Genomic DNA, 64,621 nt, shown 5'->3' on the forward strand with positions numbered 1-64,621 from the left:
GTCATGACCGGTGACTGGTGAAGTGGTGAGGCTCAAAATAAATTCAAAAAGAAAAAAAATCCATGGAGATGGAGGGGTGAAAATGGTGAAGGGAGGTGAGGTTAAATAAGGTTTTAAGGGTAGATCTTGTTCCTTTCTGGAGAGGTAGGGTCCACCTAAATGATGACTACATAAGTAAGTTGGGTTGTGGTATCGGAGTCCGGATCCCCCCAGCTCGCCAGCCCCCAGGGCCCAGACCCAGAGGCACATTGCAACTGTTTTGCTTCCAAGAGAAGGTTGAATCCTTTATTATTAGTGTGAGCCCGAGGGAGTGATCCGGATTGCCTTCTTCAATCTTCACCTCAAACACAACCGAAGCAGACTTATCTCTAGTCTGTAATTTCATTTTTATTTTTATCTTTTTTGTATTTGCGAAAATAGAAACCAATGAAATCTATCTCCATCACCTGAAGCTCATAAGCTCTGGCTCTGGTTCTTTAACCGTTCGGTTTCACCTTTAAGGCCGTTGTTTTTGAATGTTAAAATTGATTTTAGGTTGTTTCTCTTTTGTTTTTCTGGTCCCTCTTTCACCCCTTTTCTCTTTGCGGCTTCGAAGAATATCAACACAAATAAATTAGTAAACGGGCTTCCTTGGATTGGTTGCAGAAAGAGCAAACCTGGCTTTCATCTTCTTCTCTTCCTCTTCTTTGGCTTCCTTTTCATTTTCTGCTGGTGCTGAGGCTGTTGGTTCGTAGGAAACGAGCTGTTTTGACTCTACTTTCAACACCAGAACAACGTCATTTGCTAGTCATTTTGGATTTGCGATTCAATGTCTTCGGGGAGAATTGGGTTCTCGATTGTGCTTGCGGAGAAAAGATTCAAAATTTTCGATTTAGGGATGGGTTTTTAACATTTGATGCCATTGCTTCTTGAGCTTCACGGGCAGAGTGGTTTTGAATGCGAAATAGGTCTTTGATTCTTGTTGCGGAAGTGGGACACCAAGTTCCCATCATATCTCGATGGAAACCATGTCTTCGTCTTCTTCACTGTCTGTTGCTCAGGAGGCTTCCACTTATGATGAGTTGTCCATGCAGCAAAGCTTGCTCTTCTCAGACAGTCTCAAGGTACTCCCTATAATCTTTCCCTTTTCTTTCTAGCTTGCAAAACGAGTTCGGGTCTCTATTATTCGACGGAATCGAGGGAGAATTTACCTTGGTTCGTGGAATGAACATCTAATTGGTGAAACTCTCTTGCTATTACCTGACAACATGTTTGGAAATTAAAGCCTTACGTTAATTCCTTAATTTGTGGAAGATCTTTGTTTTATTTCTCTTCTTCATAAACGTGCTCTGGGTCATACAGATGTGATTTACAACTTAGACATCAATGAATATCTTAATTGAATCCACCTCAAAGCTGTGCAAGCATTGCAGCTACTGTAGCTTCACTGTGGCTGTGAGGATTGCTTTTTCACCCGTTGTTTCAACTCGAAATTTTGCATGGAGTTAGTAGCCATTTAGCTCTCTTGAAATCTACCTCAAACTCACAGTGAAAAGAAAACCTGAAAGCAATTGGATCTCGTTAAACTAGTAGTCTCCAAGGACCTCCGCAAATTACCTTGACCTATCTGCAGAGTCCCCTTAGATCAACAGAGATGAGTGCCTTATTGCTTCTGTTCTGCTTTATTAGAATTGGTCTCTCCAATAAAACACTATTTACTTATTATAAGTTCATTCTCTATACCCTGAATTTCATCTCATTACCATTTTTATCTATAGTCAGCACATAACAATTGTCTCATCTCCAAGACATGTGATTAATTCTTGAAATGGTTTCGAATTTGTTTTGAATTTCCATCTGCTTACTGTATTTGGATTTTTCAGGACTTGAAGAATCTAAGAACACAGTTGTATTCGGCAGCAGAGTACTTTGAACTATCATATACCAATGATGACCAAAAACAAATGTGAGTTATCTCTGGTTCCTTGCAATAAATGGCTTTATATGGTCCAACTGAAATTTATTGTCCTTATTCTTTATTATTATTATTATTTTTTGATATTTAGAGTGGTAGAAACCTTGAAAGATTATGCCATTAAAGCCCTTGTTAACACTGTGGACCATCTGGGCTCCGTGACTTACAAGGTTAATGGTCTCTTGGATGAGAAGGTTGTTGAGGTTTCAGGAACTGAACTTCGGGTTTCTTGCATCGAACAGGTACTTGTGAACCTTCCAAAATTTGATTGCATGTGATAGATTAGTTGAGTGCATGCATAAGGATTGGAAGATTCAGAGAAGCTATCCTGCTTTCCTATGTTATTCACTATGCATTTTGGTTATGGGGAAATTATTCTGACATTATTTATACTGTTATTATTCGATTGCACATAGAAAAGCCTATTGTACTCATAAATGAATGTCTGGTCTGACATTCTTCATTTTGCATGGAAACCAAAAGTGGAATGACTATTGAGAAGAATTCCCTTGTCTTTTTCTTTTTTCCTGGTATTTTAGCGACTGAGATCATGCCAAGATTATACCGATCATCAGGGCCGGGCACAACAATCATTGGTGATAATGACTCCAAAGTACCATAAGCGGTACATCTTGCCAGGTAAGATTTTGTACTGGTTTCTTCTTCTCATGTTTACACTTCAAGCTTTGTTTTACAAGGGGTTACTGAGGGGGAAAATGCTTTCTCTGCTAATTGGATTTTGTGTTTAGTTGGAGAAACAATGTGTGGCTCAGGTCACACTGTAATGAAATATCAAGGGTGCAATCTAGATGATGAAGACAACTGGCATCAATTTAAGAATGGTACTTCTCAATTTTGTCATTTTATCTTTGATGTAGTCAACATTTTCTGCATTCATGTAAGATATATCTGTAATCTGATTGTTTTATAATGTGATTATGCAAAAGCTGTTCGAGCAACCATTAGAGAAACACCGAGATCTTCTGTTAGGTAAGGATTAATGCTATATTTTTTTTTTTGGCTTTGAGGGAACTTCTATTCCTTTCTATTTAATGAATCAACATTTATCAAAAATGTTTTTGTAGTTCATGAAATAAGAGCTCTTTATTCATTTGTATGATATTGATTTTTATATGTAGAAAGGGACGCTCCCCGTCACCTTCTCCACGGCTTTCTCAGCGACCAGGAACCTTTTCCTTTACAGGTAGTTTGCTTGGTAAAGAAATGTTTTCTTAGAGACATCTTTCATTTCTGTCTCCCCTTTCATGAAATATCTTCAGATGGTGTCATACTTTGTATATATGTTATTATCTCATATAAACATTTCTTCCTGGAGAGTTGTACTGATGATTGTCTATTTGTAAATCAGAGAAACGAACACTATCACCATATCGTCCTTCATTTCCACTTCTACGTTCTGGATCAGTCTCAAGTAGGCCAACTACACCTGTCTCAAGTAGGCCAAGCACACCTGTCTCAAGACAGCGGGTAAGCATGGTAGAACAAAATTTGTTAAAGTAGTGTATGCCATCAGTAAATCCCCTCCCCTTCTCCCCAGAAGGATATGGATCTAATATGCCAAATGTCTAATATTTTCACTGCTTTATGGTTTTTTCTTTATTTTCTTTTCCCTCCCTCTCTGGTTGTTGGTACCCCTGTACATCAGAAATTGAACTTCTTTATTACTACTTCTGATGTTGGAATATCTCTAATTTGTTCCTATAGTACCCTTCGGAGCCTCGGAAATCTGCTTCAATGCGTCTTCATGCTGAAAAGGAAAGCCCAAAAGACATTGAACAATATCCTAGCAAAAGTAAACGGCTTCTTAAAGCATTGCTTAGCCGGCGCAAGTCCAAAAAAGATGATACGTTGTATACTTACCTGGATGAATACTAGCAGAGAAAGACATAGAAATCGATTCAGAGGAGCATGGAAGGGAGTAGAGAAATTACCATTAATCTGCTTTGTAGTTTTTCCTTCATTCTATTTTGCACCCCAATTTGTAGTTTGTTCTTGTTTCCAGGCAGCTGATAATGCTATCATTTATTATGGATATATTTTTTTGATACCATTAAAATGTATTTTATCATTGACACTATATGCTAAATTGTTATGTCACTTTTTGTAAATCCTACAGGCAACTTGATTCGTCCTACTCTCTCAGTACCATATGGTAATCAGCTTCAGTTTCATTTGATGCAAGCATAAGTATGATCTTTGGTATTGATTTCTTAATTCTTTTGCGCCCAGAAAATCTAATGAATGAGATAAAGTGAATATGATAAGCCATAAAGACTCTTATAAAAGAGAGAGAGAGGAATTGGAGGGCATTATTAAATGGTTCATTAAAAGAATTACAGAAAGTTAATGGAATGGTTGGTTTGATGGGGCTTTTAGAGGTTTTAGAGATACAGAGATGGTGCTGAAACTTGAAAGCATGCTTATGATAAGAGTGCACGGGGGGGATTTTTTTTTTCCATGTGGCTGGGGGGAAATTCTACTACACAATTCAGGACGAACTAATAATCCTTTTCAATATATAAAACAAACAAGTGAGATAAGAATTAATAAACTTTTTAATGCCAATGAAAACTATTTAGACTACAATTTTATGTCAATTTTCAAGAATTGAAATTGATATTGAAACATACAAGTTGTGGATAAGTTCATGTGGTTTAGACAAATAGGCACTGGAATATTAGTCTCTCACTCTCTATTTAGGTCAGTTTTCCCCTTCCTGAAGGATTCCATCTTTTTTGTTCATGTAAATAGGAACTACAATGCTGCAGCTCTCACACCTTAGCCTACTTTGCTTGTAAAGCTCACTCCACCGTTGTGTTTAACTCTTAGTCACATTGCCATGTACAGTTTTACATTAAATAATGAATAAAACTGCCTTTCTTTTCTGGAGAAATAGAACAAAATATTGATGTATTACACAAAATTGGGTGGATTCTAGCTTTAGCCTTTAGGATGGAAAAACCAATTAACAATGATCATGCATGACTGGCAGAGGTGTCTTGCATTGATTAAAAGTTAAAGCATCATCAACCATGGCCAATAGGCAATAGGGACATTGGACAACACAAACTTTTTTGGTATTAATCACTGTCTGACACCTCATAGGGGTCGTTAATCTTTTAACTAAACAGTACAATATCACACCAACAGCTCTTTTCTTACAGAGATGATAATAGCGGGATTCAAGACCGTACAACCGCTGAGCCAATCACTTGGCTGCCCGCCTGAAGAAGAAACTAGCCCCTGGCCCCCTGTTGATTTGTGAGAATGTGATTCAACAGTTAATTCAGTTTCCAGTCAGGCCCTTCCTTTTTCTTTTCTTCTTTTGAAAAAGGAATTCTTCAGACTGAAATGTGTACTAAATTAGCACTAATGGTTTGGTTCCCGCTTCCCACATAAGACATTGCTTCTTAGACTAGGAAATAAAATGGCAAGAATCCCATCTAACATGCTGATACAGCCATTCCTGTAAATGATGGCAAACCAACAAATACAGTTACAATTCAATCTCTGAGATCAAGAATATGGAGTTTCAATTAAAGTTATAGCTCTAAGAAACTAATCAATTCATATTACAATTCCATCCTTGGTTCAAACCAAGGAATTAATGACGTCCACAAATGCACTAAATGAATGTTGCACGGAGAAATCTGGCCTCTACTGCTTCAAAATGCCTAATCCGGAGGAAGAAGAGGATTTCTAAGTTGAACAATATCTTGAAACCTCAAAAGTTCTGTCAGAATTTAATAACAGATGGCGCAATCCTCAGACAATGGGGACTTTCAGAATGCAATGCATCTGTCAAATGCCTTCACTACCTTCAGACATTGTAATAATACAATGATCGAAGTATAACGAAACAAATTCACTTTCACAGTGAAGAAATTCCCAAGTTTTTCAGAAGGGGTGAAGAAATAAGTAGTGGTTGTTGCCGGAAAGAAAGCTCACATTGTAAGCTTTCCATCAGCTACAGACACCTGCCTTTTCACTGTCTGGCTTCAACTGCAATTAGAGTTCAAAGTCTTAAAAAAAAAAAGGAAAATTCAGAATAGTTCAAAGATCTTGAGTGCTATTGTGATCAAAATTTAATGATCAGCCACTAGATATATAGATCACCACAGCTTTTTAGATGGTCAAGAAAAAATTGAAGGTATTAGTGAGATCACCTTATCAACTGTTAAAAAAAGGTGCGTATACCATAGATGCATTCTCCTGGGACTGACTTTTTTTAAAATGACGATAATAACCTTGTGAAAATATGAGAATAATAACCTCGACTCGAGCAAGATAGAGAATGGATAAGTCAGAATATAAGGATATTCGAAGGGCATATTACCGAGACCAGTAAAGAATGAGAGAATCTACTCTCTCCCACGGAGAATCTTTTCAAAGACTATTTATTTAGCTTTCCTTCTCTTCAACGTCCATCTTCTCAAATAAGAGCACTCAAACGCAATTGGAAACCGTCGTCATTGTCGTCTCTCTCTCCGGTAAGTGTCTTGCTCTCTCTGGTATTAGTTTCTCAGAAATATTATGGTGCTAATAGTTTCTCAAGCATGTCAACTTACTTTAATATATATGGTATGAAAATAAGATTTATATAGCGCTCAAATGATCAAATCTTTAGCGGTAGGCTTGTCTCTCTTTGAGTCTGACTAGAAATTTTGCAAGTTATATCCTGCTGAATCTGACTTGGCTCTACTGGTGATAATTAGATTACTAGAATCGTAGTCATGTACAATTCGAAAGCTTACATGCTTATATTAGGTGTTGGGGGGGGGGGGGGGGGTGCTGATGCCCAGTTAATTGCCTAGTACAGTTGAGCTATTCTAATCCATGTTGAAACTAATCCCAGGAAGCACCTTTGTATGCTTTCTTATCGCAATTTCATGGGCCATATTATTGTTCCAGGCGTCAATTGGATGAAAGAGGTTGGTAATTGAAGCGAGTTAGCAGCTTATCCCTTTGAAAATTCGTGGTCAGGTTAAATCTGTTTGGGAACTCTCGTCACCCAGAAACACAGCGATTTATTTAATAGATTATAGGATTTATAAAGCACTGAAATTCTCCATGAAATCAAGAAAAGAGGAACTTCTAAACGAGAAATAAATCGATCATTTTATTTCTAAGGTGTATGCGGTACAAAATTTTTAATGTTGCTATACAATTTTCAGCTACGAGGGTCTGTTTGCAGGCAAAGAAAATCCAATGGGGTTGGGCAGGAGGCCCGTTCATTCCCTGCTTATACCCTTCAGTGTAAGCATAAGAACGGAAAGGCCTAATAATACATCTTAGTTTTAATGCCAAAATCTCGTGTATTTCGTACTCCAATCATGCTACTGTAATCCTATCTGACCAGCGCCATAACGCAAGAATATGACTCTCGGGTCCCTTGATTGATTGGAAATTGGTTGAGACTGGTCTAGTGTATCTCTTTGCTATACATTGATCTGGCTACTTATTGAATACACCAGTGAGTCCCAGCCTGAAAAATCAAACAAACTAGATAATCAGAACATTTATGGGTCAAACTACCAGAAAAAAGAAAACTTTGTTCAATATCTCTTTATACCTTTTTTATGAAAGGGAAGCCCCAACTTGAACTGGCTTTGAATTACTGAAAGCTTTCCTTCCATATTCAAATACCGTCACAAAGAGACCAAACATATACAGAAGGCTAAATTGAAACCTGGATAGAATCTCATACACGACGTATAAATACTTTCTTCCTTCAGTATTCCTTCTGCTTAAAGATATTTGAGTCTCCATTTGTTGCCACTCTGAAAGAAAGATAACAATAAAATTAGCAAAGGGAGTTTTGGAAAATTCCTTTGATGATCATCAGTTTTCTGCTTTGGTACCAGTTCCTTTCTTGGGAAAGTTTGACCAATCATGCGGATTCAACTTCAATTCTGATGCCTTCATCAACTCTAGAAGAGCTTGATTGACCTGAAAGTTTTTAAAGTAGAGTTATGGGTTAAAATTGCCTTTACAATCATCCATATAATATGCTGAATGACTAAATATTATTATTATTTTTCACAAAGATCTCTAGTCCCTACCGAACCCACCATGTTTCTACCACATGGATGGATGTTGTGGCCAATCTAAGCCATCCACTAAGTAGGGGACTCTTTGGACTGGTCATCTATGCAATTCGGGTCCACATAAGCCTGTGGCCCACTTTTATTAGTGTCTTCCATAAGTAATATTGGTTATCAAAAGTTTCAATATTCTAATACTAAACTTCCTAAAAAAGGACTTGTTCTGACTACGTGGCAAGGGTTTGGTCTCAAATTTGTCATTAATGGGGGATAAAGAGAGGAAACCAACTTCTGCATGGATATTTCTTGGTTGTTCAGATTTCATTGCTAAGCATAGGGAGTAGGTTTGCTATCAAGGTCATTGGGGCTTCCCTAAACAACCAATCAATCTTTGACGTGGCAAAGCAGTTTGGGAGTCCAATTGGACCCCGCATTTTCCTTCCATTAGCCTCTATTCATGGGGTAGGTTTAAGTCCAAAAATCCTTATTTATGGGCAAATTTTAAATTAAAATTAAAACTTCAAATAGATGACATTAGTTAGGAAAAAAACCAAATACAAGGTGGAGATAGGGCTAATATGGACTGTGAGGTTGAATATGTAACCACTTCAGGTCTCTAATCATGTGGACATTTTGGATCAGCCACAATCTGTCCATGTGGCAGAAAGAGAGCTGGTTGTGTAGGGTATGGAAAAATTTTCACTAATGAGGTGAAGTAGGGAACTTCAGGTTTGGGCTAGGTCAGGGTAGACCCAGACCTGAGCCAGACCCTATTGGGTGTGTAAGTACTAGACCCAGAACCAATTCTATTATTAATCGAACTTACCAGGTCTGACTCGATAGGATCCAGTTTTATTTGACAAGTCTTTATTTGGTCATTTGACAATAAATCGACTAATTCTTTTGCTATCTAATGTATAATGTGTTTACATAATCGGATTGGGTTGACCCAGACCATTGACAGCCCCAATAAATATCAACCGTTTAAAGTTTTAATATATTATTATTAAACTTTCTGATAAAGGAATATTTGTTTTGAACAGGTAGCAAGGTGTTTTGGACTCAAAGTTGACCCATTATCAGAGTTGACCAGAAAAAACGTAACTAACCTAGCGTTGTGGAAGATTCATTGGTTGTTCAGACTTTATAGGCTAAACGACTGAAATAGAGAAACCACTCACTTTCTGTCTTTATGCATACATCAGAGAGAATAATGGTTGTGGGCCTTATGGCATTTCAAAAAGGGCAGCCCATCGCATGAGGCTCCTGCCAATGTGGTGTCTGGGGAGGGTCAGATGTACGCAGCCTTACCCCTGCACATACTGTTTCCAAGATTTGAACCCAGGTCACAATGGACCAACCCAACCGTTGCACCAAGGCCCACCCTTGATCCCCCCCGAGAGAGAGAGAGAGAGAGAGAGAGAGAGAGAGGTGTTTGTGGATGTCTATTCGAAACACATAAATACCTCTTCCGGTCTTTCATGGCTCACTAGATGTCCTCCATGGAGATCAATCATTCTTGCCATGGGCTGAAGCTTCTCTGCAAGTTTCCTTGCGTAGTATATTTGAGCAATGATGTCATGCCTATAAAAATGGAAAACATCCACTAGTTAGAAGGAATGTAACTCTCCAGAGTCATGTGGCATGAGAAGAGGGACTACTAAATTTCTGAAGTTAGAGTATAAACCTGCCATGAATGACCGAAATAACGAATCCAGCAGATCGGATCACTGTAAGTTCTTTTGATGTCATTTTATGGGTCCAACAGGCATTAACTTGACCCTCAAATCCATATTTAGATTGCATTCCAGTTGATGAGATACCTTTGACATACTCCTGCAAAATAGGGCGTTTTCTTTTAAGTCAGCAAATATGCTTATAGAAACCATGGAAAAGATAACTTCAGAAGTATCATTATGATGGAAAACTAAGATAGTCTGCTTCTAATTTATGCATGCACTGCTACTTTTCATATATATGCACAAAAGTACCAGTGGAAACATTATACAAGTGGTACATATTTAATACTAAACTGATCTTCACATGTATCGGTACAAATATTCAATGTGTAGCTGTTGAATTAGTAACTAAGGCTCAGTTTAGGAAGGGCACAAATACAAGTATGCTCAGTGCAAAACCTTGTACACGGAATTTCTAAACCTTGTATTTGCACTGTACATATTTGTATTTGAACTCTTCCCAAACCGAGCACAGAGCCTTGTATTTGCACTGTGCATATTTGTATTTGCACTCTTCCCAAACTGAGCCTAAAGTGCAGTTCTGTATATCTTCCTAGCAAATACTTTTGCCAAATTTATAAGCACCTTAAAATCTCATGAATGAAAAAACAAGGATTTCATATTAGATTCTAGTTGGGGTCAAATAACATAGCTTCTAAAACATGGATTAATGAAATCAAAATATACATTAATACTGAGTGGAGCTATCAAACTATCTAGGATTGTGCAACATGGTGATAATGTAACACTAGGATGTCGAGACTTTGTTATGCAATATAAATTGTTTGACTAATTTCCTGCTCAAGTAGTAGCAGCTTGATAAGGTTGTTGGCTCTCATTATCCATTTATACTTGAATTTTGACTTCAATACTTCAAAGCAGAGAGGCAAACATTAGCCCCTCAAATACTTTTAATGTGTTCTGAGTACACACGTTCATGATTTTGTTAGGAACATATGAAAAAAAACCAAATATCCAATGTTTAACCCACTATTATAAATGAATTCCACTATTTACCAATATCAAATGACCTTTAGAGTCATAGGAAATGAAAAGCCCTCAAGCCTCAGGCCCCAAGAAGTTCTCTGCAACAGGACCAAACAGAGACCAATCAAAGAGGTCCAGTGAAACATCCTCCCACCTAAAATCTAGCACAATGTCAATAGACACCAAACATACAAATCTTAATTGGGCACTATATGTCAACACAGATAAAAATCAAATGCACTTATGTGGACTCCTCTTAATATATCATGTGAGTGAACTTGGCACTCACTGTGGCAGCATGAACTTGTACAAAGTTCAGTCCCTATTGTTTTGAAGTTGGATGCCCAGAAAGCAGATATATATATATATATATATATATATATATATATATATATATATATATAACCCAGAAAGCATATTAGTCACTCAAATTGGAAACAGACTTTTTAAACCCTTGCTTTGGAATTGAAAACTTCTCTTGATAGAACCCAAATAATCAAATAAACGCAAAATCTTGATCTTGGTCAGACAAAAAGAGAGTGGGTGAATGAGGGTTCTAATGTTGCCTCGTCTGTAGAGTCTATCAATTAACTTTTCTTCTCCCTCTTATTATTTAGTTCTTTGCCATTATTATGATTTCCAACAAGACAGAAGGAACATAAAATGCAGTGCACAAGAAAAGAAGCCCAAAAAGAAAATGAAAAAGCATGGCTGACATATAGTTTAGTTGCAACACAAATTGTGGGCCAAAAAGGAAACTCTCGGTTTGGTTGGTTATGATGCAAGAAATCAATTTTGAACTATTCCAATCCTTAACTTGATGTAAGATTGTTCTCCTTGTGTGAGGTCCAACGTATTCGTCAAGATATTCCTGCACAAAAATGTAATGCAAAAGCAGCTAATGAGGGCATGTGAATGTGCAAAAGCAAATTATTCGAAGTATCTCCAATAGCTATAACAAAAAACATGAAACATATTTCACAGGTTTGAACATACCAACAAATTATCTAAACACCATCAATATTCAATAGGCAATTGGTCTAAAACTGTACTGGAAAAGATAACAATTATTGGAAATTGGACCTCACCCAATCTCTTAGGAGCCAAAAGTAGAGGAAATAACCACTCTTCTTGAAGCTCTCAAGGGGGTTTATTTTTCTCCATCTACTAATAGCCGTCATGTTTGGACCCTTAACTCTTCTGGGAAGTTATCTACTAGCTTCTTTTTGATGTCATCATTACAGCTGATAATGCTGAAGCGTTGCCAGCATGTAAGATTTGAAACTATTTGATCCTTCTTTTTCCATCTGGGAGGCAAGTCTTGGCAAAAAAAGTGAATCTACATGTTTGCATCATGCATCTTCAAGAAAGTTATGGAATTTATTTTTCCTTTATTGTGAAGCTACCATGGTTATGGCATTTCTTCCTTTATTTAGATGGTGCAGGGTGAGTGACCCTAGGGAATGTTATCTATCTACTTTGGCGATGGAATTGTAGTAGGTTGGGACAAAGGGGGGAAATAGATGTCAGAAAATTATTTTTCATGCAATCTTGCGGAAAGTGTGGGAAGAAAGGAACAGTAGGATTTAGGGGTAAAACTTGGGCGGGCTCAGGTTCTGGTGCTGACGCCTGGGCTGATGCAGTGCAAAATCTTCAAACAGGATACCAGACTTGCACCTCTAATAGGACTTTCAATGATAAAGCAGTCACACATTATGTTTCTCTAATATTCCCCAAATTTCATATGGGACAAGCACTTGGAGGGTGATCACAAAGCTGAAAGATGACTACGCCAAACACATTCATTTCAGACCAGGAAACGTCCAATATCCTTTTTGGAGGGAAACTTGGTACGGTCAGAGCCTTTTGTGTTAATCACACCCGACTATGTTCAGTATCACACTCCACGAGAAGGACAAGGTCAGTGACTGCTTTCAAATGCTAGGAGGTCAAGTAGTGTGGATCCCAAGGCTGAGAAGAAACATCCATGATTTGGAGATGCAAGAGCTGGTGTCATTGGTGGAAGCTACTAATAAAGTCCAGCCCAATAGTGAGCTGGATGATCAGATCTGCTGGAGGGTGGGCTGGAAGCATGGTTTAAAGTATACACCCAATATGCATGAACAGGCATATTGGGTGATTCAATACTTTATAACTTTTTTTAGTTAAAAAAAAAATGTTTCAGGGGGTCGTTTTAGGCTTGCCTACCCCCTGAAAAGGCCCAAATTCCGAAACACTCCTTATTTGGGGTTTCAGAAAGCCACCGATATGATACCATACGTCCGATATGAGGCATATCATATTGAAATTCTGAACCTTGGCCAGAAGAAGAGCTTCACAGTAAAATATTTCTTCATTAAGCTTTGGCAGCTTGAAGAGGAAAGGTGGTGTGGAGATGGATGTGGAAATCTAAGGTGCCTACAAGGGTGATTTTCTTCTTGTGGACTGCAATGCTGGATAGAATCCTTACCCTTGACAAACAAGTTGGCAAACAAGTTCAGCCTGTGTATGAGCCATTTAGAGTATGCTTTCCACTTGTTAATTCACTGCCAGGTCAGGTGGCCCACCTGTTGGTCCCACTGTCTAAAGCTGTTTGGGTGGGTGATCCCAAAAGACTTGCAGGCTCTGTTGGCAGCACGGATAATGATGAGTTTTAGAAGAAAAGGGGCTATCCTGCAGGGAATAGTTCCACTTGCACTCAGCTGGTGCTTGTGGCAAGAGAGAAACAACAGAATCTTTAGAGATTTAATTCTGGCCATTGAGCAGCTGAAAGGAAAGATCAAATATTAAATGACTTTCTGGTCAAGAGTGTAAGGATTTTTTTTTTTCTAATTTTGCTCATTTATGTAATCAGTGGATTAGTAATATCTTTGATTAAGATGATAGATCCGGATAACTTTTTTATACAGTAATGAGGGGCTGGCTGTCTTCAGCAGTTAGCTTCTTTTGTATAGCTCTGGAAAGGCTTCCTCTTCCTCCTTATTTTTAATACAATTACTCAACTTTCAAAACAAAAGTGAAGAAATAGTTGGTTAGCCACGAGTGTGGGGTTCTATACCCACACTCAGGCTCTAGTGTGTGTGGTTTCATACCCACACCTAGTTGTTTCTAATTTCTTTTTAGTAGTTTCTAATTTCTGTTATTAGAAGTTTCAAATTTCTATTAAGTTGGGCCTGCTGGCCTTATTGTTTCTAATTTTTGTTTATTTCCTATTCTTGTAAGGATCTTAAAAGCTATAAATAAAGGAGTGTATGGGGCAGCAGATCATTCACCACTGAACCCCTTCTTTCTTTCTCCTCTCTTCACTCTCTCTCTCTCTCTCTCTCTCTCTCTTTTCTTCTCTTCAAACCTATAATACAGTAAACAGTTCTTCTTCTTCTTCTTCTTCTTTCAAGTTGGTATCAGAGCCTTAGATCTAGGGTTTCTCATGTGGATTTAATTCAGCCGACCACATGAGAATTGTTTAAAGCTGAAAGTTCAGAAAGATCCTTATTTCAGCTGATTCTTGGAGGTTGCAAGAAGGCTTTAGCAGCTGTCCTAAGATTGGAGAGAGCTTCTTGTAATCAGGAAGAATCAGGGAGGAATTGAGTGATCAAGATCGATTCTTGATCAAGATTGGAGGTGCCGATCAGTTTTTTCTTGGTTCTTTGATCAAGATTCAAGGTGCTGACAGTAATCGATTGATCGAGTTTGAAGACTGAAGGTAGCAATCAGTTTTCTGGGCTTTTTTTCTTCATAAAGTACCTTTTCTTGAGATTGATACCCAAAAGGACTTTGTTATTCATTCAGAGAGGTACGGATAGAAAATCTCAGGATTGATATCAATCCCAGGACAGTAGTTGACTGTTATCTAACTTCCCAGGACAGTAGTTGACTGTTATCTAACTGCAAAATCATTGTCCTAGGTCAGCTGTTATCAGCCTTGAAATACAGTTTTTTCTTGTCACAGTAGTTTAAAGCCTATTCTTAACTTAGAATGGAGTACAAGAACCAAGGGGAAGGTGCTTTTGGGACTGGTGGTTCAGGTAACATGACTGAAAACACCTTTCAGATTACAACTGTTAAGTTTGATGGATCAAACTACTTGGAATGGGCCCAATTAGCCATGATGGCTATTGGGGGTAGAGGAAAATTAAACTTCTTGCTAGGGGATGTGAAGGAACCCTCCAAGGAGGACCCTACTTATGCTAGGTGGGTCCAAGAGAACTTTTTGGTAATGACATGGCTGTGCAACTCCAGGCAGCCACACATCAGCTGAAACTACTTGTGGGCCAAAACAGCTAAGGAAATATGGGATGTTATGAGGGAAACCTACTCTTAGCCTCTTAATGTTGCTAGGGCTTATGAGCTAAAATGTGAGGTTAAAAATCTAAGGCAAGGAGAGAAGCAGGTCTCTGTTTACTTTTCAACCTTAAAATCCCTGTCGCACAAAATTGACCATCTTGAAACAATTGAGTGGGAGAGTCAGAAAGGTGCACAAACATATAGAAAGCAGGTTGAAACTAATAGAGTTTTTGAGTTCCTAGCTGGTCTGAACTCTGAATATGACATTATGAGACAACAGTTGTTGACAAGAGATAGTGTGACTTTATCACGAGCCTATTCCCTAGTGCATAGTGAAGAAACTAGGAGAAAGGTTATGTTGCAGCAACAACCCTCCGAATCAACCTTGGTAGTAGTTAGACCTAAATCTGGGGGGGATAAAGAGAAGAAGGAAGCTAAGAAGGATTTAGTATGTGAACATTGCAAGAAACCTAAACATACTAAGGACACCTGTTGGAAGTTGCACCCTCGTCTAGTTCCAGCAAAAGCTCAGAAATAAGAAAGGGAATGCTAATATGGCTATCAACACTGATAGTACAACTTCATTAGGCACAAGAGGCACTCCTCTAGATACTCTAGCTGCAATCCGAGCTGCTCTAACACAACTAGAAAATGAATTTAGTAATTCAGCTCAACCTACATCAGCTCAATAGCCTACTTCAACCCTTGCTCATACAGGTATAAGAGCTACTGCTTGTCATGCTTCTGTCCCAAGTAAATACTAGACCTTCCTGGGTAATAGATTCAGGTGCTTCAGATCATATGACCAGCATATCTACTTTATTTAGCACCTATTGTTTATCCTCTAGGAGAGACAAAGTTTCTATTGCTGATGGCTCTCTTGTACCAATTTCTGGCAAGGGAGACATCAGGTTATCAGATACCATCACCCTATCCTCAGCTTTGCATGTTCCCAAGCTTAGTGCTAACTTACTTTCAGTTAATAGTATTACTAAAAATCAAAACTGTTCGGTAACTTTTTTCCCTAATCGGTGTATTTTTCAAGATCTGAAAACAAAGAAGGTGATTGGGATTGGCCGTGAGATGAATGGAGTCTACCTACTGGAACATTCATAGGGGGAGCAGAGTGAAGCAGGGAAATTGTGTTTCTTAGTCTTATAGTAAGATTATGCTTGGCACAACCACTTAGGTCATTTATCTTTTGGGTCTTTAAAGAGTCTTTTTCCAAACTTGTTTGATTCAGTAGAAGTGTCAGAGTTAAAATGTGAAAGTTGTGAACTTGCAAAACATAGTAGATCATCTTATCCTTTAAGTAATAAAAGAAGCAACCTTCCTTTTAAGATTGTGCATACCGATGTTTGGGGGCCCTACCATACTCCCACCATTGGGGGGGGGGGGTACATATATTTCTTATTATTTGTTGATGACTATACCCATTTTTCATGGGTCTATCTTATGCACTCTCGAGATGAGGTCCCCTTCTGACCCAAGCTTTCCATAAGATGATCCTAACTCAATTTGAAGCCAAGATCAAGATTCTTAGATCTGATAATGCCAAGGAATACTTTGCAAAACCCTTGGCATCATGTCCTCAGACACCTCAGCAAAACGGGGTTGCTGAGAGAAAAAACATACATATTTTAGAGGTAGCTAGAAGCATCATGCTCAACTCCAATGTTCCCATACGCTTCTGGGGAGATGCAATCCGTACAGCCATATACCTCATTAATAGGGTTCCTTCACGGGTCCTAAACATGCAAACCCCATTCAGTCTTCTATATCCAGATAAGGATCTATTCACTATTCCCCTCAAAACTTTTGGGTGTACTTGTTTTGTTCAAATCCTTGGACCTCATCGCTCCAAGTTTGATCCCAAAGCCACTAAGTATATTTTCCTTGGGTATGCACAAAATCAAAAGGGATATTGCTGTTATGAGCCAATTTCAGGGAAGCGCTTTGTGTCCATGGATGTCACATTCTTTGAGGATATGCCCTACTATCATAAGGATTCTCCTCAGGGGGAGAATAGTGAGGAAGGGATTTCAATTTCAGCTCCAAGAGTTCCTTTACCTGTCTCGATTACTAAGGGGGGAAGTTGCGAAGAAGGTTGTCAAAAATGCAAGGAGTTGAAAGTGTATCACAGAAAGTGGTGGAGGTAGGTTGATTCTTGTACTCAACAACAATCCAGGCCAGTTCCAACATCTTCTACAGCTTCAGATCCAAACACTACTACTACTCCCACTATTACAGAGGTTCAGCCTTCACCAATAGATGACCTTGATCTTCCAATTGCTATTCGTAAAGGGAAGTGCCGTTGCACCTCATCCACTACCCATTGCATCTCCAAGTTCCTTTTCTATAATTGTCTCTCAGAATCCTATAGATCTTACTTGGCATCTATTTCTGCTATTCCTATACCCAGAAAAGTGCAAGAAGCTTTATTGATACCTGAATGGAAGGAAGCAATGCAAGTAGAGATGGATGCTTTTGTCAAGAACAACACATGGGAACTAGTTAACCAGCCTGAAGGGAAGAAACTTGTTGGATGCAGATGGGTGTTTACTGTGAAATATAATGCTGATGGTACTGTAGAGAGGTATAAGGCCAGATTGGTTGCAAAGGGATTCACAGAAACTTATGGCATAGACTATACAGAAACCTTTGCACCTGTTGCAAAAATGAACACTATCAGAGTTCTTCTATCCATTGCTGCAAACTTCTCATGGCCAATATTTCAGCTGGATGTTAAGAATGCCTTCCTCAACGGAGACTTGCAAGAGGAAGTATACATGGAGTTACCCCTTGGTTTTTATAGTACAGAAGCAGGAAATAAAGTTTGCCTTTTGAAGAAGGCCTTGTATGGGCTGAAACAATCCCCGAGAGCTTGGTTTGATAGGTTTAAACTAGCTTTGGACAAATTCGGATACATACAGGCTCAGTCAGATCACACTCTCTCCTTTAAGAAGACAGGTCATTCCCCGACTCTACTTGCAGTCTATGTAGATGACATTGTGATAACAGGCAGTGACACTAGTGAAATTGAAACCCTTAAACAACACCTTCACAAGGAATTTGAAGTGAAAGACCTAGGAAAGTTACACTATTTCCTAGGAATTGAGGTAGCTCGATCTAAGCATGGCATTTTCATCTCCCAAAGGAAGTATGTTCTGGACTTATTGGAAGAAACTGGCAAGTTAGGAGTGAAACCTACTGATACTACCATTGAGCCTAACCATAAGATAAGTGCAGAAAGTGGAGAACTCCTTGAGGACAGGGCTATGTACCAAAGGCTAGTTGGGAAACTTCTTTATCTCTGTCTAGCCCGAACAAATATTTCTTATGTCGTCAGTGTTGTTAGTCAATACATGCATTTTCCTAGGACCACCCATCTCCTTACAGTAGAAAGGATCCTTGCCTACTTAAAGAGATGTCCAGGGAGAGGTATACTCTTCAAGAATAATGGTCATATGAAAATAGAAGTGTATATAGATGCGGATTGGGCTGGATGTGTTGATGATAGGAGGTCCACCTTTGGATATTATGCATTTGTGGGGGGGAAATCTTGTTTCTTGGAGAAGCAAGAAACAAAATGTTGTTGCTCGCTCCAGTGTAGAAGCGGAATACATATCCATGATCAATGGTGTTGCAGAAGTGTTATGGCTGATATCCTTGCTTAGTGAGTTGGAGGTCGATTATGAGAAGCCTCTAATGCTGTATTGTGATAATCAAGTTGCAATTAATATTGCCCACAATCTAATACAACATGACAGGACTAAGCATATTGAGGTTGACAGACATTTTATCTAAGAGCGAGTCGCATCTCAAGAATTATGCCTTCCTTACATTGCCTCAGACATGTAGTTAGCTGATCTCTTCACCAAAGCAGTCACAAAAGGCAAATTGGAGACAGACGCAAGTTGGGCATGACAAATATCTACTCCCAACTTGAGGGGGAGTGAAGAAATAGTTGGTTAGCCACGAGTGTGGGGTTCCATACCCACACTCAGGCTCTAGTGTGTGGGGTTCCATACCCACACCTAGTTGTTTCTAATTTCTTTTATTAGTAGTTTCTAATTTCTTTTTAGTAGTTTCTACTTTCTATTATTAGAAGTTTCTAATTTCTATTAAGTTGGGCCTGCTGGCCTTATTGTTTCTAATTTTTGTTTATTTCCTATTCTTGTAAGGATCCTAAAAGCTATAAATAAAGGAGTGTATGGGGTGGCAGATCATTCACCACCGAACCCCTTCTTTCTTTTCTCCTCTCTCTCTCTCTCTCTCTCTCTCTTTTCTTCTCTTCAAACCTGTAATACAGTAACAGTTCTTCTTTTTCTTCTTTCAAGTAAAAGCAGTTACACCTTATGTATTGCTTGATCGAATATTGAATGTGCACAACTTTCAAAAAAAAAGTTCCTCACATTAGATGTTTTGCAGGGGATGTCCATGAATGATCTCTATTTGCGCTGTATGCAATTCTCCACTCATTACCAGCTATTCAGTTCTCTATTACGTTGTACCCCACCTTGAGACAAGTGAATTCAGAAGCTCAAGGGGGAATCCAGGAGTGGCTGGAATAGGAGGCATCTTCTACAGGGCAGAAAAGAGTCTGTTGCATTTTTTAGTGGGATGATCAGTATTACTGATTCCACTAAAGCACGAGTTTCTGCTCTCTTGACTGGCTTATGAATCGCAAGACAACAGGGTTTTACCTCTCTATCTATTGAAGGGGATTTGGTAAATACTATTGGATGGAGCAGAGGGAAAGAACATGATCCCTGGCATCTGGAACATATGTTGAATGAGATCATCATCATCATCCAAGACTTATCCCAACTATATGGGGTCAGCTACATGAATCCTGTTTTGCCATTCCATTCTGTTAATGAATGAGATAGGAGATATTATCGTTATCATTTTGGAAGCTTGTATGAGGTGGTCCCAAGGGGGAGGGGTGAGCTTAAAGGAAGATGGGTTAGCTAAAACATGGGCTGGGAGGGATCTTTCGTATGATGATTTTCTCCTGCCAGAGTAAATTTTTTAGCAGATCCTTCTTTTCCATGTATGCATCTTGTCATGTACACCTCTTATTTTCTAATAGCATACTACTACTATTTTCAAGAAACCAACTATGCTTCAAAAAATTTGAATATCTCATTTATTTTAATATTCAAGGTGAGTTGGGTTAGAGCTTCCACCACATTTACCCCCTCCCACCCCAGGCAACAGTATGAGGAAAAAAGGTAAGAAGAATATTAATTACAGTAGAAAGAATGGTATAAGGTTGTTTCTATTGTGAAAGGAGTTTCTATTTACCTAAGGCTAGCAAAATATCAGCTATTTCAATTCCAACAATGAGTTTCTGCCTACAAGTGCAGGACTATATCAGAGCCGAATTTCTTGCTGTACTCCTTTGACAAATTGGCCATTGAAGGGGATTCTAAGCTGGTGGTAGGATGGCTAAAGGACCCAGAGGCAGTAATATGGGCTTATACGCATAGTTGCCAAGGTGACTCGCCTAGGTGACAAGGCGCCCTTGGAGGCTCACCTCGCCCAGTCATCAAGCAGTTTTGTATAATTTTATATTGTTATTTTTTTGAGATTATAATTATAAAATAGACATTATCAAACAAAAATATTAATTTTTTGTGTTCATAAACTAATTTCTTTTTATTATTTTCTTATTTGTTAGGGTTTAATCAACACAAACATTGCTAACTGCTGTATTGAACCCTCAAAGACTTCAAAATCTGAACCAATAAGTAAGGGAAGAACTTAAAATTTTGTCTAATCAACAATTTCTTCTTCCATATCTTCTTCTTCTTCTTCCACCTTTTCTTTTCTTCTTTTCTTATAACAAAAATTGGGGTTCGGCGCCTATATTTTTTGAATTTTCTTTTCTTTCTTCTTTTTATTCTCATAAATATGTTGGTTTTCTAGACTTAAACATGAACTTTATAATTTTCCTATGAAAATTATGGATAGTTATTAAGGAAAGATGGTTATGGAACCTAGGGAAGTACCCTACGATATGTGGTTTTTACTTAAAAAATCCACCGCCTAGGCACCTGCCTAGGTGACTAGGTGACAAGGTGCCCCCCCAGTCGCCTAGCCTTGCCTTGGCGCCTTGAAAACTATGCTTATAGGGATGAAATCAAGATAATCAAATGGATTACTAGCAATATGGCTCTAAGAATTCAATGGGGTAGAAGAACGGCTAATGGGATGGCAGATACTTTAGCCAAACAAGGAGTTAATAGGGATCAATGTGCTGGACCCCAAATTTCAGAGTATCACTATTAAAAATAGTGTTTCCTTAAAATACCTTAAAAAAAGCTGTATGGGCCACCTGCTTCGAAATTTTGAACATTGCTGGGCACACTTATAATTTGATTTATCATGCTCTGTGAGAGGCTATACCTTGTACCTCTCCTCAGGTCTCTTGTATTGTTTGTTGAGACTAGTTTATTTCAATAAAATCTTATCAAAAAAGAACAAAAACAAAGAAGTGGACAACCCTGAGATCAACACCCCCAGTTTGATCAAATGAGAGAAAGCACTCAAGAGAATATGCACAAGGATTGATCCATTTCAAGGGCTTCCCAAGAAACAATTAGTGAACTTCGAATCCCTGTAACTTGCTATTGTCCCTCATTATAAGAAATTTTTTAAAACTCCAACCTGAAAGTTAGACCATTTGGATGCGGCCTAGATCATTCTCATCTAGGTTGCCAAGTTAATTGACATAACATAAATAATCAGATGAAATTATTTAGACTGTCTAATTGTGAGGAAAACTATGAACCTCTCAGTTCACTGTGAACCATCTAGGTTGAGTGTGACGTCCTACGGGATAAAAGTGAATGAAAGGGACTGTGAATCTTAGATGGGTGGGAGATCAGCTTCTAGTATTTTCTTTGATAATGGTCAGAGAGAGAGAGATTAGGAGTCAATAAGGACACAATTAAACTGACCTTATCATGTCTTCGTTTCTACAACAGTTGGGATCTTCTATATGCTTAATATATATGAATTACTGTTATCAGTTCAACTGGACAGTCTGGATGGATTGGACTGACCTCCTCACTACCAGATTGACCTCTAGTCTGGTTTTTATAGTATTGACTAGAAGTGCCAATTATAATGAGCAAAAAATAGAAAGTAAAAGTATCAGAAGAATATGAATCAAATGTTTCTGAATAGAACAAAAGGGTTAACTGACAACAATTTCAATGAATTCAGAAAGTAGTGAGGGGAAACAACAGCAGCTGTTTCAGTAGTGTCCTGTACCATGTGAAGGTGTATGACATGGATGAGGTACATCGCTCCTACCCCAATGAAGAAAGAACCCACCACAACAAAAGTAGTAGTAGTAGTAATAATATATGGAAACTGTTTATTGATAACATATGACAGTAGAGAAAATAAAGAGTAATAACAATCAAACCTTCGTGTAATGAGTATCCAAGTCAACAGCGGCTCTTTGCTCAGGAGTCTTTGCCTTTAAGAATCGGATTGCAATGGATACAATCTGACGGTCAAGCTGAAGAATAGAAACAATTTATTTACTCATTTACATGTTTTATACCTGAAAATAAATTGATCCATTCATCTTGCAAATAAATAAGTTCAATTTACAGGTAGAAGTTTTGCAACAATGTAATCTAAGATTTCGATTTGTAAGTGATTATAGAAGCTTGTATGGCCTCAAATTCTACCCAAAAGTCAATTTGGAAGAGGTGTATCTTTATGAAAACCATTTTCTACTTAGTTCTAAGTATAATGGATGTTAAGTCACCAATTAACTTTATGTCAAGAAGAGATCCTGTATTTATGTAGGAGGAAACAGTAGAAAATGGAGAGTCTAGCTTTCATTTCTTAATTTTAATGTGAATCAACTTAGCTGTAAAAGCAAATATATAACTTCAAAATTAAGATAACCAAAATTAATCTGTGGCATGGGAAATCTGTCTTTTCCAATTTTAGTTGTCACTATTATTCAGTATTACTTCGTTCTCTTGGTTTTATTATTATGTTTTCTCCTGAGTGAATAAAGGCAACAAATGCAGTATGCACACATACAATTTCCCCTTTTTGCAGTAGCCTATAAGAGCTTTGAGACACCAAGCATTGCTTGAATCATGTAAACATAATCTCCATGTTCTGTGGACAAGAAAATATTAGATTGTTGGCTTGCTTAATAAAGTTAGCATCGGACAGTTTTGAAGGTTGATAAGATTTTCTAGTTCAAAGGATTCTTAAATTAAAATGTAATATAGAACCTAAAGAAAGTTTTTGATTAATCAGCTACTATAAATGCAATACAACCCACTGAGGCCACAATAATTTACTTGCAGAAAATAAGCACAGAAAATTCTGTTGTATTTCCAAATCACAATAGATAAAAACCTAATGGCCTTGCTGGAACAACAAAGTATAGTACAAAAGTTATAGCAGTTTCATTATTACATAAGGCTTCCCACAAATAAAACCCTTTGGTCAGAGATCCTGCAACTATGGGTTTAGTTCCATTAAATGTAATCAGATAGATTTTTTGTTTTTTGGTACAAGATCAGAACAATCAAGAAACTATAGATGTTACCAAATGAAGAATCTTTTGAGTCAAATTGTTTATCCAGAACAAAAGAGAAGGAAAGAAAGAAAACTACAAGGTGGATTTGGATGCTTGAATCCAAATTGATCGGGTAAGCGAGTAACGATCCAAGGAGAAACAGGATGCTACAATGCTGTAACTTCTATTGGGCATATGATCCATATTGTCTCAAATCTGGTTTATGCACGGGAAAGTATATGGTAATTCAAAAAAATTTTTTGTCCCTATTTTCAAGTTAGGTACCTCAAATCTACAGGCATTTCATGAAACTGGAAGTATTTCACAATTAAAGCATATCCAGTTAAAACATCTATAACTTTAGCATAAACATAAATCCTGACCCATCAGTAAGGATTGAGTTCTAGGTATACACACATAACAAGAGAAAAGCCACTTTCTGAGTGCTCCATTAACAAAGTTGATATAAAAAATTATTGAGAGACCTTTGGGAAACATTCAAAACCTCCACCAGTTGCATTAAGTAAGGCCAAAGACAATATCCTATCTGGCACCATTGCAGCCAACTTGCAAGCAATCATAGCTCCTGTATTCATGGAAAATAAGAAGTTTAATAAAACAGAATCTAATTTAAACTCATTTTGGCATCTTTAACTCGGTTGAATTATTACCAAAAAAACTCAGTTGAATGTGTATAACCATCGTAATATAATCACTTTTTGTTGTATTATCTCTCCTTGTACTGCTGATATGGTCCCTTGCTATCAGGTTTATTCAGCAGCATAGGTTTTCCTTCCCTTTATATATTAATGAAGCTCTTTTGATCTTTATTAAAGATCAAAGAAAATATTATCAATACAATTACATTACTTGAACAGAACTATACTCCAATCCAATTCCTTTAACCACGTAAAATAAAGAATTGGGACATTGTAAGACACCAAGCAAAAGTGACTTATTAAAGAAGCTAGACAAAACTGAAACATTCCTTCCCTTTCTATATTAATGAAGCTCTTTTTGATCTTTATGAAAGATCAAAGAAAATATTATCAATATAATCACATTACTTCAACAGAAACTATATACCAATCCAATTCCTTTAACCAATTAAAATAAACAATTGGGGCATTGCAAGACACCAAAAGCAAAAGTGACTTGTTAAAGAAGCTAGGCAAAACTGAAACTCTTAAGAATTAAAACTCTGCAGAAACATGGACCCAATTTTGTTTTTTTTTCCGCTCTAAGAAAATTTATGATTAAGAGTCATGCTAGAACACACTGAACCGATTAAGTTTCATTGTAGTTGATAAGCATACTTACATACCCAAGAAATTAGGCTGAAGCAACTGATCACACTGAATATTTTAGATATGGGTTTTATTAGGAAATCAAAATCTTAAAGCTGGAAAAGAAGTAAATATCTCAAGCATACCCATTGAATGCCCAAAGACATGAGCCTTTTTCCATCCCAAATGGTCCATCAAAGCTATTGCATCTTTTGCCATGATAGTTGTTCTGCCATCCATTGCATACAAGTAAGAATTACTTGGAAAATTTTGTTTTCTATAATCAATGTATCGTCCAAACATAAAAATACTACAATGGTTTCGTTTGCTTTTTTCTTTCCTTTTCTAGTGCTAAAAGAGCTTTCAAAACGATCACTTTCCTTCTGGGTTTTTCATAATGTCAAGTTGGAGTCAATTTAGCAAAATGCTACCGGTACAAAATCTCGAATTGCAGGAACGATAACATGAAGGACATTAAAAGAAGAAAAAAAAAACTATAATCACAAAAGGAACAAGACCTTACGTATATTCTGATTTTTTGGTGGGAACCGAGCTCCGACCCATCCCACGGTTGTCGAAGGAACAGACCTCTATTCCCCTGTTGGCGTCGGCAGCTTCCCATTCCTCTGGGTCGTTGGGATTTTGATTGGGGACCGCCCGATCGGCATCATTGGGTGTCACCGAACCCGTAAGGCCCTTAATTTGGGGACCCCAGGAATCATGAGTGCCTGCCAAACCTGTTCACAGCACGCAGACAGAAAAGAAATAGAATTTAAACAGGAAGAAAAAGGAAAAAGAAGGGGAAAGAGACGGAACAAACCAATAATGAGAAGAACTTTGGTAGTTCCATGACCATAAGTTCTATAAAAAATCTTAGATCCATTGTTTCTTTCTCCTCCTTCTCTCTGGTACTGGTTGACGTCGCAAAACGGCATCCTTCCGGAATTCTTCAGGGGATGAGAAGAGAGAAACAGAGAGGAGGACTCTACGTTGCAAGAAGCTCAATTGAACCAACGAACTCAGAAGGCGAGAACAGAAAACGAAGACCAATTGAGTTGATGTTTGGACTGCTTTTTAATGGGGGAGTGTTTGACCGAGGCCACGAGGCGGATAAAGATTGGTGCGGTTCCACGTCAAATGCAGACACCAAGAGTCGAAAGTCGAAACAGAATCCAGAGAGAAAAAAATCAATTTAAGACTCCGCAATCCCTTTCTCCTAATTATTGTTATTAATTTACGGCAAATCAACATTAATCCTAATCGTAGTTGGATATTTCTAAATTCTAACTGCATCTTCGAGGCGATGCTAGCAGACAGCAATACTGCACCTTTGCACGTACAACGCGATATTATATAGTATGATCACATCCATGGGAACTAAGTATATCTTTTATATGTCTGTAGCGCGTTGTACATATAAGAAAGCTAAAGATGTTTCCACTTTCGCAAACCAAACAAGAGATGGTCGGTGGAGATTATTCCACTCCCACGTTGAAAATGTGTGTTCTTTTCCGGAACAAAAGGAAGTCGACAACCGATGACGACGAGAGAGAATAGCATCTTTTATGGGTTGGCTAAAACCGTATTTGATTGAATACGGTGCCATTGAAGTTTGTTTGGCCCCAACTTTTACATTAGTTTGGACTTTGGAGTCCACACACACAAAGTGTCCACGGTTCGTTAACCGAGCCATAGCCGAAATTTTCAAATCGAATCAGTCTCACCAGTTTTTGATTTCTTCGAACCGGAACTGAATCGGTATTTCCAGTTAATGGGTTGATCGTTTCGGTTTTTTATTTTTATATTTATAATATATATAATATTATATTATGAAAAATAAATGATATATAATATATTATAAATATTATAAATATTATATATAATGCATATATATATATATATATATATATATATATTGATGGAGGGTGATTAGGCCCGACCTCGCAGCACGAGTACACGTGGGCGTGACCTTGCTCAAACAGTGACTCAGCGTGACAGCGCACTGACATAACCTCAACTCAGGGGGAGGGTCTCACTGAGTTGAGCTCGGCAACTGAGTAGATAAACTATTCGCCGGAAGCCGTCTTGCCTGCATCTCCTCCCCGGGGTTAAAGTACTTCGGGGTGTTTCGAGATTGGGGTACCCTGACCTTTCTTGATGCCCGAGCTCCTCTTGATGGACTTTGAGCCACTCCCCGACGGGAGCTCACTGACCCACCTCTAGACATCCCGGGGCGAAAACACCTCGGAGCCAGGTAGCTCAGCATAGCCTACCACGGGCAGCTCGCCGCCTATGGGATAGCCCAGCATGGGGTAACTCGCGAAAGAGTAGTTTGGCATACCGCCGAAAGACCTCCTGCCCGACCACCGTACCCGACAAATCTGAGGACAGCAACCATGTCCCTCGTCAGGCAGTGTCGTGCCTGCCACCTTTAGAAGGTACCTTACACCTGACAGGTACGTACCCTGCGGTGACGGCCCCGTGCGTGCCACCTCAGCCTTGCTAGTAACGGCTGTGGCAGGCTGACAGTGGCGGTTATACCTGCTCTGTCAGAAGCCAGTGGGCCAAACTTAACGGATTTCTGTTATAAGGAGCACAGGTATCATCTGAGCACAAGTATCATCTTCGAACCATCTGCGTAATCTGCACTCTTAGCCTTTGTTTCCCTTTGCTTCTCACACAGAATACTGACTTAATCGTCGGAGGGTTCCCGTCGGGCAAATCCCTCGGGAGTTCTTCTTCTTCCTTCTCATCTCAGGTACCTCTCAGGAGTCGTGTGAGTGCCAGCTAGGAGTGACCGGATTGCGCTACATCATTTGTCGTCGTCTGTGGGAAACACTTCGAAAAGCCTTGGACAGAAAGCCGAAGTGAAGGAAAACCTACCCGGGCTCAAGCTGGCCTGGATGAGCTTCTCCTCGGATGTGAAGTCTTTATAATTCAACCCGAGCTGAGCCAGTGACTGGAGCACCTTCTTGGTCTTCCAGTCTAGGATGACACCGGGGTCTTGAACGGCCATCCTCCAATAAGTGGGGAAGGGCCACCCCGTGCTGCTCCGAACTACGAAGTAGTCCCGCTTCCAAGCTGGGACTTTACTAGGGAGCTTATGCATAACTTTGAAACCCGAGCGGGGGGACAGGTAGTAAGACCGCCTATGCCCGGGGAGAGCGCCCGAAGCACTTTTCTTTATGGCCAAAATTGTGCTAAGAATGTCTAAATCTATAGAGAGAGAACGGTTAAAGCAAAGAGAAATGGACCCCACCACATTCCGTATAGAATTTGGGTGGAGTTGGTCTAGGGTGATGTTAAAGTGTACCAACACCTCAACGATCAAAGGGTGAAGAGGAAGTCAGAGTCCGGCTATTAGTTGTTCCCTAAAGATCACGATCTCGTCAGGACCGTGCTCCCCTGGAAAGCTGCCGGTGGGAAGGCTATAGGAGTATTCCTTAGGGAGGTTGAACCTCTGTATGAGGTCCTGAAGCCTCTTCGAAGTCATTATAGAAGGGCCAAATTGATCTGGCTCCCGACCTCGGTGGGAGGTGGACGCCAGATGACCCGAAGCCACCCGTACTTCAGATGGCTGGGCAGCGGAGGAGCCACCCCGAGCCGAGGTACCCACCTCGGGCTCGTCAATCAGGCTGTCTACACTAGATGACATGGAAAACTGAAAGGAAGAAACAAACGGAAGGGGAAAAGGAAGCTCGGGAGGACTCACTAAAGAAACGCAACCGAACTAGGAAGACAGGACGAATTGGGAGACCCGAGCTAAGAGACCTCTGACGCGAGCTCAAACGCTAATGGCGAAGGATTTGTGGCGAAGAAAATGGCCAAGGGCCCCCTTATTTATAGCCACAATTGTGGGTTCCTCGAGGCGAAAATGGTTTAGCGCGTTTTTGACATCTGCGAAGTCCAAATCGCGTGAGGTCCGTGCGTAACCTGGATGCGACGTGAGTCTTTTTTGATCAAACCGGGCACTGGACCAGTCCAGATGGATGGAGCGCGCAACGAAGCGGCATGAATGCTGACGCCAAATCTACCCGGCGCGTCATGACCTCCCCGCGCTGGGTCATCACCGCTAGCACAGGGAGTGGGGGGCAATTGATGGAGGGTGATTTGGCCCAACCTTGTAGCACGGGTACACGTGGGCGTGACCTTGCTCAAACAGTGACTCAGCGTGACAGTGCACTGACGTAACCTCAACTCGGGGGGAGGGTCTCACCGAGTTGAGCTCAGCAACTGAGTAGATAAACTACTCGCCGGAAGCCGTCTTGCTTGCATCTCCTCCCCGGGGTTAAAGTACTTCGGGGTGTTCCGAGATCGGGGTACCTTGACCTTTCTCGATGCCCGAGCTCCTCCCGATGGACTTCGGGCCACTCCTCGATGGGAGCTCACTGACCCACCTCTAGACATCCTGGGGCGAAAACACCTCGAAGCTAGGTAGCTCAGCATAGCTTGCCACAGGTAGCTTGCCGCCTATGGGATAGCCCAACACGGGGTAACTCGCGAAAGAGTAGTTCGGCATACCGCCGAAAGACCTCCTGCCCGACCACCGTACCTGACAAATTTGAGGACAGCAGCCATGTCCCTCGTCAGGCAGCGTCGTGCCTGCCACCTTTGGAAGGTACCTTACACCTGACAGGTACGTACCCTGCGGTGACGGCCCCGCGCGTGCCACCTCAGCCTTGCCATTAACGGTTGTGGCAGGCTGACAGTGGCGGTTATACCTACCCTGTCAGAAGCCAGTGGGCCAAACACAACGAATTTCTGTTATAAGGAGCATAGGTATCATCTTCGAACCATCTGCATAATCTGCACTCTTAGCCTTTGTTTCCCTTTGCTTCTCACACAGAATACTGACTTAATCGTCGGAGGGTTCCCGTCGGGCAAATCCCCCGGGAGTTCTTCTTCTTCCTTCTCATCTCAAGTACCTCTCAGGAATTGTATGAGTGCCAATAGGAGTGACCGGATCACACTACATCATTTATAATATATAGAAAATATGTGACATATATATATATATATATATATATATATATATATATATATATATATATATATATATATCATTTGATTTGGTTAATCAAAAACTAAATCGGTCTTGATTTTTCAAAAATACCGAATCGATGAATTTGACTAATTGCCTTTTTTGATTTGGTTTTTTATGGACACCCCTACCTTCAACGCATAGATTTGATCGAATCAACAGCTTGACATGCTCCACTAATGATACAATCAACTTTTTATTAAAGTCCAATAGATGAGCTTGAAGCCTTGAACAGGGAAATGGTCAAATGGATATATCGGATCCGATATCAGGCGTTAAATTTAAATTTCATGGGTCTGTACAACTCACTTGGATTGAATTGATAACAAGAGCCGAATCTCCTATAAAAGTTGAAACCTCTTTCCTTGGATTCCCTTATGCTCTGCTTGGTTGCGATGCAAAATGGAGGGGAGGATACTTATGTGTCTAGCAATAAGGTGGGATACAAGATGACATCTTATATGAAAAAATAACCGTACGTATAAAATAAAAAAAATTGAGGTGAGAGTGATGCAAAAATTGCACTATTGGTAAGTGCATTAAAAGTTAAAAATACAAATTTTGTATTAGGTAAGAATGTGATCATAAATACAAACGAACAAAAGCAAAATTGAACCAAGTATAAATTTTACACCCGGTCAAGATTTTAATGCCTCAGTTTGATAGCTATTTTGAGTAAAAACAAACTTATCTAGAGAATCTCAAGCAATGTGTCAAAAAGCCAACCCCTTAAATGAAGCATCAAATTTTATCTCTGAAATAGGGGGAGAGGGGTTCATATTATCAATCTTTACCTCCATTTCGTACTATTTTTCTTTAACTCGGTTTGAAAAGAATACAAATATAAATATATACAGTGTAAATACATATAAAATAATACAAAATATAAGATTTTTCACTACATATTGTTATGTTTGTATTTGTATTCCTTAAAATATGAACCGATATTGCATCCTGCAAGTATTCCTTAACTTCGTATCCATGTCATATGGTTTTAAATTTGCAATTTTTTTAACATCCCCATTTCAATTATCTACAGAGTCATTTGAACTGAATGAATTATTGTTTCGTCTTTTATTGGATATTTAAGGGTATATAGTAATCAGATGAATAAGCCATTCACTTTAGCCACTTCAGCCGTTATGAAATGGTGTCAAACCCAATGATCGGGTCGGGTCTTGATTGGGTTGAAACGATTAAAAGCAATCCCAAGATTCATATTGCAATTTGCAAACCCAAACCCGATTTAATGGGGTCTATCGATTTGGGTCTATGTATGAGGTTGATATTTATGTTTATGCTTAGTTGGTTTTATTAAAAAAATCCCTATATAATAAAGAATGAAGCACAGCTACAGCATAAATCCTTTCATGTCTTCTAACAGCCACAGCTTTTGTTTGTTCGACTATCCTTGTCTTCTAATTACCCTTTTTTATATCAAGTTACCATTGTCAGTTTCGGGTCTTGGAATGGATGGTTGAATTATCATTGAAAATATTTCTAATACACGATGGGGATGTGCTGTGGGACATTGTGAGGGGTTGATTTGGTCTCTGAATTAGTAGATCAATGACTTTATAAGCTTTCTAGTTTTTCTTTTTTTGAAAAAAAATTACACTTTCTGCTTTTTTGAAGAACTATATTGTTTTATTATCAATGAAAATATTCATCATCATCATTTTCAAGTCTATATGGGATGGTTACATGAATCCTGTTTCGCTAATCCACTTTGTTTAATGTTATATCCATTGTTAAAATATTAGTGCTTAAACATTTATAAATCCTATCCATTTTCTTTTTGGTCTACCCCTTGCCTCTCCAGTCCCTTCAACTTGCAATAGACCACAGTAATACCGGTACCGTTAATGATCTTTTATACACATGACCAAACCATCATAGTCTATTTGATTATTTTCTATCATTTTGAATCTTATCAATTTAGTTTTTCCATACATCCATCTCAACGTATTCATTCCACACTTATTTTTGGACAGATTTTTTTTTTTTTTGACTTTCTAACGTTATGTTCCATACAACGCAATTGGCCTTATAATATTAAGTGGTATTTTGCTATGGTATAAAACTTTAGATGCATCCCCTTTCATTCTACCCATCTTGCTTTAAGATTATGAATTATCAAATTAAAGTATTGAAAAACGCCATATATCTCTAGGTCTAAGTGTAACCCTGATTGCGCCCAAAAATAAAAAAGTACACCCTGATTGCATTCCCATTTTTTTTACATTTACATGCGTACATCGTGTTTTAGTCTAATTTACTTGAAAACCATTTGTTTCTTTATTCTGTGTTTTGCACTGATGCAAAACCATGGCAGTGCAAATGGTTTGATTGTAAATTCTGATCTATTTTTGTTTCGAATTTTAATTTATTTTGTTTGATTGCAATAAAAAATTAAGACATGAAGAAAAATAAAATAAAATCTAAAGCTAAATTAAATGAGAATTTGCATTTTCTTTTTTTTGCACTCCCATACATTTATACTAATGCAAATAAATTCATACTACAACCAAACACAGCCTTAAGCATTTGCCCATAAGCTCAATTTCATATTTGATCCTTTATTAGTTTTTCAGTTGAAAGGACACCATCAACAAACAGGATACCCAAAGCCCAAACAAGATATACTGACCATTGTTGATGTAATTCTTTTCAAAAGCACACTACCAAGCCCACCAAACACGATCCTGTTTTTCCAACAGCAACCTTGGCAAGGGTTTCTGGTCTGCAGTGTCCGCCAAAAGGGTTAGCTTCTCAATACACGTTTTCTATTGTCATTTGTTCAATTTGGAAGGAATACAGATACAAATATGCATATAAAATATAAGATTTTGCGCTCTATATATTTGTATTTGTACTTTCAAATGGAGCCTAGGAAAATAGGTTGCAAGACATTTTTACTATAACGGCAAGGTAATGCAGCCACTTTCCACAAAGACCAGTTTTAAGTCAACTTTTAAATATGGATAAAATACAAAATCCTCCCTTGAATTTTCTGACAATCATGAAAACCTCTCTTATAGTTTTATTGTAAGAAATACCTCACTTGAACTTTTGAGAAACTTGACAAAAACCTCTCTTCCGTCTCTGATCGAGACGGAAAATGTTAGTTGATGCATCAATTTTTGTTAAATACCGATTTTACCCTTTTACCACTAACGCAGATGGACAACGGTAAATTCCATTCAATAGCCTACCACCCTGACTGAAACAAAGCCTGTGCCCTGTAAAGTCAAATTCATCCCCGCTCTTGGCCTTCAATTCAATGCAAAGTAAGCCAAGTGCTTGAATGCTGGTTTTCTCTTTTGTATGCTTTGCAACTCCAATCGTCCCATGGCAGGATGAATTGCTTTTGTTCCTTTTTTCTTTTGTTATAAGAACTGTTTTTGTTTTAATTTCTTTTATAAATATCAAGGTGACTTGACAGAAAAAAGATGAAGAGAAATAAAAGAGATACCAGTCCTCTCTGTTTTGGGGCACACCTGAGCCATTTATCAAGACCCAAGATTGGCACTCAGCGGTGTGGTTGCCTGAGAGACTGAGAATATTTGACAATGGCCAACTCCAAGTCGCCAGCATTACATGTTTTTCGACGTCGCTGTGTTGTCTAGTTGTAGTCTCCCTTCCCCTCATAAATGCCAAGCATTCTCAGTAGAAGTTTCGATTTCAAGCTTTAAAGTCTGAACCCTAGCTATTTTGTGCAGTCCACAAACTCGTAATAGGGCTACACCAGAAGGCACTTTAGCTAGTGTAAGTTTAGTGCAGAAATTTCAATTAATGTTGAGTTAATAAAACCATTGAAGTTAATTAGGATATGGGTTTCTTCTTTTGTAGTTGTACTTGAAAATTTATTGTTTTTGAAATGATATTGAGCGAAGGAAAAAAGAAGTTATATTTAGTTGTTAAGTTGAACAAAAGAGTTTGATTGAATTGGGGGTAGAGCCACACAGATAACAGATAACAAACAAATTGCTCCAGTATGATGGGTGCTTGCAAATTTGATAGTAATATCTTTGTCAACATTAGTGCTCTCCATTCCATATTTCCCAGCTGAGAACATAGGAGGTGTGGTAGAAGCCTAGAAGGTGTTTGTGGGTGCCGGTGAACCTAATAACCTAACGTCTGATCCAACTCTGGGGGTTTGTATAAGTTAGAGGAGGAAGAAGAAGTAGAGAAATGAAGCAATTCACAGCTCCAACACACCGTCTTTCTCTCGGGAACCACTACAAAACGCAGAACAATATCACTGAATGAATCATCTCCTTCAATTTTTATATATCACTTTCAAAGAAAGCCCGTGATGAATCAAACTCGGTTTTGCTTCAAATCATTGCTGGCAATAGCTTTTCTTAAACACCAGCCATCAAAAAGGATTTCTCTATAAACCAATAATGCACGATTATCTTTCAGTGGTGGTTCTATTTCCTCAACACTCTTAACCATGTCACTCCTCCATGTCCGTCTGATACGTGGCATCCACGTGTACGGACCAGATTACTTGCTCAGTATTATGAGTAGAAATGTAGACGATGGCAGCTCGTCTAGTAATGGTTTATGGACATTCAAGTTGACTTTACAGGCTTTGTTTTAGTCATGGTGGTAGGTTATTATTCGTCTGCGTCGGTGGTAGAAGGGTAAAATCAGTATTTAAAAATATTTGATGCATCAACTAACGTTTTCTGTTGGGGTCAATGACGAAAGGGAGGCTTTTATTACAATAAAACCCTTTAAATATTTCTAGTTTTCACTTTCCAGGCATATAGAAGAACCTTATCATAAAGAAAACGAGGTGGGCTGAGCTATATTTTAATTGCTATTAAAGCCGAAAACGTACCCTTATCGGCTAGAAACCCTAAATTAATTAGATTCTTGAAATCTACAAAGTACTCAGCACCATTAGCAGAAAAATATTCATAACATATGCCCAAAAACTAAAAACTATTAGGAAGTAGGAACCCTAGCGCCTGCCCTGTAAATATTAATTTAGAACTTGTTTTGTTCTATATACTCCTATCTTGATTGTTTTTTGTTCATTTTTGTGATATATGTAGAATAATCTCTTTTTACTTTTGAGTGAAAAACTGAAAATAGAATAGAATAGCTGGCTGGAACGAGGCAAGATTGTTGTAATCGACAGAAAAATATAAAGCATAAAAGGCTCCACTCAAGGCTTTGGAGAGACTTGGTGCCTGTTTGGAGGCTTTCACGCAGCAGCTTCTGGCGTTGCAAGGTAGGCCTCGTATAGAAAGCTGGTGAAAAATCTGAAAGGCCAAAATACGCTTACATGAGCTGAGAAAATGATTTTCCGGTGAAGCCGTTTCTGGTAGCTTCTCCAAAACAGTTCAGTCAATGCAGCTCAATCAACACTTTAAGCCCTTCCATGCGTGCATCCTGGAACCACCAAACCTAGCTCCAATTCACTCCCGTGCTGCCTTTTGCACAGCTCAATGCCCAAGTGATTGTCACATACCATGAAAGCATATTCAGGATCTCGTGCTCATGCTAGTTTGTCACCAAACAGACCCTAAAACTTCAAATTCTCCCTCCCTCCTTAAGCAATAGCTTGAAGTTAATATATCTCTGAATTCCAGCTGCATACTGTTCACTAATATATACACATATACATCTCATCACGTCATTTGTACAGAAGGTGCATAACCTATACAATCCAAGGACCATAGAAAAGTACTACATACACTTGTATAAAAGCTCATAAACACCAGCAGGTGTTGGGCAGCTATAGGCAATATGTTTGGAAGCTGTCTAGAAAGTAGGTAGCAGCCACCCCATGGTCCACCCAAGGAACAACCCAGCGCCAGCGAGGCTCAAACCCACTGCAAAAGCAAAAGCATACCTACAAATATCATGCTTTGATGAACCTCTATTCCTCTTTGCAGCCTTGTGCTGACCCTTCCTCAGTTGCCTAGCTTTGCACGGCATCCATGGTAAGATCATTGGGAAGAGTGTGGAGATTGGCTGGTCCTTGTTCTTGAGCTGGACACAAAGAGCCTCCAACTGCAACAGTTGGAACCACTGCTTATATGCAAACAGTTGCGAGGCTTGTTTGAAAAAGAGCTTGATGATGTGTTCCTTCTCACTGTAGGCCTTCTGGGCTGCCTTTTCAGCCTCCCTTGCCCGGGTTTGGGAGTGACGGAGTGCCTCCAACAGCTGAGCTTTGCTTGGATCACCCTCCAAGGTGTGCTTGCTCTCTGCTGGATCCTTGCTTGTTCTTTGACTGCTGGAACTACTAGAGGTAACCACAGGCACTGAGTTTCTGCTTCTGAGTAATGCAAACGAAGTACGTTGAGAAATTTATATATGCTCAACTACCAGCATTACAACGACATACACAAAATAAAGTTCTAGATAATGAACAATTGAACATATGGCTTAGTTGTTTATGAGGCACTAACTGATATCCAAACACCCTTCACCTTAACATTCTTCTCTCCAACAAAAAGAGAAAAGATCATGTGAAGATGCATTACAACAGTTATTCTTTAGATAGTTTGGGAGGAGGGGAACACTCAGAGTTTTCCAAGAGAAGAGCCAATCAGAAATCTTGACGAGTGTTATGCATGTGATAGTGGCATGCTGGATTTTAACAAACAGATTTATCAATGCAAAGAAGACATTCCAAAACACTAGTAAGAATTGATCTTTTACAAGGGGCCTAGAAGAGCTAGGAGTAGACCAAAAAGGACATGGGTTGAGGTAGTGAGAAATGATCTATGGGCCCACAATTTAACAATGGAACGGTGGAACTGGATTCATGTAGCCAGCCTGATATAGTTGGGGTGAGACTTAGATGATAATGATGATGATTTTTCAGTGAATGATATTTTGAGGACATTTCAGGAGGTTTCTAGAACATCTACTAGAACAAAGATTATTATACATGTTTAGATCCCTCCTTGTTGTGAAGCTATTTAACCGAATTTTGATGTCTGTTCTTTGGAAACCCAGGAAATTCAAAGGGAAGGGGGGGGAGGGGGGATTTCAGAGAATGAAATGGAGAATTTCTTTATGTTTATTCAGGTCAAGTGGGTTTTGGGACAATGAATAAATTACTGTAGTGGTTGAGACTTATGTACTAATTAGGTTTCCCAAGTTTGAAGGTGGAAGGAGATTGTCAAATGGTTATTGGCTGGATGAATGGTCAGGATGGGACTTGGCAGATGCGACATCTCATTAAAACATTAGAGAAGCTAGATCTCTTGTATCCAAGGTGCATATCTCATTCACTTGGACAAGGAGAACGACAAATGATGCAGCCAGTAGCTTAGCCAGGTCTGGGGTGGACAGAGGAGAGTAGGGAGCCTCTTCCACAGAAAATGGGTTGCTTTTTTATGCAAGGATCTGAAATGAAGGCATAGTCTTCAAATGAAGACTGGGTTTGGTCTCATTTTATGCCCTTTTACTAAAACCATTTCTCTCTTTTTTTTAATCAATAAATGTTTAAGTACCGATGAGAAACCCGAATAAAGTAATTCAAAAAAGAGATACTATGGATGCAAAAAAAAAAAAGCAGTGGAAACAAGCACTAAAACAATACCTGAAAGGTTCATCTAATCGGTAGAGTGAGTTCCCCACTTCATCAGATGCCAATTCTTTCTCATCCATGTTTTGTGAAGTGGGACTGCCCCATAAATAGTCAGTCAGGTTGGAGAGATTACTGTGTGATTTTTTATCTAAAGATGAGGAGAAAATTGTGTCATGGTTGAAGCACTCATGACAAGCAAATTGGCCTCTACTAACATGCATTGTCTGTGGTCGAGGGAGATCACAATTCTCAATATGCTCAAGTGACTTCTTTGCAACCAAGGAAGCTAAATCATCTTTATCCATGATTCGCCACCATGGTTCAGTCTTCTCAGCTCCTATCCAAGGGGTCTGTGAATAGGAAAAAACCTTTTCAGATTGTTTTGATATTAAGCTGGGATCCAAGTCTACTAATTCCTCATCCTGGTACCAGTAATCTCCTATGTCCTTATGTTTAAGTGGCTGTTTTTTACTATTCACAGCCTTTAGTTCACACACTCTAGTTTCTGCTTCATGTTTCATACATGTAGCAGGGACCCCAGCTTGCCACTGGGGCTCTGAAAAAGATTCAGCATTCTTGTTGCTTTCAGCATGAATACTATCTTCTTTGATAAACAGGTTGTCTGCACCAAGTATGGAGGCCTGGTTTATTTCCTCAGCTCTCAAAACTTCCAGCTCAGCCTCCGAGTCATTTAACTGCTCATACGTGAAATCCTTCTGGTATCCAAAGTTGGGTTGCAACTGGAGCCACCATTTTGTGTCAGGTGGAAGATTGGAATTTGAAGGATTCCAGTTCAGAGGCATGAAACCTGTGATTGGATGATCTGGCCCATGTGGTAAATCACCAGCTCCGACATCGACCTGTGGTTTAGATGATGAAGCTGATGGGCAACAAGCTAATTTTGGAGCTCTTTTGGCATCTTCTTGGACAAAACACCGATTAGCTGTGCGCTGCCAAGCAGCCCTTGCTTCTGCTGCTGCCATTACTCTCTTCTCTGATACATTTTACTGCAGGAAAAATTAAATACATTAAGGATAGATAAGTTATGAAATCCAAGGATTTCCTCTAAATCATATGCAAGATATATTAGCATTCATTCTTAAAGAAAACCAACCCCAGAACTATAAAGGTCCTTGTAATTGAAAAAAAAACTTGACTAGATAGTATGTTGGCGTCATGAAAATACAAATATGTACAGTACAAAATACAAGGTTGCACTTTACATATTTGTATTTGTACTCTTCCCAAACTGAGAGCCTTAAGTGTAATGATTGAATCTGTAAATTTGAACCTATCAGGGGGTGGGGGGGGGGGAGGGGGAGAGGCAAGAAGCAAGTTTACCATTTCCAGGGAAGGAGAAGCAAAACATAATGCACAAGAAAACACATTTACATTGAATTCAGGAGTTTTAACCAATTTAACAGTGCACACCCTATGATACCCACTACCCAGATACCTGTTACAAGGCAGAGAACTCACTTAGTGAGGAAGTGACTAGATTGCTCACTATTACTTGGGGCTGGGGTGTCCAGGGATGGGGGGACTTGTTGTAACTTGGAGTTCTAGAGAGAATGGACTAGGGAAGACACAAAATGGGAAAGGATCCTAGCACTAGACAAGGCACCCTTGGTAATAGAACAAGGTCCTTTGACCTAGTTGTCATGGCAACCGAAGGGGTTACCATGTCAGGAAAGGACAAGTGGGATAGTCCTACTTGAGCATTTCCTCAGACAAAAGAACATCGAGAGTACAAAGTTCATGAAGGAAACGGTCTGGAAGTTAAGGTGGTCCAGATCACACCTTGATTTGATCAAGAGACAATCCCTTGATGTGATAACTCTGGATCTGGCATGGGAAAGTATTCCGAGTGCTATTCCACATTGCTGGGAGAAAAAAGAAGCATGACATGTATCAGGTTTGGAATGAATTTACATGATAGGATTTGGATGACATGACTGGCCTACTCTAGAAAATCACAGTTGTAAACTGATAGTGGGTAGTGCAGATTCAAAGGGTGTAAATTTAAGATGAATTAGAGTAGAAAGGATTATACCCACTGTGGTTGTCTGGGCCTTATGGACTGAGAGAAATAGAAGGATTTTTGAGAATAGTCCTCATAAGAAGAGATCTCCAGGAAGACAATAGCTACTTTTTCACTCTTGGCTTTTGGTATCCAATGCTTTAGGAGATGTACTCCGGATAAAAAGACAAGTGGAAAGACTCATCACATCCTACTAGTCAACAACCATAAAAGAAATGATAATCATTTTGAATGTACAAATCAAATCTTCAACCTCATAATCACAAAATAGTAAATTCATATTGAAAATGAGTGCACCAGTATCAATTAATGGGTTCACAACCAACAACAATATCTGAACTTGAAAATCCAAATCAGCAATTACAAAACAAACCAGAGCTGAGTTCAGGCAGCACCAAACTAAATAAAGGGTGTAAAAGAAACTGCAGAAAATCTCCCTGAAACCAAAAACCCAACTGAAAAATCAGCCGCGAGTCCGTGACCATCTTGCAACCCAATTCCTAACTCACCACAATCAACGAAAGTAGCCAGTACCAAATTTCAACTTATCAATCAAAGAGTTAGAATGAAAGCAAAACCCAACTACGAAAACGCTCAATATTTACAAATTACAACACCTCCATAGAAAAATGACGGAACGGAAACCTACGTAATCCATATATAAAAGAATTTGAAAGAAAAAAGAATGAAGCTAAAAGAAAACAAAAACCATTTCACCACAAATCCATCCTTGAACCGGACTAGAGCCATAATTCGAAGCTCGAAAAAAAGTTAGAAAGTAACCGATATTAAACTCATAAACCACCGAGAGAAGGAACGTTTATACCACAAGACTGAAGAAATAAAACATAGGCTATGCAACCGATGAAAAAAAAACAATTTTTTTTTTTTCTTTCGGATCTTGAGAAAGGGAAATAAAGAATTTACCTAGTTAAGAACATTCTTCTTTCAGTGGGATTAAATGATTGAAATGGAAGGAAGGGAAGAACAAACAACCCAAATGGATCGGAACTTGCTTGACGCCAAAATCTGCTTTCAGATCCAAAGAGGAGAGGAATTCATGACGGAGAGACGGTTATGGAATGTATAGTCCTCTTACATTATCACTGTTTTTGTTTCTTTTCTCTCTATTTAAAAGACCAATTTGTCTGAGGAAATAAAACTAGCAAACAACCAAGCAAGGGGGAGGGGACCCAAACTGCTCTGCCATTCTCACGCTCAAATAAGATAAAAAAGATCTCCAACAACTCTTCCAGGAAGAAAGGATTTTGTTACGGTTTTTTTTTTTTTTTTTTTAATTTTCTAGTTGATAATCCTTTATGGTGCGTACCAGTCACGTGTAGAGCACGTGAGGAGACAGTTATTGAGGTGGTAAATGATTAAATAGGCCCTGCAGTAAGATTATAGCAAGTACCAGATTTTATCCACCGGATTGAATTTGATTATCTGTTGATGATGTTTGAAGTTAGAACATTGGTTTTGTTAACGATGACCCAGTAGCTGTAGCCAGTAGCCTGTAGGTGAGATCAAGTGATGGCCACTCGACAACTTCCCACGTGTGACTGAACGCTTTCTCCTCCGTGCGAGACCGGATCTGCTCCGCACACACGGCGCCTCACAGGCTCTTTACACGCGCATTGGGAACATCACCCATATTTATTAATTATTATTCACGAGAAATATTCATAATACACGGTGGATGTACATGTGAGGCGCCCATGGGTGAGGAGCAGATCCCGTCTTCGTCCCTGCATCCCTGTACCTTGTTCCGCCCCAAATGGGCAATGGGCCCCATCATTCGTGATCTTTGACGAAGGATAATTCAGAGAACCCTATCTGTCGAGTATTGATACCAATAACTAAGTATACGAATGGACGGCGATGAAGAGATAAAGAACATTTTAGTCTATAGAGTTTAGACAGGGGAAAAAGCGGAGACACAGCGCTCAAAGGGGTAGAGACTATTTGAAATATGGACCAGCTTGTGAGTTCAGACCCCACGTAACACGTGTGGAGAAGCCAACGGGAGCGATGAGACAGCGTAGGAGAGAAATAGACTCTCATTTATCGGCCAACCAAATGAAGAGATTAGAGATAGACTTGAGGCTTAGCACATAGAAAAGGAAACTTGGAAGACGGTTTAATGGTTCATCCACCCTCCTCTCCCTTTTGGAAATGGAGGCTTTGCCGAGTGCTAGGTTTAATCAATTACTGAGAAGTGAGAAGCCCCCCATTCTATTTGCCATTTGCCAAACAGTTTAGATTGATTACATCCTCTCTTCAGTCTCTATCTTAAAAATTAAGGGTTTTTATTATTCAGCCCATTTCAATAAATCTTAACTCCATCTTATAGGTGGGATAGATCTTAACTGTGGATTGATGTTAAATTTATGAACAGGATGCGATGTATAAGGGGGCTACTAATAAACTAGAAGGGGTTGTAATTTTCAGATTTCTGAAGTGGAGTATGGTTTACTTGTCCCTAAAACAATTAAAGGTAATTCTATAAAATTTAATACTATAATTAAATATTGACAACTTTACTTTGTATAGGTCATACTTGCCACTATGATTATCTCATGTTGCTTCTGGTTTTGGTCTTCGGCAACAGAAGAAATGAAAATGGGTGATGTACTGATGTGGTGTTCGCCACGTTTCAAATATCGACAACTTTTTGGAATGCCTGAGAATTGGAGAGTGGACACTAGGATGATCTCAACGTCTAAGTTGTTAAAATCAAAGGAGAAATTAAAATTCTTAATAAGATGAGAAAAAAAAGGTTAAAAGCAATTATGCACAGAAACAAGATTGCACTGTGCAATTACCATGGTCAGAATTCTAAGAAATCATTTACCAGATATTCAAATTTGTCCGATTTTAATTTTATGGTCGTAACTCTATAGAGATATAGCCTTCAAAAAAAAAAAAAAAAACTCTTAAGAGATATCCAGTAACCAAGACCAATTGCTTGAAGGGCGAGTCTTGAACTCTTGATAAGCCTATGCATCGTTTTGTGTAGACCTGGAAAAAGTTGACTCAATCCACGAATCTGACCCAACCCAACCTGAAAAAATAGGGTTAGGGTCTCATATTTAGCTACCTGAATGTGAGGATGACCCAACCCGTCCTAACCCGAAAAAAAACTGGGTTGTTTAATCAGAACTATTTATGCATTGTTAGAACTTTCCACTCTTTAACTTTTTCTATTTAGTCTTTACTCTTTAATTGTTAAATGTTCAAATTTTTTATTTATATTTGAAATTTTATGGTTAATTCTTTTAATTTTGGCATTTTCATTTAATTTTTTTTATTTTTTTAAAATTTCAATTATTTTTTGAATTACCTGAATTGAGTCAACCCTAACCCGAACATTTAGGGTTAGGGTCTAGCATTTGATAACCCAATCCAAAATTCAACCCAACCCAAAACCAACTCGAGATGTCTTGACCCAACCCAAACCCGGCCCACCCAACCCAATTGCCAGGTCTAGTTTTGTGCAATGTAAATAAGAGACTGGATGCCTGGATGATGGTATATTAAATACATACCCATTCAAGAGAGTTGGTACGGGTGCCTACGTTTAGAGTCTTGGGATTGGTCCAATTAGTCGTGTTTGTCAGGTGGTTGGGTTGCACCTTTCGATCCCTTCAAGAAGGTACTTAATGAGAGCGATCCTTTTATGGAACTCAGGCAGTCCATCTTGCATCCGACACTGAAATTTGCTACATTTACATTTACTTGATTCTGGTTGCATTCGACCTCGCGCTATTGTATGAAAAATCCTCTCCTTTGGCATAAGAGAATAACATCCTAACGAGTACAGATACAACCTGATTTGCCTCAGATTCTCAGTAGCATACTTTGACCTCTATGATACGTTGGACGGTCGGGGTTACTCTTCATAGCTATATCAGAATCAGAGTATTAAAATCCCAACCATGAGACGAGAAAAATACGACGGCTCTCAGGGTCTCAGCTGTCCAAATGTGCATAGGAATCGATCCCTTGCAACATATTCGATGCTAGTGCCTGGTCCTAAGATTGGTCCTCATGGTTGGACCACCAAAATCCTGTACTTTTTGTTGTTTGTTCTAAATCCTAATGGGATGCGATTTAAGAATTGACATCTTGTTTTCTATAAAAAATGAAGGATTACATATCCAATTACCATTCGGCCAAGTCCAAATCTACAAACGTTACTTTGGACCGATCCACAATAAAGACAACCCAAAATCCTAATATGTCCAACTCGACATCTTATACACATGGAATGGGCCAATCGGGCATCCATCACGGATCTCATGAAAGTACACGAAAAATAAAATACAAGAAAATTCAGAAATCAAATCCAAAAATGCGTTTTATTTTCTCTTTCAAACTATTATTGAATCCAACGAGCTATAGGTTTTCGGCTAATAAAAGTTGGGGAAGTCTGTGGGTATATGATGTAGATGCTACAAAAATCTGGGTGTTCAAGTTCTCTTCAAGTCTTAATCCACTAATCCGTTATCCGCCTATCACTAAAAAACAAAAGTTTACATCTGATGTCATTATCGGGAGATGTTTTCAATACACAGCAGAAATGTGCTGTAGAACACTGTGGGGCGCAGATCTGAAATCTACTAAAACATAAAGGGGTAGTGAGAGAGAGAAAGAGAGCATTTGTTTACCTCGTGCAAATTAGACAATAAAATCAATCATGATCCAGGGTTGGAACTTGGAACTTGGACGCCACCAGTCACCACCGTCAAACGCATCATGATTATCGTCTCACCTTTGTCAATGACTTTTGAAATGAACCAACGATGGTAGCGGCTAACCAATATTTAGACATAATAGTGTGTATTATATAGACCACATTCATGATTCAACAATCAAAATCCCAGATCAAAAGTTGGGAAGTCATCTTTGTCCACGTTTCCCTTGGGTATGATGTTGAGTTCCTCGGAATTGGAGCTCTCACTTTTATAGTGAGTAGGGCCACGAGAAGACGTGTCAGCGGTGATCAAAATTGATGAATCCAGAGCAGCAGCCTCCTTGCACTTTGGCCCATCATTCCATATGTTGTCTATACAAGGCTACACAAATCGAAACACAACATAATAACAACTTGTTAAACTAAGCAAAAGCGCCAAGATCTAAAAAAATGAGTGTGTTCTAATGAATCAAAGCTTTTATTGATGAAAGAAAGGATACGATTTCGTTATCTGTCCAGAAGTTGAGCAGGATGGGAGGTATCCAAACAAGAGATTAAATAGTAATTACCATAACAGTGACAAGTTTTGGCCTCTAAATTAAAGAAAACCAAAGCAAACGAGCACGAAATTTTGATAAGGTGATCATATTGAATAAGAATGGTAAAGCTTATTAAGGTTCGAACCTGGTTGGTATGTTCACCAAGCAAATCCTCGAGGATTCGACTCTCGCTGCAATTGGATTCTGTAAGAATTCATTTTCCGTCAGATTCTCATTCGTTTTTATTCCTTGGTAGGTGAGCAGGTTAGTTTTTTTTTTTTCGTCGGTTGGTGGACAAAGACAGGTTCTGAACCGGTGGTTTCGCAACCCACAGACTCTCACCAAGCCCAACTCCGCATATTAGCAATCAATCAAATTAAAGTAGTAAGAGTACAAAACCAACGACTAGATCATAGAGTGAAGTATCAACGTAATACTTGCCTTATGACGAAGCAAGTTCATAAAGCATGCGAAATTAAGTATTCCCACTTGAGGAATCTTGTGGCATTGACGAACTTGGTGGCCCGGAATCGTCATTCAAATCCAACACAACATTTGAAACTTGAGGCGCCATAAAAGAGGAGGCTGAGATTGTTGTACTTTCATCGGTTAACCCCGAGTAAGACTTTGGTGTCAAGGTGTTGGAAGCTGCTGTGCTGCAATAAAATAGTCAAAATAGTCCACAGGATAAATTAGTGGAATTGCAAATCATGAGTACAAGTAACAACTAGATTGACGATAGTCTCTAGTCATACCACAAGCAGAGCTGGATTTGTTAATAACTAATATTGTTCACATTGTCGGACAATTTCAAAACTCGTGATTTAGCAATATTAAATGGTTCACGTGTTCCAATACCGTGGATCCTGCAATCCAGGGTGTTTTGAGGAATTGAAGTTGTGTGAAGTAAAGCGGATCCCTGTGGATTACAGAATCCATGTATTTGGAAGTTCAAAGATCACTTAACAAGAGTAACTCATTATTAATCGGGTGATTCCTCTAAACAAGAAATCAAGCAAATGATAAGATTTAAATAAACAGTAAAGCACTATATTTTATTTGACAAACTCCATTAAGAAGTGAACTAACAAATACTTAAAATTGAAAAGCACCAACTTGGTTAACCAAATGCCAACCTAACCTGAAACGGAACATTGTACACTTTCTTTAATATGTGTTTAATGATCTTAATATTTCCAATAGAATGCATGCATCTTGAAGAGCATGTTCTTCGTACCTATCGCAATTTTAACTTTACAAACAGCCCTACTGAATTACCAATGATTAATTTAATGCAGATTGAAAGTTCTAGAAAAGTTAGAGAAAGGCAGAAGAAGAATATAGGTTGAAACACCAACTTATGAACTAAAATTCGCAATTTGAAATAGGAAAGGCAAAACTGCATTCATGTAGTGACCCCGTTTAGGTGCACTGTATAACACCAGATATTTTCTGAAATTAGGGGGGGTGCAACTGGGGCAGACCCAATCCAAGCCGGGAGAAACTGAGCCCGGAATTTTAAATGGGATGGGCTTAGATTTTTGGTCCTTGATATGGGCTGGGTCCAAAACCCTGGGCTTTTTATTTTTTGGACTGAGCCCAGGCCTAACCCTTGGGTAGTCTAAGCCCAGCCAACTACATACATGCATACATATATACAAAATATACAATTTTATATTTAATGGTTTAATTTTTTTGTGTTAAATAGGTTTAGCGATTTCTTTAATACATTGGACCTAATAAGCCCACCTGAGCCTGACTGACTAGGAATGGCAACAGGGTGGGGCACCCCCTCCCTCTCCTTGCCCTGTAGCCAGGATACCTTACCATCCCCACTCCGAGGAAACCACCTAAAAATACAACTAATTTGGGGGGTATTTTAACAATAGGATTATGGGAATTTGGGGGTATTTTATGAATTGGATTATGGAAATTTGGGTATTTTAGAAATGAGAATGAAATTATGGGATCCTAGGGTTTTAAGAAATTGGGGGAACTCATGGGTATTTTACAAATTATCATTAAACCTAGGGGTATTTTACTAATTTACCATTGGGTTCAGGGAATTATATGCAAATCCCATCCCCACCCCGTCCCTGGTTTGAGACAAATATTTTCTCTACCCCCGTTTAAGATCAAGGAAAGCCCACCCTGAATTGTGTTTGGGAAATTATATGCAAACCCCATCCCCCTGTGCTTAGGTTGGCCAAATCAAGCTTGACCTCAGACTCAGTTGGGGCTCAAGGCTCAAGCATTAGGCTCAAGCCCATTTTTGCACCTCTTTTAAATTCATGTATGTGATGGTAGTCCATGTTACAGAGTCTTCAATATATACAGCCAAACCTAAATACTATTGCAGTTTTCCGATATTGCCCAGAAGTTTCCATTTTGATACTAAAGAACTCTCAAATAATTAAAATAGAATCATTTAGTGACATATTTCAATAACAATTGAAAAACAAAAGGGCCATTACCCGATAGGTAATATTGGTCCTGGCTATCCAGGGGTCTTGGGAGGGGTGGGCTGGATACAAACCTAATCTTTGGCATATTTTATTTATGTATATTTATTGCACGAAGTGGCTGCTCTCAGCCTCCAATTTGAAACTGTTAGGTCATGTACATACCCATGCGAGAGAGCTTCTGTTTGTAATTCCCCTCTACTGTCAGGATCCATCAAGTAGATGTCCGTTGCAAAAGTTTCCTCACTTTTGTTGGTATTCATTGGGCTAGTTCTTTCTCTATTCAAATTTCTAGAGTTGCCCTCATGATCATCTACTGTGTTCCTCTTTGACAAGTTTGCCTCTTGTGCAGTTTCTGCAGGTAGCTGACACTGAAGACAAAATTGGAGTACATCTGGAGATTGTGAAGAATGTGCCTGCCCCACAGGGGTCCTGGTGGGGGCAACACCTTCCTGAGCCATTGGCTTTTTAAGAATGGATAAGATCTGGTGTGCTGCACAACCAAGAATATAGAGTACAAGCATATAAGATCCATGCAGCATTTAATAAAGATGAAAACTACGACCTATTTTGTAAAGGATTTATGAAGTAATCCAATCAAGCCATTTACATCAGAAATTGGGTTTCTGTAAGCAATAGTATAGTTAACAGACCATACATGAGGATGAATGGAAATCTTCAACACATGCAGAAGCTGAAATAATTGGATATTCTAAAATTATCTTCTAGTTGGATCCAGTGTTCTAAAAGGTGTGCCTTTGGACATGCATAAGAACAAAGATAAGCCTCATTTTGTGTGGTGCACACCTCTTGAACCTAGGTGCACCTCCCCTGGGTTGTTGCCATGTTTTGATGAATTAACCTCAAATTTGAAGTTAAATATAAATCACCATATTGTAGGGTGTACTTAAGGTGCTTAGAGTTCAAACAATTAAGGCCTTGTTTGGTGGTACTTTGTACTTCATACTTTTAATAGTACCTAAGTACAAAGCATGTGGAATACTTTTACTTTCGTATTTTTTACTTTAAAAACTGTCTGGATGAAAAAAAAAAAGAAATTAATAATGCAAATATGCAATACTCTAACCAACAACTGAGCTAATATACTTCTGAAACATTTTTATCACCTTCAAACTTCATCCCTGGATATTTTTGTGTATATAATTTTTCATTTGTTTTCTTTTTCAAAAGTGACGCCTTTGTTAAGGCTCATACATTGCCTTGAGCTCAAGCTCTAAGAACCCCTTGTACTTTAGTTGTGCTACTTGCTTTTGAAACACAGACTGGGCCACTTGAACAAGAATCTTAATAAACCAAGGAATCTTCCATGTGGCAACTTGTTTTTAGTACTAAATTCATGGGGGAGCTTTCATTCCCAAAAATACCCACGTCCAAAATAAATTCATTATTATGGGGGAATCTAAAGTGACTAAACAGTTTGCATGCCACTATGAGTCTGGTCTCTGAGACAAGGTGGGGTGTAGGATTGACATAGACTGCAGGAGCAAACACATGGCTGATCTAGAGGATCCACTAATTAATAAGCAGTCTGGATTGCCCCAAGTATTGCTCCACATGGCAGAAACGTGTACAGTACAGCCATTTATGGAGCTTCCTTAATTGATACAGTTGGGGAACCAATAATACATCCTTTTTTATTTTAATTCCTACAAGTTTATGGCCCTCTTTTTCCAGCAGGGCACATTTATATACTTTAGATGAAAGCAATCAACTTTGAATTTGCATCAGAACATAAAAGATCTTTTTGCCCCTTTCCTTTTGGTACTGAGTACATAAAGATCTAGAGGTAAGTATTTTGATAAGTTGAGTTATCCACTACCCCAAGAAGGGATAGGAATAGACCAAAAGGATATGAGTTGAAGTATAAGAAATGATTTAAGTGCTCATAATTTAACACTGGATATGAAATTAAACAGAAAGGAGTGACAAAACAGGATTCATGTAGCCAACCCCATTTAGTTAAGGCTTAGATGATGATGACGACTATTCCACTCAGTATAGAGTACTTGCAAGAGATAAGAACATGCATGAGGAGTTTTCTGACATACCAAGGATGAGAAAATGCAAAAAGGCACTCAAATTAAGCCAAGAAAACAATGCTAGAGAGATATTCTTTGAGTGACCGATCAAGTGAAATGGACAAACCATCACGTATTGCACTCCTAGGGACCTTCCCACATAGATCACGGTTGCCAACACCTGATCTGCTGGAATTATAATCTTCATCTTTCCTAGAAGAAACAATAGTTTGGAGTTCTCCTGTATATTGAAGCAACACATCTTTAGCAGGAAATAAGAAATCCATAAGGAGATATTAACAAGAAAAATACAATAAAAAGGAAAGATATAAACACATTACAGTCAATTTTAAATGAATAATATAACCATAATTGGTCATAAATGAGGACTGAAGAGCTTTGTTGTTTACCTTCCTGGAGAGGTCGTAGTTCACCAATCTCAACTACATAATTTGTCAATACAAATGCACTTCCAGTTTTCACATCTGTTGATGAGTTAAGATATTTACAGCTCAGGACTTTTCCATCTTCACTTAACAAAATAGCCTGACACACAAGAGAATTAGTAAACAAAACGCATGATAGAAGTTCATTGTACTCCTTGATACTACCTTTAACTGCCAATGCAGAAAAAAGAAAATGAAATTAGCAGAGCATGTCAAAATGGATTACTACTATGACAAAGTCATCTTATTCTGTTTGGTGCCCCACTTGTGTTGCTCAGTGCCTGTGCTAAACTCCTATTAGCTAATTGACTTGTCTAAACCACTTAGAGAGAGAGAGAGAGAGAGAGAGAGTAAAGAAACCTGTTTTCCATGGGAACTGGATTTTGAAAGTCGAAGAATCCCATCATGATACTTCTTTGCCTTTTGAGTTATTTGTGTGGTATACAAGGCATGCCACTCTGCATTAGATAACCAAGGGCATCACTTCAAAGATTGTAATAAAGCAATACCAAAGGCTGTTGATTATTTTTTTTATTTAGGTCATGCTAGTGCTTAAATTCATTTTATGTACTAAGGGGAGTATTAGTAAGTCAACTTTAAGAGATTTATTGTGGACAAGAAAGGAAACATATAGATATTCTAGAAATTAATAACATCGGTTATTGTATGTAGAGGTAACTTAACTGTCTAAAAGTAAGCTTGTTGATTGGATTATCAATGATAGACATTCAGGACATCAGAATTCAATGATAAATTAGTTCCACAGCCAACATAAATGAAACCTCGCAGTGATAACATTGTAAAAAGGGCCATTACCCAATGTTGGTACTAGCTATCAGGATTTTGGGAGGGAGGGACTGGATACAGAACTAACCTTCAAAACATTTTTGCATGAAATGGCCATTCTCAAAGTTGAACATACGTTTCACTATTAACCTAAATCTCAACTCAACGCGGCCTTAACTCCAACTTGATGTAGGACAAGTAAGTTCTACAGGAACTAGGTGGACTTTGAACCTTGACTGATTGCAGGTTTACAACTTGTTGCAATGTAAAGACATGGCATAAAATTATGAAGCGGTGGCTTTGAATTCCATGCATAGCATATATAGCAAGAAATAAATAATTGAACATTTTGCAACCATTTTCTTCCTTATAGGTTGATAACTATCAGGTCTTCTGAAGTTGGACTCAGCTCCATGCTGGGTGATCCTCATTTCTGATCATAGTAAAGATATATAAAGCACACATACCTTCTTCCAATAGGGACTTCCCATATGGATTTTCCCACAACCAACAAACCTCTATAAATAATTCTCCATAGATTCCAAGAATTGACACGGACATGACAATGCTGCCCCTGGTTTAGCTATCCAGCAACTGCTGTTGCATCAAAGTCTGCATTGGCAATCCATTTGCATCAAGAATAGGTAGCCCTTGATTTGGGCACCCAGCAATGACTATTACATTGAACTCCCCCTTGGCATCCACATCATGAACTGATAAATTATGGTATTCTTTTTTTTTTTATTATTATTGCAATTCCAGGCCTATGGAGAACAAAAAACCAAATTGGCTGATCATCTAGCCTATGTTACTAGATTTTTTTGTAATGGTTTCTTTGCAAAGTTGCAGCTAATGATTTTTGTACATTATTTTCTTGTATGACATTTGATGAATGATTTTCAAAACCTAAAGTGATTTAGGAATCCTAGAAGTAATTCCTAGCCTCCAAGATTTTCTTTCTTTCTGTACGAGGAGTTCATGAGACGGAAACCTCTAGTGTGCCTCAGAGGCATCACTGCTTCCAGCATGTGCCCCTGGGCATTTTAAGGGTGCCTTCAGGAAAATGTCCCCCACACCTTTTAAAAAATTGAGAGAAACTTCTTCAAATCATCCCCATCAAACCTTGGGGAAAACCAGGTTTGATTCAATCATGTCTCAAAGCCCTTTTAGTTTAAATGTTCTTTACTTTACCTCCTAAACACTTCCTTAAAACAATTTGAAGAAATCCAATTTCAATATTAAGATATTGATTTTTTTTCTTCTTTCTCTAGAAATTTCAGCCCTAAATTGACTTTCATAGTTGTCAAGGTGTCAACCAGGTGACTAGTCGCCCTTGGCTGGGTGTGCCGCCTAAACACTTTGCTTATAGCAACCATGCACCTGCCTAGGCAACTAAAATGACAAGGCGGACACCTTATTACAATACCATCCATGTTGCTACATCTTACTAATATGAGTGTTACTACATTCTATCATATACTATATATCATTTATACTTTGTTTTAAAGTTTTACTATTGAAATATAAAAGATCCAAAGGTTTTGAGAAGAGAAAAAGAAAAAAGAATAGAAATATAAAGAAGTGATTGTTTTTTCAAGTTCAACTCTCTCTCTCTCTTACATTAAATAAAACAGCAGCTCCACCTTTGTTCTTTTTCTCCTTTATTGCTCTTTGTCTTTATCATATAATTTTTTTTTTTGTTTTTTGATAAGTAAAAGAAAAAATTATATTAAAGGGAAAACAGAAAAGGAATACAACCGAATCAGGTGTTAAGATAACACCCCACAAGCCCCCCTACAAGACCTCCAACCCATTCTAAAACAAAGCAAACATACAAAAGGCAAGTTCAATAGGCAACACTTATCCTTCATTCGCACAAAATGTCAGTGGAGCACAATTACTCTTCAATCTCTCCAAACTTTTCACAGCTTCCTTCCTCCTCCCAATTTTCTCCTTCAAGAGCATCTGCCAGTCTCCACGCATTTTCTTCACTCCTCTTCCTTTCAAAGGCTTCCAAAGCTTTCCTAACAATACTTTCCCCTCACAAAAAGAAAAGGCCTAGCGACTTTTTCCATTTCCACTTCTCTATCTACTAAGCTCTTCAAATCCACACTTCCTCTTTTTTTCTTCTCCTCCATCTCCTCATTTGAAGAGGACTCAATATTCTTATTTTCAATTGGACACTCCAACCTCTCTTCCAAACCAAACTTTGTCAGATGCTTATCTTAGGACGTTGCTGAAAGAATCAAGTTCCTGTCTTCAACCTGCAAAGGTTGATTCTCCGCTTAGGTGATCTCCATAACTCGGCTGAAAGTTTCCGGAGCCTCTGCTTCATGTGAAGCCTTCGAGATCAACAATTTTGGCTTACCTCCTTTTCTAAGGTAAACCCTTTTATAGTGTTTTGTTGGTCCTGCCCCTATCAAACCCTCTTCAGATGAGAGAAAACTTTAGTAACATGAATAATGTGAAAATTGCTTGAACATCGATTCTTCTTTTGTCTCCCCACCTCACCAACCAGCTCCTCTTCACCCCAAATCTAAACCAAGCTTTCCGACCACCACTTCCTTACAAGAAGAGAAATAATCCGATGCCGATTTATCCAAAGAGGTCAAACTTCTACATCGTTTGCTCTAATATTCTCAGGTTCAACTCAACTTTCAGAAACCTCCAAACTACCAACTCTATCAACCTCCTTCCCCACCAACCCTTTCCCCCAATCAAACTCCACCACTTTTTGTCCCTCACCAGAACCAAACACTCTAGGCGTTAACGAAGCTTGACTGGCACCACAAGTCAGAGAAAAGTCTCCCTTCTGAATAGCTAGGCTGCCAACCTCCTCAACAGATTATAACCTTCTTTAGTTGCTAATTTGATATGAAATTTCTCTATTAAATACTTATTATATTAGTATCATTTTTGAAAGTATTGAAACTAGTACAATTGAAATACTATTGTCCTAGATATGCTGATTTACCATGTTTTGGGAGTAAATAAAACTAGAAAACTAGGAAAAACTTAGTTTTTTTACTTTATGAAGTGATCCACAAGGAGAAAAACAACAAAATGTGAACTATTAGAGATTAAAAATCAAATGCATTACCACTGGCACGACTGGCCAGATATAGAAAAGATGAAAACAACCTCAAGTATTTAAATAATATTAATGAAAGAAACAATTAAAATAATAAGCATAATATGTAATAGATTTGATGGAATAAAAGCTTTATAGAACTAACCTCTTACAATACATTGTTCAGTATTAAGATGACTTTGTGTTGATGCACCATCTTTCAGCTCAGTATTTCCATTGTCTGTCAATGGAAATGTCATTGCACAAATATTAGATTTTAACATGGCAATCATATCAATAATGCATAAGTAGTAAATATTCAACCAACCTACCTTTTAGCACTTTAAAAGCAGATAAAAAATATCACATAGTTCACCATTATGCAAACCTATATTTAGCTTGATAGAAATAAAGGTACCAGTTGAAGACGAATTATGTCTAGCCTTTTCTCTATGCAGTATCCATTTATCTACTTTGCTATCTCTTTCTTTGAGATTTAAGCCTTTTGGAGGCTTATGGCTCCATTCTGGATCTCCAATGTCAACCAGATAGGCATCAAAGACTAGTTTTTCACCAGGTCGAACCACTTCATCCTTCTTCAGGAATCTACTGTCTAAGAGCCTCCTGCTGGCATCATATAGCATGACCTGAATGTGGACCAAAAAGAAATAAATAGAACACTATTTATCCCTTGGAAAAAAACCCTTAAACAAATCTGAAATTTTAAGCTAATATAAAATCAAGGTTAAAGTCAGGCATCATTAAGGACTGGTTGGGTTACTAATAAAAGAACAGTGGACAGTGATAGAATCAATGAAAGAGTCTGTTTCTTGATATGCTTAGAAGACCATAGGATAGGGATCCAAGTCAACACAAACACCTTAGTAGATAGTGGAAGTTTCTAATAATTTACTGGTTAGATACTACTCATGCAAATTGTGTTATTCAAATCAGAATAATGAAGGAAGCTAATGAAATTAATATGGAATGTAGTTATAGAAACTATCAAGTGGCATTTTTAAACATGTTCAATCTTTTGAAAAATGTATGGTACCATCTAAGTAAGAATCATTAAAGGAAAAGTAAATTAAATTAGTTGGATAAAAAATGGTGAAATTTAAATGAACTGACCAATATGGTTAATGTATATAAGATAAGAAGATAGAGAGATAATGCATATCAACCTGCTGCTGTTGGGAACCACAAACAGTAAGCTGTATAATCCCATCATGATACTTCTTCGCCTTTTGAGTTATTTGTGTAGTGTAAAGTGCTTGAAATTCTATATCCAAAAGTACAAAGTATTAATAACCATAAAAGGAACAAAACCAAACACACCCAAGATGAAAGGACTGAGAGAGAAAGAGAGAAAGAGAGATACAAAAAACAGAATAAAGGGAAACTGGATAAAAGGTCACCAGGCTAAAAATGTATTATAGATTAAAGGGTGTGATCTCCCATATTATCTCCTCAATTGGCACATATACAACATCCATATATAAGAAAATTGCTTAGCAGATACATTCAGAACTCCATTACATGAAATTTTGGTTTTGCCTTGTGAAAACAGCAGTTCACCTTGTGTACACACATTCTGTATAATTTGCTTTAAGTGAACTTCTGTATGCACCTAGGTGCAGTGGTGCACCTTAAACCCAGGTGAGGGTTTGGCATCTTAACATCAAAAACATACTCATAAAGTTGCATATTTAATCTCTCAATCCACCTCTTGATGATATTATAACCCACAAACAATAATATGATATTGTAATTATACACAGATCACATCTGGCAGATTAGGTCCCAATCAATCATGATTCAAACTTTGAAGTATCGATATGCTTAATACTGACTTTTCAGTTTCAACCATCTAAAACCATGGATACTCCCTTATTTTTATTTTTATTTTATTTTTTTCAGTTTCAATAGTTCAAGGGTGGATATATTAGGAGAGTTTCTAACATTTAAACCCAACAGAAACCTCCTAAATCTTTGTATTTAGCATTTATGTGATCCTGAAAACTGATACATATCATACGATATGTATCAATACTTTGAACCAAGGCCCTAATCACTCACTCAACCATGAAAAGACCAAGATCTGATCTTTTACATCCTTTAACACTTAAATATGCTTAACAATAAAAAATGATAGTGAGAATCTTAATCTCATTTGTCATGCTGGCAGTGCATAAATGAGTACTTGTCCTAATAAGAACGCCCTTGCAAAAATCAATAATACAAAGAACAATGAATGCACTAGATACAGCTGCAATTGCTAATAGACTAACCTCTGATAATGTTTAGTCTCATATTTGGGCAATTGGGTGGTGTCTCACTATTTCCTGTATTAGTCTTTCTGTTTTCTGCAGCGCAAGGAATTCAATTGCGTGAAAGCAAACTAGTTTGACTTGTAACTTCAAGAATAAATAAGCATGTAGAAACCGTTAAAAAACAGAAAAAAAAATGACCAGATACCAACAAAAGTAGGCTTTCTAGCTTTTTGACCATGTAACATCCATGTCATTCCAATTGGTTTCTTATATCTTCCTTGGTCATTATTAAAATTCACCAGAGGCTCATGGTTTCCTTCAGGATCCCCAATGTCAACGAGATGAGCATCAAATGTCAGTGTTTCACCAGATCCAATTACTTCATCCTTCTTCAAGAATCTGGTCTGTAAGAGCTTCCCACCATCATCATAAAGTGTGATCTGAAAATATAGAGACCTCACCACCACAATCAGGAAAAAAAAGGAAAAAGGAAACTGAAAAAAAAAAACGAAAATACAGGAAAAGGCATAAGTAAATATTGTCTTCCTTAGATTTTGAAGGTTAACAATTAAGAGAAACAGACAAATGAGTTGCAATTTACATACACCACTCAAACAAGCACATTTCAGTAATTGAAGTTTTCTTCCCGTTTCCAATGACGACAACTGTTCGAATTTAAATAAATCGTTCTAATGGCAACAGAAAGTAGGGAAGACCATAAGGTCCTAAAGTTACTGCGTTGTTGATCAACAAACGGCACAACATCATAGTAAAGCCCCTAGCCGTGATATCCCGGAAATTATTCAGACTCATTTTCCATCTTATCCAGATATTCGGGAGAATGAATACGCGGTAGATGACCAGTAACGCATCCATGCATCCATGCATACGAGATTAGATAATAAGATGCCTCGTTCCTCAATATAAAATAATTATAAAAACATTTTTTAGGCGAAAATCATCAGAGCGTTTGTACCTTGTCGAGCGAGCTATAAAACTCTAAAACACCATCCTGGTATACTTTCCTCTTCTGCTTGATGTGTTTTGTGTAGGTCACGGTCCATCTCTTCACATCTCCCATGCTCACAAATCGGTGATATGAAGGGAGCTTTAATTAACAAAATTCCAAAAACCTGAGATGAATTAACATAATTTTTGAATTGAATATCAGATACGTGGCTGCAAAAAATAAGGAAATGGAGGGGAAATGAAAGAAAATGAACAAGCGTGAATGCAGAGAACGGAGAAATCGAACTCTAGTTACAGTGGTTTCGCTAAATGGAGCTCGTGTACAGATTGTGGGATTATTGGAAGTGTAGTAGGAGACAAAGACCTAGATAATGAAGTCGAATATCAGAAACCGATATCAAGGGGATGAAATGCGAGGCATCCATCGCTGCGCTAATGTTTCTTCAGCTTCAGTGTCATTCCTTCCGCGTACGGGTGAATATGGCGGGAAATATTGAAAATGCCATGACCGAAGTTAGAAGTATTCAAGGATGACAACGGGTTGAAAACCTACCAACCCGTGCCCTCCTCGAAATCAAACCGCAGCGGGTTGGATTTTCATAATCCAAACCCGTGTGCAGGGTGGGGGAGGGCCGGGAGGCAGGGATGAGCAAAAAAAATCGAAAAATCGAAGCGAATAGAAAATTTTGATTAATTGAATCAAACGGTTCAGTAATTTAAAAAACGGAGAAATAATATGCATTCATACTCGCCTTGAATTGGTACCTATCTCAAATGTACTTTTAACTTACAAATTCTGACATAGGGGTATGGGCCATTCTCCCTTCAAAAAAAGGTAAATTACAAATACGCCTTGTATTATGACCTTGAGACAAAAACCCCCTTCCGTTAGTTTTCATTGAAATTCGCTGTTGCAATATTTTTTAATCCCCATATTATTACTATAATAAAGACAATTGGTTGAAAAACACTCTTCATCTTCCCCATTTCATGACGACGGTAATCCCTTCTACCTCAAATTCATTCGCATTTCTCTCTCTCTCTCTCCCCCCCACCCCCCAATTTCTCTTCTTCCCCTTCCCCTTTCTCTCCTCCCCTTTCTCTTCTCTTTCACTAACGCCCAAGCTACAGCAGCCCAATTCCAGGACCGCGAGCAAGAAGGTGATTCTCCTGTGACTGAAGTTGAGGTAGTGATCTGCTGTCACCAACCGTTTCTCAGCAGCAAAGTCGACACCTGGGGTTGGGGTAGTGAGGAAATAGCAGTGAGGATGTATGGATTTGCAGTGATCAAAAGCGTTGTGGTGGCCAATCTGTCAATCAGCTTTCTGGTGTTCTTCCTCTATAGCTGGCCAATCTCAGTAGCCTCTCCAAGCTCTACCTTTCCAATAACGCCTTAACCGGTGAGCTACACCCACATCTGTTCTCCAACTGGACAAGACTAACCAACCTTGATCTCCAATACAATAATCTCACTGGGATAATACCTAGGGAGATTACCCTCCTCACAAGTCTAAGAGAGCTAGTCCTCATGAATAATTAGATATCTGGTTCAACCCCATCAGAAATAGGAGATGTCAATAACTTGGAGAAACTGCTTTTACGGGGGAACAACCTTATAGGCACTATCCCTCTGTCTTTGGGCAATTTGACCAAGCTAACCCACTTGTTCCTTGATCTAAATCATCTCTTTGGATCAATCCCTCCCACCACAGGCACTTGGAGAAGTTTAATTGATTTGCGCCTCAACAGAAATCGATTATCTGGGATAGTACCTCAAGAAATAGGAAACCTTTCCTTGTTGACCGTTTTCCACATGAATTACAACTTCTCTGGCCACTTATCACAACAACTTTGCAAAAATGGTTTGCTTGTGAATTTCACTACAGCAAGCAACAATTTCACAGGCCCCATACCAAAGGGCTTGAAAAACTGCCCAACCTTGTATAGATTCCGACTCGAAGGAAACCAACTCACAGGAAGTATAGACCCCGACCTTGGAGTGTATCCAAACCTTGATTATATTGACCTAAGCAACAATAAGTTGAATGGGGAGCTCTCACCGAGTTGGGGAAGGTGTCAGAACCTGACTGCAATAAAACTTGCCGAAAACAATATTCAGGGTACTATACCAGTTGAGCTTGGCCAGTGTAAAACTTGCCAGAAACAATATCCAGGGTACTATGCCGGAAACTCAAGTCTCAACATGCTATTACATAATCGTATTCATGAATCTGAAATCCGAAACAGAGAAAATACAAATAATGAAGTAATGAACAAGAATCACTTATTTACTAATAACATTAATAAGCAAATCTCATGAACAAGCAACGATCCCGGCAGTCCATAAAATAATCAGAAGATGTCTAATGCAGCTTCGGGAGGGCCAGAAGAGAAAAAGAATAGAGACGAGCAGAGGACCACGCCGGAGATAGGCAGAGCAAAGCCGTGGACCGCAACACTTTTGATCATTGCAAATCCATACATCCCCACTGCTATTTCGAGAAACGGTTGGTGACAGCAGATCATTACCTCAACTTCAATCTTAGGAGAATCGCCTACTTGCTCACGGCCCTGGAATTGGGCTGTTGTTGAAAGCAACCTGGGCGTAAATGAAAGAGAAGAGAAATGGGAGGAGAGAAAGGGGAAGGGGAAGAAGAGAACTCGGGGGAGAGAGAGAAATACGAAGGAGGGATTACCTCCGTTACTGTTCGTGTATCGTGTGAGGTCGGGAAAGATGAATAGTGTTTTTCTCCCAATTGTCCTTATTACAAGGGTAGTATGGGGATTAAAAAATATTGTAATGACGGATTTCAACGGAAAGCTAACAAAGGGGGTCTTTGTCTCACGGTCATAGTATATGGGGTTCTTTGTAATTTACCCTTAAAAAAATGAAAGGTATTAGTTTGGTTCCAGTTAATGTATAATATATAATATTATTTATTATTTAAAATATAATATTTTATATACATTTCTAGTTTTTATTATATATTTATATAATTTTTATAGTGCATACTATAAATATAAAAAACCAAAAAAAAAACAACAAATTGAACTGACGGTTAACTGACCCGGTCAACTGTTAATTAATCAGTTTTGGTTTGATTTCGGTTACCAATTTTCCAGAAATTGGTGATACCGGTTCGATTTCAAAAATAGGCCCACGATGTTAGAGTTTGGTCTAAGTTTGTAAACCTAGGAAAAAGGAGAGACTAACAGTAGGTTTGTAGCTTGTGGGTGTGTCCAATGGAGAGATCGACACCCTAAGAAAGATATTTATATTAAATTATAAAATGACCAAATTGTCCTTAGTGTACAAGATAAAATAAAATACAGTAAGAGGTAAAAATACAAAAATAGCCTCCTCGGCTAACTCGAGTGTCCAGACAACCAGCCTAATCAGCATCGACATAGGCATTAAGGCTGGTAGATGAAGAGGAGGAGAAGTGGAAGCCATGAGATACGGTTCCCTTCAGATACCTAATAATTCGATGGACTACATACATGTGGGGTTGTCACGGAGATGACACAAATTGGCTTACTATATGGGCTACATATGATATATCCGGCTGAGTCATCGTGAGATATATTAAGCTGTCTACCAATTGTCGGTAAAGAGTAGGATCTTCAAGAGAAGAACCATCATCCTTGCTTAGTTTCAAATTAACCTCTAAGGGAGTATCAACAATCTTGGAGTCACTGAGATTAGCCATTTTGACAAGATCCATTGCATACTTATGCTGATTAACAAAATAGTCATGGGAATTACGACTCACCTCAAGTCCCAAGAAGTAAGTTAAAGGGCCCAAATCCTTCATCTTAAAGGAGTCACTAAAGAGTTATTTCAGATCAGTGGTCCCTTCTACATCATTCCATATAATGATTATATCATCAACATATAGGAGAAGAAGAGTTACACCCTAATTCCGATGTAAGGTGAAAAGTGAATGATCAGAAGAGCTTTGGATAAATTTAGCATTAGTGATCACAGATCTGAATTTCTCAAACCGAGCCCTATTTCAGGCCATACAATGACTTCTTGAGATGACAAATAAGCTGAGGATCTGTACCATATCCAGGGGTGGTTTCATGCAAACAGTTTCCTTCAAATCCTCATATAGGAATGCATTCTTCACATCCATCTGATGAATTGTACAATATTTAACTACAAAGATGGCTAACAAAAGTTTGACCATAGTCATCTTGGCTACAAGAGCAAAGGTCTCTCCTCATAGTCTATCCAATATTCCTCTTTATAGCCTTAAGCAACAAGTCTAGCCTTATACCTATCTAGACTCCATTTGACTTCAACTTTACTGAGTAAACCCAGTGGCTCCCAATGAGAGGTTTCAGGAGAAGCTTTAACCAAATCCTAGGTGTCATTCTCAAAAAGGGCTTGGATCTCAGAGTCCATGGAATCTTTCCAATGTGGAATTTCTATAGCTTGTTGATAAGTCTTGGGAATATCTATGGTGAATAAAATAACAAAAAAGGAACTATGGTTTAAGCAATAACCATAGTGGTCAGGAGGGCGGGAAATTCTAAAAGAACGGCGCAAAGTGGGTGCAGTGGGTTCAGGTGGTGGATTAGGAGAACTTCCAAGAATGGATGGTGTAACTGGATCAACAACTGATGTTGGAGAAGACAAAAGGGGCATAGGAGTTGATGTAGACTTTTGTCTTTTGAAGTAGGTCTGAAGTTGCTGCATGGGTGATGTCAAAGCATTTGAAAGATCTATCGAATCAAAGCTATGCAATAAAAAAACAGAAGGAGCATGAAATTTAACAATATGCTCATAATAAAGGAATCCCTTGTGGTCACGACTGTACCCCACAAAGGCACATACAACTGCCTGTACAGTCAACTTGGTGCGTTCATGGGATGGAAGATGAGCGAAGCAAACACAATAAAAAACTTTGAGCAATGATAGGTTTGGAGGTTTGTGAAAAAGGGACTGGAAGGGAGAAGTGTGATTTAGAACAGATGATGGAAGAAGATTTATTAGATACACAGCAGTGCTGGCCGCCTCTACCCAAAACCAAGAAGGAACATGAAAATCTTGCAAAAGGGTCCAAACTACACTTAGGATGTGTCTATTCTTTCATTCTACTATTCCATTTTGTTGAGGAGTACTAAGACAGGATTTTTGGGATTTGATTTCCTGTTGTTTCAAATAAGCCTGAAAATCCCCATCAAAGTACTCTCCCTTTGAATCGGATCATAGGACATGTTTTTCCTTAACATAAGCTTGAAATAGTTTGTATATATAACAAACTTTAGATTTCTTGTGGAGAAAATAAATCCAAGTGAAACGAGGTAGTGATCAATGAAAGTAACAAAATATTTGAATCCCAATATAGAAGTAATTGGAGACGACCAAACAACAAGTAACTCAATGAGAAGGAATGAGTAAAATATGACTTTTGCTCAAACAACAAGTAACTCAAGATTTATTAACATTCTTAAATGAAGTAGTAGAACTCGGTAAACTAATAGAAGCAAACAAATAATCAAGTTTCTTAGAAAAATGATGACCGAGGCGTATATACTACAAGTTTCAGTCATTATTACAACTAAAAGATTCAAAACTAGATGTAGTAGAGAGTAAACAAGAAGTAGAAATTGAATCAACTTTCTTCTTCTCAAACTCTAAAGAAAACAGTCGGCCCAGTCTATGCCCATTCCCCTTTACCTCCCTAGTTTGCAAGTCCTGTACCAAACAACCATTAGAGAAAAACAAGACAATGTTACTATCTTCCACAAGTTGAACAATATAAATCAAATTAATGGTTAAGGTCTTGGGTAGGTGAAAGTAAAATGACCTAGAGGTAGATAATTGTAAATCATCACAACCAAGTATATCTAGTTTTTCACCATTTGCAATAACAATAAGTCTATTAGAAAGATGGGGTTTAAGAGACTGACAAATGGAGGCCCCTGTCACGTGATTAGATACACCAGGGTCTATAATCCAAAGGTGGTTTGATGAAGGGCATAAGGTAGAAGACTTACTAGACATCCCAATAGCTGAGAAAGCAAAAGAGATAGTCGAGGACATGAGCAGCCGAATCCATTCTTTAGAAATACCACCAGAAGTATCATTTTGTGAAGCCACTGAAGTAATGGTAGATGGGGCATTTGAATTAGAAGACGTACTAGATAGGCCAATAGCTGAGAAAGTGAAAGAGATAGCCGAGGACATGAGCTACCAAATCCATTCTTTAGAAATACCACCAAAAGTATCATTCTGTGAAGCCATTGAAGTAATGGTAGATGAGGCATCTGAATTCTCTATGGATATCTGATAGGCTTTATAAGACCCTTTCTTCTGATTAAACCCATTTTCTTTTGGTGGCAGCGTTGGACATTTTGTAATGATATGCCCCTTCTGCTTGCAATAAGTGCATGCATTCTTCTTCTTATAGTGTGAAACAACATGTCCAAACTCTTTGCATTCATAACATTGAATTCGGGAGAAATCCTTATTCCCTTTTGATTTAGTTGCCAGGAAAACAACATCAATGTTGGAGTCTTTCCTCCCATCGAGTGTGGTCTGTGTAGCAAATCTAGTTTCAGCTCTCAAAGTTTCCCCAAGAATAGTATCTAAATCAAGAAGTCCTCAGCTCAGGATATTAGATCTGACAATTTCAAACTCAGGTCTGATATGCATCAGGAAATGCATAACCTTCCTTCTATCAAAGTGTTCCTTCATATACTTCACGCAATGATCCGACAGATCCTTTCCCATGTGTACTAATTCATATTTTGTCCAGAGGTTAATAAACCCTGCATAGTATTCCTGGACTTTTCTCTCTCCCTGATAGTATGAGAAGATATCAACCTCTATTTGGTACTGTCTAGAGGTGTTCAACTACTGAGATACCTTCTCGAGATACTCATACATCTCATAAGCTATTCTATAACCTTTCATAGGAATGGCAATGCCAACCTCAACCGATCCATGAATCCATGATGCAATCTTTGTATTATCAATTTTCCACTAATTTAAAGCCTTAATGTCTGAGTCATCAGGTTTAGGTGTAGTTCCATCTAAATAGCCCCAAAGACCCTCTGCCTCAATGTGAAACTAGAAGTTAAACTTCCACAATGCATAGTTTGATCCATTAAATTTAACAGGAAGGACATCCATTATTTTCGAAGCCATTAGCATAAAAAAAATTGATGATTTCCAAGACTGATATCGAAAATTGAAGAAGATATGATGATGGGAAGGTACCTTTCACTCAAATGTCCAGAAAAGGAAACTATCACAGTATGTTGAACCAAGACAAGAATAAAACTCTTCTTAAACCAAATCGATTTCAACCAGGCTGAAGAGGATCACAAGAACTCCATTGGGAGACACTTTATCTTGAGTTTCAAGCAGATTTGATGTCTCCAAGTGCAGATCAAAGAAAAGAAGTAAATCTGGTGGCGTAGACTTCCAAATTTCAGATCTATCAAGGTTTGGTTGAAACAACCTTGGGAGAGAATATTTTAGGGCACTAAAGGGTTCCCAAGTATTATTAGGAAGACCCCTAGATGCCAAAAGATTCAAAAGACAGAGAAGTGAGCTCAATAGATAAGATCGTGACCTGCTCTGATACTATGTTAGAGTCCGATCTAAGTCTGTAAACCCAGGAAAAAGGAGAGACAACAACAAATTTGTGGATGTGTCCAATGGAGAGATCAACACCCTAAAAAAGATATTTATATTAAATTGTAAAAGGACCAAATTGTCCTTAGTATACAATAGAATAAATAGTGTACAAGATAAAATAAAATAGAACAAGAGGTAAAAATACAAAAATAGCCTCATC

General features: G+C 38.5%; 4 protein-coding genes across 14 annotated transcripts; 1 reads left to right on the plus strand and 3 right to left on the minus strand.

Annotated features, from left to right (window-relative positions):
• Window positions 1-202: 202 nt before the first annotated feature.
• Window positions 203-4,109, plus strand: LOC104604758 (protein ABIL3-like). Its single transcript, XM_010269269.3, has 9 exons — window positions 203-1,103; window positions 1,863-1,945; window positions 2,046-2,196; window positions 2,494-2,593; window positions 2,704-2,796; window positions 2,902-2,944; window positions 3,094-3,158; window positions 3,324-3,442; window positions 3,680-4,109. The coding sequence occupies exons 1-9, from the start codon at window positions 999-1,001 to the stop codon at window positions 3,848-3,850; spliced, it is 930 nt and encodes a 309-aa protein (XP_010267571.1). The 5' UTR covers window positions 203-998; the 3' UTR covers window positions 3,851-4,109.
• A 2,958-nt stretch (window positions 4,110-7,067) lies between these two features.
• Window positions 7,068-26,059, minus strand: LOC104604756 (uncharacterized). 4 transcript variants are annotated; one of them, XM_088896127.1, is made up of 12 exons: window positions 25,702-26,059; window positions 25,400-25,618; window positions 25,028-25,110; window positions 24,081-24,181; window positions 22,471-22,566; window positions 11,563-11,616; window positions 10,790-10,843; window positions 9,707-9,855; window positions 9,486-9,603; window positions 7,837-7,924; window positions 7,548-7,755; window positions 7,068-7,460 (listed from the first exon to the last, which is right to left on the minus strand). In XM_088896127.1, the coding sequence occupies exons 2-11, from the start codon at window positions 25,501-25,503 to the stop codon at window positions 7,553-7,555; spliced, it is 1,050 nt and encodes a 349-aa protein (XP_088752253.1). In that variant the 5' UTR covers window positions 25,504-25,618; window positions 25,702-26,059; the 3' UTR covers window positions 7,068-7,460; window positions 7,548-7,552. The 4 variants fall into 4 exon arrangements, with proteins under 4 accessions (XP_088752253.1, XP_088752252.1, XP_010267570.1 ...); XM_088896126.1 differs by having other exon boundaries at window positions 25,405-25,618; window positions 25,702-26,053; XM_010269268.3 differs by lacking the exon at window positions 10,790-10,843 and having other exon boundaries at window positions 25,405-25,618; window positions 25,702-26,045.
• Window positions 26,060-35,495: 9,436 nt separating this feature from the next.
• LOC104604754 (uncharacterized) lies at window positions 35,496-40,770 on the minus strand. 3 transcript variants are annotated; one of them, XM_010269267.3, is made up of 4 exons: window positions 40,452-40,766; window positions 39,537-39,714; window positions 37,496-38,490; window positions 35,496-36,220 (listed from the first exon to the last, which is right to left on the minus strand). In XM_010269267.3, the coding sequence occupies exons 3-4, from the start codon at window positions 38,464-38,466 to the stop codon at window positions 35,704-35,706; spliced, it is 1,488 nt and encodes a 495-aa protein (XP_010267569.1). In that variant the 5' UTR covers window positions 38,467-38,490; window positions 39,537-39,714; window positions 40,452-40,766; the 3' UTR covers window positions 35,496-35,703. The 3 variants fall into 3 exon arrangements, with proteins under 3 accessions (XP_010267569.1, XP_010267568.1, XP_019054551.1); XM_010269266.3 differs by lacking the exon at window positions 39,537-39,714 and having other exon boundaries at window positions 40,452-40,770; XM_019199006.2 differs by lacking the exon at window positions 39,537-39,714 and having other exon boundaries at window positions 35,496-36,214; window positions 40,452-40,767.
• Window positions 40,771-43,866: 3,096 nt separating this feature from the next.
• LOC104604753 (uncharacterized) lies at window positions 43,867-59,528 on the minus strand. 6 transcript variants are annotated; one of them, XM_010269264.3, is made up of 15 exons: window positions 57,169-59,523; window positions 56,812-56,968; window positions 56,041-56,275; window positions 55,854-55,928; window positions 54,747-54,844; window positions 53,951-54,209; window positions 53,729-53,803; window positions 50,067-50,164; window positions 49,671-49,806; window positions 49,388-49,501; window positions 47,387-47,714; window positions 45,201-45,415; window positions 44,905-44,963; window positions 44,195-44,602; window positions 43,867-44,044 (listed from the first exon to the last, which is right to left on the minus strand). In XM_010269264.3, exons 2-12 carry the CDS (start codon window positions 56,914-56,916, stop codon window positions 45,235-45,237), a joined length of 1,704 nt encoding a protein of 567 aa, XP_010267566.1. In that variant the 5' UTR covers window positions 56,917-56,968; window positions 57,169-59,523; the 3' UTR covers window positions 43,867-44,044; window positions 44,195-44,602; window positions 44,905-44,963; window positions 45,201-45,234. The 6 variants fall into 6 exon arrangements, with proteins under 6 accessions (XP_010267566.1, XP_010267564.1, XP_010267565.1 ...); XM_010269262.3 differs by having other exon boundaries at window positions 43,867-44,602; XM_010269263.3 differs by having other exon boundaries at window positions 43,867-44,602; window positions 57,100-59,523.
• Between the last annotated feature and the right edge of the window lie 5,093 nt (window positions 59,529-64,621).

This window comes from Nelumbo nucifera, chromosome 1 (genome assembly GCF_055504915.1).
Source record: "Nelumbo nucifera cultivar China Antique chromosome 1, China Antique-T2T, whole genome shotgun sequence".
Lineage (NCBI taxonomy): Eukaryota > Viridiplantae > Streptophyta > Magnoliopsida > Proteales > Nelumbonaceae > Nelumbo > Nelumbo nucifera.

Excerpts from the sequence above, each read along its gene's own strand:
- LOC104604756 (XM_088896126.1), bottom strand. The coding sequence starts at position 25,816 with ATGCCGTTTTGCGACGTCAACCAGTACCAGAGAGAAGGAGGAGAAAGA. Across the intron at positions 11,617-22,470 it reads TGGATACTCATTACACGAAG|GAATATCTTGACGAATACGT; the intron begins GTTTGATTGTTA and ends ATTTTTGTGCAG. Across the intron at positions 7,756-7,836 it reads CTTTCCCAAGAAAGGAACTG|AGTGGCAACAAATGGAGACT; the intron begins GTACCAAAGCAG and ends TCTTTCTTTCAG.
- LOC104604758 (XM_010269269.3), top strand. The coding sequence starts at position 999 with ATGGAAACCATGTCTTCGTCTTCTTCACTGTCTGTTGCTCAGGAGGCT. Across the intron at positions 1,104-1,862 it reads TCTTCTCAGACAGTCTCAAG|GACTTGAAGAATCTAAGAAC; the intron begins GTACTCCCTATA and ends TGGATTTTTCAG. Across the intron at positions 3,443-3,679 it reads CACCTGTCTCAAGACAGCGG|TACCCTTCGGAGCCTCGGAA; the intron begins GTAAGCATGGTA and ends TTGTTCCTATAG.
- LOC104604754 (XM_010269266.3), bottom strand. The coding sequence starts at position 38,466 with ATGGCAGCAGCAGAAGCAAGGGCTGCTTGGCAGCGCACAGCTAATCGG. Across the intron at positions 36,221-37,495 it reads CGATTAGATGAACCTTTCAG|AAGCAGAAACTCAGTGCCTG; the intron begins GTATTGTTTTAG and ends TGCATTACTCAG.
- LOC104604753 (XM_010269264.3), bottom strand. The coding sequence starts at position 56,916 with ATGGGAGATGTGAAGAGATGGACCGTGACCTACACAAAACACATCAAG. Across the intron at positions 49,807-50,066 it reads CCAGTTCCCATGGAAAACAG|GCTATTTTGTTAAGTGAAGA; the intron begins GTTTCTTTACTC and ends CTTGTGTGTCAG. Across the intron at positions 47,715-49,387 it reads TAGGAGTGCAATACGTGATG|CACACCAGATCTTATCCATT; the intron begins GTTTGTCCATTT and ends TTGGTTGTGCAG.